This window comes from Miscanthus floridulus, chromosome 14, assembly GCF_019320115.1.
Source record: "Miscanthus floridulus cultivar M001 chromosome 14, ASM1932011v1, whole genome shotgun sequence".
In the NCBI taxonomy this organism is placed as follows: Eukaryota; Viridiplantae; Streptophyta; class Magnoliopsida; order Poales; family Poaceae; genus Miscanthus; species Miscanthus floridulus.
Window position 1 is genome coordinate 76027757 of NC_089593.1, and position 72089 is coordinate 76099845.

At 45.1% G+C, this 72089-nt stretch overlaps 3 protein-coding genes and 1 long non-coding RNA gene across 4 annotated transcripts in view; all 4 read left to right on the forward strand.

Moving 5' to 3' along the window:
* Positions 1–13638: 13638 nt before the first annotated feature.
* Positions 13639–14993, forward strand: LOC136502777 (uncharacterized). Its single transcript, XR_010770701.1, has 4 exons — positions 13639–13943; positions 14039–14102; positions 14195–14269; positions 14379–14993. It is a non-coding gene; the product is annotated as an uncharacterized lncRNA (long non-coding RNA).
* A 21710-nt stretch (positions 14994–36703) lies between these two features.
* LOC136505512 (small COPII coat GTPase SAR1A-like) lies at positions 36704–41593 on the forward strand. The gene is made up of 3 exons (XM_066500673.1): positions 36704–37000; positions 39581–39712; positions 41080–41593. Exons 1-3 carry the CDS (start codon positions 36872–36874, stop codon positions 41398–41400), a joined length of 582 nt encoding a protein of 193 aa, XP_066356770.1. The 5' UTR covers positions 36704–36871; the 3' UTR covers positions 41401–41593.
* A 28297-nt stretch (positions 41594–69890) lies between these two features.
* On the forward strand, positions 69891–70367 carry LOC136503777 (uncharacterized). The gene has a single exon (XM_066498746.1). It carries the CDS (start codon positions 69891–69893, stop codon positions 70365–70367), a length of 477 nt encoding a protein of 158 aa, XP_066354843.1.
* Positions 70368–72059: 1692 nt separating this feature from the next.
* Positions 72060–72089, forward strand: part of LOC136503778 (uncharacterized) — a 318-nt gene continuing 288 nt past the window's right edge. Inside the window, exon 1 of the mRNA XM_066498748.1 lies at positions 72060–72089. This exon is cut by the window's right edge and continues 288 nt beyond it. Coding sequence (XP_066354845.1) covers positions 72060–72089 — 30 coding nt within the window.

Consider the following 72089-nt stretch of genomic DNA (forward strand, 5'->3'; position numbering starts at 1 on the left):
TGAATTGACCGGACCCTGCAGCCAGCGTTCGGTCGCACCGGGGCTAGCGTCCGATCAGCATTTGACCCTCCATTCACTTCCAACTCTCGATCATATGTGAATGAAGTTTGCTCCAAAGGATCTTAGGCATTCATAGGAGCTACCTAGAGCTAGTTTTAACAAGTGTGCACCACACCTAACTCACTAGACTCAACTAGGTCAAGCTACCCGTCCATACCCCCCTTAATAGTACGGCCAAAGGAAAAACAAAATCCTAAACTACTCTAAGTGTCTCTCCAACTCCAATCGACACTTAGAACTAGTCATCCTTAACCTTGTCATCAATCCTTTGAAAACCGAAACGATTTCCATCGTAGGGGCATGACCATCTCGATTGCCCAATCGATCTCCATTACCATGACCTAACTTAATTGCTTCTGCAAAACACACGTTAGTCATAGTAATCTTGTATTGACATTAATCACCGAAATCCAACTAGGGGCCTAGATGCTTTCAACAAGGGAGGGTCAAACTTTGTGAACCAAATGAAGGATTTGATTAGCATGGAATAGGTCACAAAACTTGACTATCACATTATATAGACTAAGCTCCCCCTAAATTTATGCATACATATGATAAAAGCAAAGCATATGCATAATTAGCAATTCATTGCACAAGAGAGGTTAATCTATATAATGCATGGAGAAAGCAAATAAATATCAAAGTGAGATCAACATGGTGATATCGGTTTAGAAATACCACATGTAAAAATCAATTTGATTTCTACCAATTGAAGTATAATGCTTTCCTCTGGGGACTCCATTTTCCTTGCAATGAGACTACTACACACAAGATAAGCTTGAAAAGGCATTAGTCTCAAAGCATCCAACTTGTAGATTAAGCTCCCCCTAAATTTGTGCACACAAGTGTTGAATACTTGTAAAATTTGTGCACATTGATTTAAGTATCAAAATACCACTTGAAATATGATATTTGGGAGAGATTATCTACAATTTGGACTTTGGCACATATTAGATAAATAATTGTAAAACAAGCTATGTGCCGTGCTCCTAAACAATTTTAAACCATGTATGTTTGCTCCAAGGGTTGATAATGAAACCAAGCAAGCCTACCATATGTTATACCTATTGAATGCATGACAAAAGATTTAAGTATGTAAATGCAAGCATAGGCATGAAAGATAACTAGATGCTTTAAGAGTATAACAATTGAAAAACAATACCAATTGAAATAAATACTAATTGAAAGTAATGACATCTAGTTACCTAACATGGGAAGGGGAATTTGGGTCCATAGTATTCACTAACCTACTTGGCAATGACTTTGTCCATCATGATGCACCCCATGAAATGCACCCAAACTTTGCCAAGTCTCCAAATTCCCCGACGTCCGACGAACTTCTCACTTCCCTTTTGGGATCTAAACCTTCTTGGTGCTCTTCATGTTTGAAATAATTTCCTTTGGCACCCAAAAGCGTTTGACCCCATTATTGGCTTGCTTGTTCACCTTGATGGCCACCACTTTGTCATTTTTCTTCTTCAAGAGAGATAAGGTGTGGAGGCCTTCTTGTCCACCTTGTTGGTGTAGGTGTTGGAGAGCTTGCTTGTTTGCTTTTTCTCCTTCTTCTTTGCTCCTCCCCCATTCTTTACCTTGCACTCATAGGACTTGTGGCCTTCCTTGTGGCACACGTAGCAAACCACGGTTTGTCCTTCATCAAGCTTCTTCACTCCCTTAATGGTGTTATCTTGATGAAGTTGGGTTTGCTTTGCCTTGCCTTTCACTTGAGTCAAGTCCTTGGTGAGGCGAGCTACTTTTTTCTTGAGTTGCTCATTCTCCTTTGCAACCTCTTGTGTGCATGTATCTACAACAACTTTCTCAACACAAACTTGGTTGCACAAAGGTGAGTCTAAACATAGATCATTACAAGAAGTAGAGGCATCCTTTTTAGACATGTTAAAGATAGAACTTTTCTTTTTAGATGCCTTGGTGGGGGTTGTGCTAACGGCTTCAAGATTAGCAACTTTATTAGTTAGCTCATCATAATGTTTGCACATGGTTTCCATTTTAGCAAGCAAACTATTATATGCTTCTTGTGAGCTAGCTAACTTTTCTTTTAATTTTTCATTTTTCTTTAAGAGTTGCTCATCATTGATTGTGCATGCATTTGTTGTTGCACTAGTCTTAAGTTTCTCAATTTTAGTAGATAGTTCAACATTGAGATTAGCAAAGTTCTCATATTGTTCAAGCAAGGTTTTGTATGCTTTTTGTGAACTATCTAGCTTTTCTTTTAAACTTTTGAGCTTCTTATGTTGACTAGTGCAAGCTTTAGCATAATTAAGATTTTCTTGCACAAGTTCATGATAAGAAGGCATATCATCATCACTATCACTCTCACTAGAGGAAGAGCTTTTGTTACCTTGTGCCATAAGGCACACACAAGAAGAGCTTGATGATGAGTGCTTGCGGCCTCGCCTCTTGTGATGGGGTTCTTCTTCACTTGAAGAATCATCCCTTGATCTTATTGATGTGGGCTTGGTTCTTGCATGCCTTCTTCTTTGTCCTGGGTGTGGGCTTGTTTGGATAAACTTCCGCAAAGTGCCCCATCTCGCTGCATCCATAGCATCATCTCTTTCTTTGCTCATTTCTTTGATTTGTGAAAATGAAATCTTGAATTTGGATGGGCACACCCTTGACATTGAGCCTTTGGATCATCTTCTCCACCTTGTTGATCACTTTGATTGATTCTTCATCAAGATCAGAGGTGGAGGAGGAAGATTGATCATCACTTGAATCTTCTTCATCATCATCATCGTCATCATCTTCTTCTTCATCTTCACTTGAGGAACTTGAGCTTGAGCTTGTCTCAACTTACTTGCCCTTCATCTTCTTTTTTCTCGCTACAAGCAAGAGCTTTGCCTTTGCTTGATGAAGATGCTTCTCCTTGACCCATCTTACGTGACATTTCAAATGCCACTAGCTTGCCAATGACAATGCCCAGGGTCATGGTGCTCAAGTTCTCCATGTTGTGAAGGATGGTGATGATGCTTGCACATTTCTTTTATGGTAGCACGGAGATGATCTTCCTCACAATGTTTGCATCATCTAGCTTTAATAATCCTATAGGGTGGAGCTCATTGATAATTAGATTCAAATGAGAATACATATCACGAACAAGCTCATCATCATTCATAGTAAAGGAATCATAGTTTTGCTTTGCTAGACAATGTTTTTGCTCACGGACATTGCTTGTGCCATCATGGTGCAGAGGCCTAGCGGTATCCATCCCAACCACTCTAAATAGCGTCGGCTCAACGGCGGTTAAGCCAAAGGTCCAAATTGAGCCAACCGGCTCTGATACCAATTGAAGGGACCGTGACACCTAAGAGGGGGGGGGTGAATTAGGTAACTTAAAAATTCTAACTCCAAACTATGGCCTCTTTTTCTAACCTTAGCAAAACCTATGCAAAAGATAAACTATCTAAATGTGCAATTACGGTTTTGCTAATGTGTTGCTATCTCTACCGCAAACGTAGTAAAGTAATCAATGTAAATGCGGAAGCTAAAGAGCAAGGTAGAGATATGCAAACTCCCATCGATGACTCCGGTATTTTTACTGAGGTATCGAGAAGCGCGCAAGCTTCCCCCTAGTCCTCATTAGAGCCCCTCGCAAGGAATCCCTCATAAGGGCCAAGCTCCTGGTCGGGTAACTCCATGGATAGCCTCGGGCCTTCCCCACACGCAAGTGGGCCTCCGACGTGCCTTCCGGCAAGCCTCTCCCGGATGCTCTCCGCCGTCTTCACTATCAAGCTTTTGGCTAAAATGCCATGGGCCTTGTTCCCTCCGGTACACGGTGGCGGCTGTAACAACCTGGGTTTTTGGAGAAGCCAAAAATATGAACTTTTTAATTTTTTTCTTGCAATTGAGTGAAGCATGTAGATGCAAGGTCAAACTAAGAACAATTTATAAATAAATTGTTGCATGCATATAGAATTACTTGTAGGAGTTTGTCGGAGTTCTTTTGTTGGTTTAGTGTTTTATTTTGGAGAGCACAAGTCTATAGCAAATCCTTTTGACTCCTAGAATCTCTCATAAACCCCTTGACCTATACAGTCAACCAACTATCTTTATCAAATCAATGCACGTGAGTTGTCAACCCTTGACATGGACCCTAGAGCCTTAAGTGACCCCTAGAGGACCACACTAGGAGGTATACGTGTTGGCAACACATGTATTCCAATGTGAGAAACCCATGGCATAGAGTAGGATAGAAATAAGAAAAAGAAAAGGAAAAGAAGACAGAGGAAAAAGAAAAGGGGCATCTGGCCCAAGCAACCGAACTAGCCCAACCTAGCCCCCCCTGCTTCTGGCCCGCTCACGCGTGCGTGGCCTGCTTGGCCCAACTGGCGTAGCAGCCCAACTGAGCCCCCTCTCCTTGCCCCGCCGGCCTGTCTCGCACCCCACCGTCCCACGAGCACGCGAGTCTGCTGGCCTAGCCACGTGGCCCACCAGCGCCTGGAGAGTAGCCGAAGCCCACTCCAACCCTAACCCTAGGGCGCACACGCCCTAGCCTCTAGACGCCGCCGCCATCGCTGCTCGCTCTGTCACGCGCGCACGTGCCCTGCACGCGCACCGCATGCAAGCTCGCGGCCCCACGCGCCTTGGCCTCCGCGCCGCTTGATGCGCGCCGTGTGTCTCTGCCCGTGCACGGACGTCGAGCATGGACGAAGCTCCTAGAAACCCTAGCCCGCAAGCATAAATGGCCGAGCCGCTGTCGCCCCTTCTCCTCCATTTCTCAGCTGCCGCCTTCCCTCTCCCTCTTCCTCTGCGCTAAGCAGCAACCTCGCGACGTCCACGCAGCGGCACCACCTCATCGGCGTCCACCTCAAGCCACTGCTCCGTGCCTCGTCCTCGGCCGCGGCCATGCCAAGCCCGACCCTGTCTCAACCATGACGAGCCGCTCCACGCCGATGTCATAATGCTCCACCGAGACCGCCTCGGTGCCCTCCACTTTGACCCGCACAGACGTCGTCAAGTTCACGCTGCCACCGGTGCCTCGTCGGAGCGACGTCGAGCCGGCCGCAGACATGGTCCATCACCCCCAAGCCACTGTCGTCCTTTGTCATGACCACCATGACGTCTGCACGGTGACCGTCCCTAACCACCAACTGGTAGCCGAAGCCGCCTCCCTACCGAGCGATGGAACACCGGAAAGCCACAGCCTCTCCATGCCGGGACGCACCGCGCCGCGTCAAGCTCCACCCAGTCGCCCACTGCCATGCCGGTGGAGGCCGCTAGCCGATCACGACCACCCTGCGACCTCCACGGCTACTCGCCCTGCTTTGAACTGGCCTCGTCCCATCGACGCCCTCGACGTCTGCGACGCCCCTGCACCGACGCACCCCGATGAACGCTGACGCCCTCCCCGCGGCCATAATCGGAAATGCCACCACCTTGACACGATCTGCCCACACCAAGCCCCTCCTGCACCAGGCGGCCTACATCCATCAAGCCCACTGGTGAACTCTGAGTGCCCAAGCCCCCTATTTTTGGCATTAGGGGACTACCCATGCCTGTCCCGGCCTTGGTGCCGGCGTGCCTTCTTGCAGGGGTCACAATGCCGCACCGAAGGCCACCGACGGCCGTCGCGTGGCCAATCTCCATCACACACGCGAATAGCGCACTCGCATGGGCATGTCATGCATGGCGACATAGGGCCGCCGCCGCTGGTCGCCCATGACCGCAGCAGCATGCTCCCGCATGAGCCCCATCCCGGTGTCTACTCGCGGGTACTCGTGAACATGTGCACGCACCCATGGACACACACACATGTTGCCAGCTCCTTCGAGCTCTCGGCTAGGAGCACCGCACACCACTTGCCCATGTCGCTAGCACACTGCGCTGGCACCCACACTAGCCACTGCCATCGCTTGACAAGGCCCTGCCTTGCCTCGGCGCCACGCCATCGGCGAACCTTGTCGTGGCCATGACCACGCCCGCGCACATCACCGTGCGGCCTTGCATGAGCCCTATGCCCTGCCCCATCCTTGCTGTGGCGCACACGCATGGCAGTGGACTGGACACTGCCTTGCCACCGCCGGAACAGAGGTACCCCAACCAGAGCCCAATGGAGAGCGCAGGAGACCGGCTGCTTGACCACCTTCCTCTGTCTGACTACCGAGAACACGAGCCAAACGTTTCAATGAGCCGCACCGGCCTTCCGTTGAGCACCTGCACAGGCACCGGGCACGCATGTCGCCGATGGCCACCTTGGGTCACAGACCGACCATCGTGGCCACAAGCTGCACTCTACCCGCCGCCGCCTTTGTCATCCGGCCTGACCCTACAGACGGGCACCACCATACCATGCTTGTCTCACCACTTCACGGCTAAGGCTCCGCCTTGCGTGCACCCCGCGACCCGGTGCCACCGCACACGCCGCGGCTTCTGCTTCGCTTAGCCATCGCACTAAAGGCCTGTTGAGGTAGTCACATTGCACAACTCATGGACAAAGCCCTAGTATACACCGCATGACCTAGCACCGTGTCGTCGTTATATTGGGTCCGTTCTTGACATTCCGGCAGCCTCGTTAAACGAGGGCGAGCCGTTGAGAAACCGTGTGATCCCTAGCATCGTACCGATGACAAGTGGAGTCTTTTCAACGTCTTGCTAGCTGAGACCACCGTGCCAAGACCACTGTGCCGAGACCACCGCTGCCAAGTCCACCGTTGCCAAGACCACCGTTGCCGAGACCACCGTGCCGAGACCACCGCTGCCGAGACCACCGTTGCCAAGACCACCGTTGCCGAGACCACCGTGCCGAGACCACCGTTACCAAGACCACCGTTGCCGAGACCACCGTTGCCAAGACCACCGTTGCCAAGACCACAGGGCCTCGCTAGCTGAGACCATAGGGCCTTGCTGGCCGAGACCACATGGCCTCGCTTGCTGAGACCACCATGACCCCGCCTACTACGAGCCGTATGTCTTACCGAGACCATGGAAAGCCCCATCTCGCATCTTTTCGTATATGCATATCTACCTTGTTGGGCCCTAATCTTATGACCTATCTGTCCATGACTGTCTTATAGGATCTACCCATTCCCTAGCTATGGAATGTGCTACTCCGCAGTCGTGTTGAGTTGTTGCGTCTTTTGGTCGTGTTTGGTTCTTATCGCTGGTTGTTGGTGTTGTTGCCTATGTGTCGAGCCTTCGAGCTAGCTGAGGGATCGTACCTCGTTCAGATGTTACGATCACGGGATCCATCTCGCCATGACCGTGATGCCAAGTGTAACTCGACCCCTCGCTTTTTAGTTGACTTCATAGTACCATGAGTGTTAGCACCTATCTTCGGCCCTAGAACATGGTCGTGATGGATTCAATATCGATGGCGATATTGATGCGGATATTACCCGCACATTTTGAGCCCTTCGTGACCAAGTTCTATGGGAGGTAACCTGGGAGTAAACAATCATGGAACGATGGATGCCAACTCATTGGCATAGCTCATGGCCGTGAGTTCACCTCACCATGACCATGGAGCTACGCCTCTCTTTCGCTTTTATTTGCTTCTTCATGCTCAAGACCTTGTATGCTTGTACCCCGTTTGACCATCATGTTTCTCTGATTCTCGCGGTGACAACCGCACCACTTTGAATCCGAGAGATATCTCAGTGCTAGTGCACCCAGGTCGGGTACCCTACGAGTGGCTTGCGCACTTGGTGTTCTTGAGTGTCGCTCCTTCCGATGCCCCATCTTTGTCGTAGCGTGTGCGTTAGAAGAAGTGGACCTTGCTCTTGGTTGTTTCTGCTCTTGTTGCCCGATAGCCCGCTCTATTCGATCCTGTCTTACCGTGATGATTAGATCAAAGACTGGACTATTCCCTTTTGTTAGCGAAGCTATGGTCTATGTCGTACCTTGGACCCATGTGTGTTGACCCGATCGACCGTATAAAAAACATCTTCCCCGAAGATGTGTCTAGGAACATAACATGGATGTGCCTAGCTAACCCCGCTGCATTTGCCGTGTTGAATGACTATCTTCTCGGCTCCCGACGTTATTGTGTCGTGTGGATCGAGGGAAACCGTTGATGTCCAATCTCTTTGCGCTACCGCTTTCTACCATAGTGGGCGAGCCGAAGAACGTTGGAGCCAAGTTACAATAGTGTTATTCGTTCTTATCTGCTTCTTGTATCCAATAGTGACTTAAAGGATAAGACTATAAGAGCCGAGCCCCGTCATTCTTCTTTCTTGGGGCCCGACTTCCAATCCCCGTCAAGTCAATGACACCGGATTGAAAGATCGTGAGCCGTGGTGTTTGCTCTGGATAAGCTCTGGCTTAAACCGTTTATCGTAAAGCCATACCGGCTTGGCCATGACTTAAGCTTGTGCTTAGCAAACCACCACTTGTGATTCTTTGGCCGGGGGAAATTGGACAACCACCGAGAGGGCTAAGCCGTGTATCTCTTATTGCCTCGCTGGTGTTATTGGATTTTCCTATGTCTTGTCGTCTTTTCGAGTGTTGAGTGCTCTCTTGCCTTGCGTGTCGCTTCGCGAAGTAGCTGACGATCAGACCAAGAGAACATGGACAACGACAAGGACTGCGGAATGGAGTCAACGTAGGAGGAGGTGACCCCGCTAATGGAACACCAACGAATGGAGAATTGTACCACTACTACCTCTACATCGCAGGTGTCATGGCAGCACCCTCTTTTAGAGAATCCTATTAGACATTGCATAATATCTAGAACTGCTAGCGCTTTATAATTATTCCTTTGATAGTACTTTGATGCATGCTACTACCTGAGCCATTATTACCCTGATACAACCCACTCTACTACGTCACCCTGCTTTGCGCATTCGCCCGCTTATATATGCTTACTTGCCCGCTTGCTTGCATATTACACCACTACACTTACTATTAACTCCACTTCGCATTATATCGGGGATGTGATGCTGGTGGTGAACCCCCTGGGAATGGTTTGGCTATGGGTGCTGGACTTGGTGGTGTGTGAGCATGCTGCGTGTGTCTTGGTGCGTGGAGAGTGAGGGTTGTGTCGACCGAGCTGGAATAGCGATGAGCCTAGGGCGAGTCTTGCTATGTGGTGCTACCTGGGCACATGGATATGGAATACCTATGGTGGGTAAATGGTAATTGGAGGTGGCCTTGGGTGTGAACCTCGGAGAGGTGGAGCCCGAGGTAGAGGTGCTGTGGTGGCACATAAAATGGAAACCCTGATGAAGACATTCTGGCTTGGTCAATCACTAAGGACTTACTAGTAGTCAGATTCACCGGGAATCCTTTACATCCCACTCACCCTATATGGTGCGGGACGGTCGGACTACTTGGTAGAGCGATGCCACTACTGCTAGGCGAACGTGTGCAAGGAGGTACGGGGCGCGCGGTTTCCCCCACACCCTTCCGAGACTTTAGGAGGCCTTGTGGACCTGGCTCTTGACATCCGGTGGGCCCCAGCTCTATCAACGACTCACAGTATTAGCCATCCCAGACTAGACTTGGGATGTTCCAGGGATGAGAGGTAGGGTGGCATCGTTCTAGGCTAGCAAGTGGCCAGAATCTGCCTAGACGGGGCACCGTTGAGGATGGTTATCTTGTGGGTATGTGAAACCTCTGTAGAGTGTTTGGTTGATCGATCGATACATATGCCGACTTGTCGGCTATGGACCTTTCCTGGGTTTCGCTTAAACTAGATAGGAGATGAGTCCTTCTTTCCTCCCTCCAGGGTTGGGGTATATTCTGGTCGTGAGCCTTAGGGGCTGTGGGCCGTTGAGACAAGGCTGAGAGGGAGTTGGCCTGTCGACCTGAGTGTGTGAGATGAGATATAGTGTGGTGGTGTGGAGATGGTTTGGGATGGATGGTTGGTGGATGGATATGGATGGTGTGGTGGTGAATGTGTTAAAAATTGGATATTATTATTATATTACTACTGTTATTTACTTCTCATGCGCTAAGAATGCAAACCACAGCCATATATTAGGATCGCCAGATCCCTTGTTTATCTTTTCCACTAAAGCTTATCCGTGCTGACCATGGCCTGCACACATCTGGCGGTGTGCAGATTTCCTGCTTCTCAGAGATGCTGACTTTAGAAGGATTAGGAGGTCTCATGCCTACGCTCAAGTTTGATTCAGAGATGGAATCTACACTGCACTATGCCAACTCTGATGATGCCCGTGAAGGAGGAGCCCTCACTCGATAGTCTTCCGCTAGATTAACTCTGTAATAGGTGTGTTCCCCAGTGATGTAATATCATGTATTCTTGTAATCTTATGATGTATGATTGTGACATCGATTGATATATGATAATATGATGGAATCAACTAATGGTTTCATCATATTATATTTCATTCTGTGGATTTTCCCTTCGTGGAAAATTAAGGATGTTTCAGCGGCCACACCACAAACGCGGTTGGTGTGATCTCGCAAGACTTCAAGCCCCTCCGATGTACAACAATGGTGCTCACAAGCACCGAGTGGTAAGAGGTATGCAAACCTCACTAAACACTAGGCCTAAACCTAGAGCAAGCGCATAAGCGGTGGTCTAATCAACCTAAGCACTTCGCAAAGTACCTACGCTAATCACCTGATGAATCACTAAGCACTATGCAAGTGGAGATCACTAAAATGGTGTATCAACACCCTTGGTATGTTTCCTCAGCTCCACACTTCTCAAATGGCCGGTTGGGGGTTGTATTTATAAGCTCCACTGAGAAAGTAGCCGTTGGGGTTGAATTCTCACGAAACTGCTACTGACCGGACGTTGAATCGTCCTGACCGGATGCGTCCGGTCGTCCTGACCGTTGAGCCGGCAATATACTGATCGGATGCTGGCCAGCGTCCGGTCGCCTGCCATCAGACGCGTTCGGTCATAGATTTGCCGCTCTAGAACCTCTCTATACTCGATCGGACGCTGCTTCCCTGCGTCTGGTCAGTTTCACCGCCCGCGTCCGGTCATCCCGACTGTAGAGCCACTGGTCTAGCGTCCGGTTGTCCCGACTACAGAGCCACCGGTCCAGCGTCCGGTTGTCCCGACTGCCGAGCCACCGGTTCAGCGTCCGGTTGTCCCGATTGTAGAGCCACTGGTCCTGCGTCCGGTTGTCCCGACTACCGAGCCACCAGCGTCCGGTCGCCTCTGTGAGCTCGTTTCTTCGCGATCTTGCGTACGGCTTGGTTCCAATCTTCGTGCTTGGACTTTGCTTGATATCTTGGGTCTTCTCTTGTGCTTCTAAGGTCTTTCTTAAGGTGTTGATCATCGGATCACCACGTCGCCTTCGTCCAAGTCACGTCTTGCGCCCTATTGAAGTACAAAATAAACACTTGCAAATTCATTAGTCCAATTTGGTTGTGTTGGTCATCAAACACTAAAATCCAAAGTAAATGGGCCAAGGGTCCATTTTCCTTACAATGCCAATTAGCGCGTGAACCTCCAAGTGAGTGAATCACCACAACGGGGACTAGCTTGCCGACAAGCAAGTGAACCTCGAAGGAAAAATCATTATGTCTTGATTGTCTCCTTGGTATTCACTCATTGGTCACTTGCCATGGCAGTATACCTCTCTACCACTCTCTTGTATTTCATTATACATTCACTTGGATAGAGCTAGTGGTAGTTAAGACTAGATAGTGTATTATTTAATTGTATTACTCTCACTAGGTTGATCACCTAGGTGTATATTAGCGACATAGCTTTGTTGTGATATACTAGAGATCATAGAAAATGGAATTGGGTAGGTGGTTTGTAACCCCAAGTATAGTGCTAACGCAAAATTCGCTTCGCCATCTTATTGACTAATCATTTGTCTTAGTGTTGTTGTAGAAATTTTTAATAGGCTATTCACCCCCCCCTCTAGCCATTAGGACCTTTCAATAGTATGCTTTGACTTGTCATTATGAGGTTCTTCTCAAGAGGTTTAAAATGGATGAATGTAAGCCCATCAAGACACCAATGCCATCAAATGGACATCTCGACCTAGATGAGGGAGGTAAATCAGTTGATCAAACTCTCTACCATTCTATAATTGGTAGCTTGTTATACTTGACCGCATCTAAGCTTGACATCATGTTTAGTGTGTGTATATGTGCTAGATTTCAAGCTAGTCCTAAGGAAGCTCACTTAGTTGCCGTTACGAGAATCCTTAGGTACCTTAAGTACACACCAAGCACGGGCCTTTGGTATACTAAAGTAGCTAGATTTCAACTCATTGGGTATTTCGATTCGGATTACGTGGGTTGCAAGATTGATAGTAAAAGCACATCCAGAGGGTGACATTTGCTTGGTGGATCACTAATGTCTTGGACCTCTAAGAAGCAAAATAGTGTTGCCTTATCCACCACCAAGGCATAGTACATTGCCACGGGAGCATGTTGTGCACAAATTCTTTATATGAAGCAAACTCTTCTAGACTATGGTGTAGTTCTAGAAAAGGTACCCCTTTTGTGTGACAATGAGAGCGTGGTAAAACTTGCTAATAACCCGGTTCAACACTCTCGCACCAAGCACATAGATATCTGTCATCACTTTCTTAGAGATCATGTTGCTAAAAATGATATATCACTAGAAGGTGTAAAGACCGAGGATCAATTGACGGATATCTTCACAAAACCGCTAGATGAGGCTATGTTTTGTAGGTTGAGGAATAAGCTCAATGTGCTTGACCTAGTAACTTCATTAAAAAAATGAGCTTGTGTTGACTCTTGCATTGCATTATAATATAAAACATGTTTAATTTTTAGTAATGCACTTAGGGCTTGTCTAACATGGTTAAGATAACCACCGAAAAGCCTATGAAAAAGCTTAACCTTGAATCAAACTTGACAAGCAACTAGTTTTACTTTCTTGTATTGCTTGCATATGCTTGTGTGTTGCTTTGTCGTTTATTTTTTGTTAAGTTTTGTGCATCCGCTATGTTCGTCCACAAATAGGGAGAGCATTCGAAACTTCTAATGGTTGAAATCCCTATTGTGTGGCCACATGATGACTCCTTGCCCCGTTTTCTCACCTATTTTGCTAAAAAGATTATAGCTGAAGATAAATTATTTTAAAAATTTTGAGGATTTGAGAGAGGTCTCTCATATCAGTTCCAAGTGGTGTTCATTTGGCTCTTATTGATGTTGGGACTCGATTGGGAGAAAACGTCACGAAGAAAGAAGGTGAAATCTGTAGTTGAAGGATGACTGGACGCAGGACCGGACTCACACCTGTTAGCGTCCGGTCAGTGCTCCAGTGAACTAACGCATGAACAGTGAGCTCTCGGCGTCAGGTGTGGAGTTCAAGCCACGTCTGATCGTCTCCAGATGGTTCACAAAAATTGACTGGACTTTGTTCTGCATCCGGTCAAGGGAAAATGGACATGTTAGGTCGCATTGGGAGGCTTTCTGGAGCTCTGTCTATGATCGGACTCCGAGCAAGCCTCGTCAGGTCGTTTCCAGCATCGCGTCCGGTCGTTATAGTCAATGCGCGATATGTTTCAAATTCCATCCTGACACGTGGGGCCCACGTCTTTCTTTTCCCAAAATTGGCAACCATCTTTGGCCTCACTCTCTTCTGTCAAGATAGGCCCGTACTCGTCCCTCTTTCCTAAATCAGAACCGCTCGCGCCTCTATTCCGTACGCCACGATCGCACCCCTAACCTTAACCGCTGCCGCACTGCTCTCTCCGGCCACCGCACGCCCTCACCAGCTTCGGCCATCTCCCACGGAGTAGCGCCCTCACCTACTCGATAGCCCATGCGTCCCGCGCTTGTGACCTCCACGCACCTACACCTGGCCATGCCCCTGCTCGCCGTGTGCTCTCGCTGCCGTCGCCGAGAGTCCCGCTTTCGACCTCGCCGTCGTTTCCTTCGGCACCAGCGACATCGTGCTCATATCCTTGGTGTCTAGTGCTCTATCTACGGCAATTCCTTGGTCCACAGAGGCTTCCTCCAGGGTGAGCACCCTCACTGCCCTCCAGGTGCTCGACAAATTGTCTCAACCAAGTCTACTACCAGTTTTTGACCCCGTCTTCGACTATCTTCCTTGCAGTTCGATTGTCAACCTTGTGTGCGGTGCCCCGGTGACTTCTTGGCCATAGTACTTGCTCTCTAGGGTGAGTATTTGTCTTGCCCTCATGTGTTTGGTTAATTGCCACAACCATTCTAGCACATGTCATTGATTTTTTTCAACCTTGTTCCTCTACAGCATGGTTGTTGTGGTGCTTGGGGCCCCCGTGCTCAGTCATCTCTCCTATTCATAGGGATTCTCCTCATTCTAAAGGTAGCAATCCATTTACTCCATTCTTACCCTATTTGCTTGCTCTAATAGGGCTTCACTTATCTCTAGATTACTATGTGCTTATGTATATCTCCCTATCTATTTCCTGTAGTGAGTTGGGTCGTGTCGCTATGCTTGGTCAGTGTGGCAGTGACAGTTGAACTCAGGGCCAAGCCCGCGAGTATGGATTGAGGCCAAGCCTCATGAGTGTCAACTGATAGTGATTCTCAGTGATAGTGGATCTCTCTTGTCAGTGGCAGTGAGTCAGGGGGAGCCTTTGTGTGGCAGTTGATCTTCAGTGGCAGTTGTTTTCTCAGTTGTCAGTCATGGCTAGGTGCAAGAACATCAGGGGTGGTCTCAACGATGACGAGAGGCATTCACCTCGTCGGACGGCGCAAAAAATGGAGAAGGGACCGAAAAAGATGCTTGCAAAGAAGCACAGGTGTGGTTATATAGAGGCAGAGAGGGCCGCAACAGTGGTAGCAGCAGCCGAGTGTGCTGAGAGAGGTGGCAAAGGTAGTGGTGTTCACATTGGTGAGGCTCAGTTTCACCTTGAGGCAAGAGAGCTTGGCACTGAGGAGACAGAGCAGGCAGCGGCAGAGGAGCCTACACCATAGACAGAGTTCTAGTCATGCTCGTACTCTGGTGTCACCATGGCCTGAGACACAGAGGCGGGGTGCTCATCCACCTCCCAGACCACGAGGCCTACCGCCTATAGAGCACTTGGACTTGAGGACAACCATAGCTCGGTAGGTTCAACAGCTTTGCTTTGTGGAGGTTGAGCAGTGGTTCCCACCTTAGTGGGACAAGAGAGCTTCATAGGGCTTCCACACTATGTTGTAGGAGGACTTCTATAATGTTTATGTCAATAGTGGACTTGCTTTCATATCTCAACGAGTGTGCCCCTTGGAAGCTATTGTGGCAGCTGGAGGAGAGCAGGTCTGTCCCCACCTCACCTTTCTGCCTGGCTTGGTAGATCTCTTAGGGTGGACTGGCAGGTATGTTGCTAGTTGGGTCAGAGAGTACTATGCCTCTTTGTGGATTGACCCCGATCACAGGTTCATTCAATTCTCCTTCAGAGGATGTGATCGCAGGTTATATAGCAACAGGGTCAGAGAGATACTGAGGATTCTAGAGTAGGCCACCAAGATCCACTAGATTTGCTATGGCCAGACACAGCCACCGAGATGCCCCCACGGTGGAGCAGTGCCACCTACAGAGTTAGTTAGAGCTTGCTTTTGAGAGCCATTCGGAGAGGGTTTGAGGTGCACTCTGGGTGCCCTTACTCCTACGGCCCATCTCCTAGACATGGTCATGAGGAGGACTTTGCTTCCTAGGGGTGGCTATCGAGAGGGATTGACTCGTATTTAGCTTTGGTTAGTCCACCACTTGATCTCTCAGACCGAGTTTGATATTTGGGATTTGATATTTTTAGAGATGGAGGACACCTTGGTAGAGGGCTTCAAGGGCCACCATCAGCTACCTTATGGCCATTGGATTTGCTTTCTTATCTACAAGGTAATTTCTCAGATGCCTCCTGAGGCAGTGGAAGAGTGGTGTGGCACTACTACTGAGTTCCCCGAGTACAACATGTGCCAGCTGATGGGTTCCAGTACTGGGAGTAGGACACCAAGGCAGCAGCGCTGCCAGAGGCCAGAAGTGCCAGAGATAGAGGCTGAGCAGGACAAGGCCATCAGGGCCATTGTAGAGTTAGAGCTTGCAAACTTAGAGGCACAACTGGACAACGAGGTCGAGAACGATCCGTCTGACAGTTCAGACGAGGACTACCAGCCTATTCCATGGATGCCCTCATGGGCTCACGATAGAGAGGCTAGTGTTTCCTGCTCAGCTCCACCTCAACCACCATAGACAGACCCTGCTCTGATTGCTATACTTGAGAGGATGCAATAGGACTAGGCATGTTAGGCATAGGCCACAACAACCGCTATTGTGCAGATGCAGACTTAGCAGGACCAGTTCCAGTTGCAGCAACATGCCTTTCAGCAGCAGTAGTAGGCTGTCCAGCAGAAGCTTCTCAATTTTTAGCAGACGACATTTGGTTTCATGTAGCATGTCCTTAGTTCTACAGGTGTTGCTCCTTATCAGCCGATGTTGTAGCTTGTTTCAATAGTGACTACTACCCCAGTGACTCTAGTGTTATAGCCAAGCGGCCTACAGAGTCAGGGGCAGCTAGTAGCATAGTTTGCCTCACCCTCCGAGCAGGTTTCTCAGTGGTTCGCTATACCAACGATAGAGCAGGCTTAGGGTTTCACACTGATCATTACTGGATTCACTCCTACTCAGAGTCAGTGTTAGTGATAGACACACCGGTTTCTAGGAGTTTGGGTGCCACTTTCAGTGAGATTATCGGACAGCCCACACCTCTAGAGTATCGAGTGGCTCTTACTACTACAGTAGCTCCAATCATAGGGACTATAGAGACGATTCCATCTTCTGTTGCGTTGTCTGAGCCGCCTCTGATAGTCACTCCTACACTTCAGGCCTCAACGACAAAGACAGCTTCAGAGCCATAGGGTCAGGCTATAGCTTTAGCTTCTACTTCCCAACTAGCCGATCTAGTTTCTGAGACTATGGAGCAGACCCAGACCGCTTCACTTATAGTTTTAGAGTCAGAGGGTCAGCCATAGCTAGCTCCAGCAGGTCCAATAGTTTTGAGTTTAGAGTTAGGTGATGATCCTACTCAGTTTTAGATCTCTCACCGCACCTTAGCGCCCGACTCGTTTGCTCATGTCCCATCAACCGACCCTTAGGTTTTGGTGCTTGACGCCAAAGGGGAGAGGGAGCGAATATGTTAGACTTAGGGGGAGCGTGTGAGATGGACTCGTTCTTTTGCGTGCTACTCTCATGCATATCATGTTTACTTTTTGTGCACTATGATATGTGTGATTGTGAGACTTATGTGACATGTGTGCTCTCTACTTTGATATATATATGTCATGTCACTTGTTTTTGCTCATTTGCTTTGCTTCCGCGTTCTACTCTTATCCAAATGAGCTTTATATTTCGTACTCTTGCTTAATTCATATCCTTTGAGTACATTATGTTGGCTTGGTTCGTTTAAGAATTCCTATCCCTTTGCTCTTATTGCCAATTGCTTATATGAACGAAGCATGTTGAAAACCTCACTCATCTCTTATACACATACTCGAGGATGTGTTGTCATCAATCACCAAAAAGGGGAAGATTGAAAGCATCTAGGCCCCTAGTTGGGTTTCGGTGATTAATGATGACACAAGATTACTATGACTAACGTGTGTTTTGCAGAGGCAAGTTGAGTTAGGTTATGCTAATGGTGATTGATTGGGCAATTATGGTTTTCATGCCCCTGTCGATGGAAATCGTTTCGGTTTTCAAAGGATGGACGATAAGGTTAAGGATGGACTAGTTCTAAGTGTCGTTTGACGTTGGAGAGACACTTAGAGTAGTTTAGGGCTTTATTTTTTCCTTTGGTCATACTATTAAGGCGGGTATGAACTAGTAGCTTGACCTAGGTGAGTCTAGTGTGTTAGGTGTGGTGCACACTTGTCAAACTTAGCACCACTAGTAGAGAAACAACTTTTGATCCACTTCAAAATTTGGCTTTAGTCCTGGTATTTTTTGCGCCCGGGACTAGAGAAACCTTTAGTCCCGGTTGGTAGCTTCAACCAGGACTAAAGGTCCCTGCCCAACGGCTACTGCGGCAGGCTTTTGCTGCAGGGGACCTTTAGTCCCGGATGGAGCTACCAACCGGGACTAAAGGTTAACTTTTACTCCCGGTTGGTCCCTCCAATCGGGAGTAAAAGTCTACTCCCGGCTGGAGGCTCTGTCCGGGACTAGAAAGGGACCTTGAGTCCCGGTTGCTGTCTCCAACTAGGACTAAAGATTTCCTCCTATATACCCCTTCTTCCTCCCCGAACCCGAGCCACTTCGAGCTCAGTGTTCTTGCTTCATCGCCGGCCTCTCTTCTTCCTCATCGCCGGTAATCACAAGATTTCTTCGATTCCTCCATCGATTCTTTGGTTGTAAAGGTTACCAACTTTATACTCTCATGTTTCATCAGTAGCATATCTGATTTTGTGGACTAGATATATGTGGTTTTTTATGGTGATTTTTTTATTTGTAAGCCATTTAAGCTCAAAATCACTTTAAAGTTTGCATATTTGGATGAAGGAAGGTTAAAGTAGTTATTCAAAACAAGTATTCAGCTTTCATTTCTAGCATGCATAGCACACTTCATGGTTTAGAGATATAGAGAATTTTAGAGTTTTTTTTAATTTTATTTGTTTATAAAATGAGAAATTTATATTATATTAAAAATGACTAAATGAGTATAGAGAGTAGATGGCAACTGCTTCTGGGTCCTCGGCCTCTCATCGGGTTCCAAAACGACTGAGGCCGGACCTCCCTATCATTGCATGCGGCAAGTGTGAGGAGAAGATTGTGATGAAGTACCGGGTGAGGAAGGAGTGTCCCAACAAGGGCTGTATCTTCTACAAGTGTCCGGATCGCAATGTGAGTTATTTTGTCGTATTTGATGATTATGGTTAATTTATACTTATTTTCATGATGATTGTGATTAAAGTTCTAATTTTTTGTTTTAATTTCAGTGGGATGACACTGGATGTTCAGACTGGTACTGGGAGGAAGCGTATGTTGAACACGTGCAAAACTCTCTTGCACAGGCGGCTACGGCGGCTGATGAGGCAGTGATCCTACGGAAGAAGCCCATAGATGTTGAACAAATGCATGATCTGTCTGTTTTAGTTGAGATTGGTCGCGAAATCCTTATGCTGCTGAAGTGTATTTTAGCTTTAGTTTTTTTAGTGGTAGTTGGGATTGTCTACATTGTAGCGAGACTTTCATAAATTAATACCTTGTGTGGTGGCATGCATGTCGTATAATTAACTAATTATGTTCTAGGTTTTAATATGGTATGGATGTCATATAATGTAGATGAGCCGGCATTGGATATACAATGCTGATCGCCGCTCCCAAGATGTGGCAGAACCTCCTAAGTTATAGGACCCACATGCACTTGTCACTGTCCAACGACCTTTGACAACTATGCATATGTTCTTGGTAACTTAAGAAGTCTATCGGGTGTCCTCGGGGAACCCCAAATCATCCATAATTTTTGAGCAGGATCACATTACAGAGTCATTGCAGTATTACAACATTTATTCAAATATATACATCAGAGTAAAATAGCGAAAGTGTTACGATAACTTAGTTTACAAACCAGTTGTTTCAAACCTTACAAACTAAGTTCGATAATTATTACAAACCATAATAGTAGTGGAGTGGCATATTTAACATAAACAAACACACAAAATAAAACTGTCCTACCCAAGGACCACACATTTACTTCTCATCGTCAGATTGAACAATAGTCATGCAGCACGATCCAAAATAGATCTGCTCATGAGGCTCACCTGCAACAAGGGTCAACGAACCCTGAGTACAAAAGTACTCAACAAGACTTAATCGAAATAAGAACTGATAAACTCAGGAATGCAGGCTCAGGGATTCAAGATATGGCTTTAGCAATAATCAAAGTAAATTTTGGCGTAAAAGCTCTTTAATAAAAATTCTTTAATTCGACATTTAAAACTTCATAAAATCCTATACAAAGCTGACACGATCCGTATGGAGATCATGAAACTTCATATCCAACACTTTCTCAAACCAGCCTCAAGTTCCAGTTATTAATACTACGATGATGAACAGCGAGTTGAGTCTCCATAACTGAGGAGCAACGACGATTCGAACCGATTAAACACCCAGCTGGAAATTTCAGACTACACGACATATGCAGGTCCCCGACCTACATATACCAACCTACCCTCAGATCCTCTAAACAAGAACGGGTCCGCACCACCCGAGAATACAGTACTCCACCATTCCAGCCCATGGCCACGTGGGTACACGCTATTCCCGCCATCTCTCCACTCCCAGTGCGCGAGTAGCCATTCTCGTACTAGAATCGCCAAGTTAAGGCTTACCGGAGTATGTGGTTAGTACTATAAAGTCTCACATCATGCAATTCAACAACAGTATGGACCTTAATCGACACAGACGGAAAGTACCCGCTCACAAGACCTTCATGTCTTATGGCTCTCACACACTGAGTCCGTTCGGTCTAAGTTTATTACTTCACATTCTCATATTTCATGATAACATAAGTAACCAAAGATCCATTTAAAACTCGCAGGTGACAGGTAATCACTCGACTAAGCATGACTAAGCATAACTAGTCATTTACAAATAAAACAGGTAATCAAGGTAGATATAGAAAGGCAAGGTTGGTAATGTACCAATTAGGTTTTCACTTGACTTCTAATCACTTAATGCAGTACAGAAAAGCAAAAGCGAAATTAATTTATAAAACACAAGGTAGGGTTGTATGCATCCGGAGCTTGCCTTCGTTGACGGAAAAGTCCGATCCCTACGACGTTCCACAAGTATTCGATCCGACCTCAACAGACGTACTAACCTCCTCAGCAACTTGATTAACTAACACGTGTTCACCTTTGTTCACTACACGTAGTAACAATACCATGTTTAATATGATGCGGAATACGAAACATGATGCTTGATGATGGATGCAAAAGTTAACAACTGGAATACAACTTTCCTTCGCGGTACAGTTACAAGTCAAACTAACTAAGCCTTTCTAGAATACTAACATCAATTGCCAAAGATCATTACCAACTAATGACCCAAGGACATCACTCAATCAAAAATTCAAACAAAACCTAAATCACTAAAGGTTACTATTTGCTTTTATGAATTAATTAATTAATTAATTAAGAATTATGAAATAAATCAACTTGTTCCAATTGACCTCAAAATTTTTGTAAATGTTCATCACATGATAACTAAGTGGCAAAACAATTTTCATAATTTTTTGGACAATTAAATGAGCCTAGAAAAATCATGGAAATCCATTTATTAATAAATTGAGCAATTTTCATCACATTCAAAAAGTACTGTAAAATAACATTTCATATTTTTATTAAATAATATACATCACAGAGAGGTCACACAAAAATTTTCATAATTTTTGGAGCTCTAAATCAATCTACACAAAAATAACAAAAACAGACACTATTTATTTATTCTAGAAAATAGAAAAATCTATTTTTGAACTACATAGTCACTGACATCCCGACCCCATATGTCATCTTCAACCTCAGGCTTTGACTCCGGCGACACGCGTGCTGACCGGCGATATCTCGCCGACGGCGAGACCAATGGTGACGGCCAAGGTACCAAAACACTACCCTCGACTAGGCACATCGATTTGGGGCACAAGCCGGACTAGCTACGGACTGGACCGAGCACTACACCGGTCATGGCGGCCACGACGGCGTGGCTACGCTACGCTGGCAACGTGAGACTTGTAAAGCTTAAACAGATGGCCCAGGAAGCATCAGCAGCTCACCCCAAATGCGACTGAGTAGAGCACAAGGCGGTCACGGCAGAGCAAGCAACGACGACGGTGGCGCTCTGGTGGCTGCGGTGGACAATTTTATCAAGCATCAAGGTACAAAGCACCACGGCATCGTGGCAAAACTGAATCACAGCTCGGCAAGGACAGAGACTCACCGCAATGCACTGGCCACGACGAAACGGGATCGCGGGTGAGGTTGCCGGCCGCGAGGAAGAAGGGCGTGGACAGCGAGTTCCCGGCGAAGTCAAGCGACAAAAACAGGTTGGTTGGGCGCACAAGTAGCAGGCGGAGCTATGACAAGCTTTTCAACGGCAGGAGTGCGCTAAAGCGACGGTGAGAGCTCGCCGGAGTTATGGCCGTGGCGTCGGGAAAACAGAGCAAGAGAGCGAGAACGAACGACGACGGCCAAGGCTAAATAGCGCGGCTCAGAAGCGCAAGGAAGCTACGATGTGGCCTTCACCGCGCTAGCGTGACGCCAAAGACGGCCACGACCGTGCCTGGAAGCAAACCGAAGGTCGTCGGCGGTGTAGCTTAGGCGGTGAACACTGTTCACAGAATTTATAGAATTGCCCTTCGTTTTCAAATTCAAATTACTCCCAATTTTGTGTAACAACTCAAAAATCTCCAAAAATAAAAGTTGTTCAAAATTCCAAGTTATACAACTTTGCTTTTATAACTAATCCCTAATTCGGTCTACATTTTGAAATGAACTTTTGAATTCAAATAGGGAACATTTAACGAATTATGCCTTTTTGAATTACTTCAAATTTTTCATAACAACTTTGAAAACTCCAAAAAACAAACTTTGTATAACTTGTCAGGCTCTACACTTTTGCTTTTGGGCTCAACCCCAAAATATGCTTAGATTTTGAAATGAGTTTTTAGGGTAGGATTTAAATGCTAAAATTCAGGGTTTTCTCGAAAATTAAAAATCCAAATAAACTTTGAACTTGAGTCAAACAATACAATTCAACACATACCACATAAATATAAACTTGTTTTAGTATATGCATCTCAAAGTTTTCACCAAATGCCAAATGCTTTGTAATGCATATGATGACATGTCAGGTTTTAGTATTTAAACACCCGAGGTGTTACACAAGAGTTCATTGAGGGCATGCATTCTTTCTTACGTGTGGCCGAGGCAAACAAATGCGATGGTTTCATATGCTGCTCATGTGCCATATGTAAGAATTTGAAGGAATATGCTAGCTCAAGGAGTCTTCATTCACACTTGTTGAAGTCAGGTTTCATGCCAAACTATATTTGTTGGATGAAGTATGGAGAAACCGGGGTTGTAATGGAAGAAGGTGAAGAAGAACAATGGGACGATGATGACATTATTGCTGAATATGGTGCCTTCAATGATACTGCAATGGGGGAAACTAAAGAAGAGGTAGGGGCAAAAGATGAGCCCGCTGATGATCTTGGTCAGGCCATTCGTGACACACAAAGAGAATGTGAAAGTGAAAAGGAGAAGATCAAGTTCGAGCGCATGCTAGAGGATCACAAGAAATTGCTATACCCAACTTATGATGCGGCGTAGAAAAAGTTGGGTACCACACTGGAATTGCTGTAATGAAAGACAAAGAATGGTGTATCTGACAAGGGATTTGGGGAATTACTAAAAATCCAAAAGAAGATGCTTTCGAAGGATAACGAATTTCCCAACACTACGTATGAAGCAAAACAGGTAGTCTGCCCTTTGGGATTAGAAATCCAGAAGATACATGCATGTCCTAATGACTGCATCCTCTACCATGGCGAGGAGTATGAGAAGTTAGATGCATGCCTGGTATGTCATGCATCGTGGTATAAGATCAGGCGAGATGACCCTAGTGATGTTGAGGGCGAACGTCCCACGAAGAAAATCCCTGCCAAGATTATGTGGTATGCTCCTATAATACCACGCTTGAAACGTCTGTTCAGAAACAAAGACCATGCAAAGTTGTTGTGATGGCACAAAGAAGACCGTAAGGTAGACAATATGTTGAGACACCTTGCTGATGGGTCCCAGTGGAGAGCAATCGATAGAGAATTCCTGGCGTTTGCAAATGACTCAAGAAACTTAAGGTTTGCTTTAAGTACGGATGGTATGAATCCTTTCGGGGAGCAGAGCAGTAGTCATAGCACTTGGCCTGTTACTCTATGTATCTACAACCTTCCTCCCTGGTTATGCATGAAGCGTAAGTTTATTATGATGTTAGTGCTCATCCAAGGCCCAAGGCAACCTGGCAACGACATCGATGTGTACCTGAGGCCACTAGTCGAAGAACTTCTACTTTTGTAGAACAGACCAGGAGTACATGTGTGGGATGAGCACAAACAGGAGCACTTTGACTTGTGAGCATTATTGTTCGTAACAATCAATGATTGGCCTGCTCTAAGTAATCTTTCAGGACAATCAAACAAGGGATATAATGCATGCACGCACTGTTTCGATGACATTAAAGGTATATTTTTGAAAAAATGTCGAAAGGTCGTGTACCTTGGCCATCGTCGATTTCTTCCTGCGAATCACCCCCTAAGAAAGAAAGGCAATCATTTTAAAGGTAAGGCAGACCACTAGACCAAGCCGGGCAACCGAACTGGTGAGGATGTACTCAATATGGTCAAGGATATGAAAGTAGTATTTGGAAAGGCACATGGTAGCGAACCTGTTCCGAACGACGCTGACGGTCATGACCCATGTGGAAGAAGAAGTCCATATTTTGGGAGCTACTCTATTGGCAAGTCCTAGAGGTCCATAGCACGATCGACGTGACGCACCTGATGAAGAATCCTTGTGTGAACCTGCTAGGCTTCATGGGTGTGTATGGGAAGCCTAAGGACACACTTGAAGCACGATAGGACCTGCGGTGTTTGAAAGAACGAGACAACCTGTATCTAGAGAAGACAGATGATGGATGCCATTACTTAAGTCCTGCCAGCTACACTCAGCAAAGAAGAGAAGGAAAGCATATTTGAATGCCTAGCAAGCATCAAGGTACCATCTGGATTCTCCTCAAATATAAAGGTATAATAAATGTGCCAGATAAGAAATTCCTAAACTTAAAGTCCCATGACTGCCACATGCTCATGACGCAATTGCTTCCAGTTGCATTAAGAGGAATTCTACCTCCAAATATACGTCTAGCCACCGTGAAGCTATGTGCATTCCTCAATGCAATTTCTCAAAAGGAAATCGATCCAATGGATCTAGCTAAACTACAGAATGATGTGGTTCAATGTCTTGTCAGCTTTGAGTTGGTGTTCCCTCCTTCCTTCTTTAATATCATGACACACCTCCTAGTTCACCTGGTCAAGGAGATTAGCATTCTCGGTCCTATGTTCCTGCACAACATGTTCCCCTTTGAGAGGTTCATGGGAGTCCTAAAGAAATATGTTCACAACCGTGCTTGGCCAGAAGGAAGCTTGGATTACGCGTCAGCACATGGAAACTTTCAGCGACTGGTTGTGAAAAGAATGTCAGGGTGATGAGAGTATTGATGAGCAACTGTATTTGTTGGCTAGGCAGCCATCGTGTCATATCCTCACATACAAAGGGTATGAGATAAATGGGAATACATTTTACACAGTAGCCCAAGATAAAAGGAGCACCAACCAAAATAGTGGTGTCCGCATAGATGCCACCGACCCTAATGGAAATAAGCAAACATATTATGGCCGCATCGAGGAGATATGTGAACTAAACTATGCACCTACTTTTAAGGTACCTTTGTTCAAGTGCCAAAAGGTAATGGCGACTGGAGGCGGGGTAGCAGTCGACAACCAGTATGGAATGACAACCGTGGACCTCAACAATATTGGGTACAAAGACGAACCATTCGTCCTTGCCAAGGATGTGAATCAGGTGTTCTATGTCAAGGACATGTCTATAAAACCGAAGAGAGGGAAAACAACAACGACCCAATCAATGAGCCAAAGCGCCACATAGTTCTATCAGGGAAAAGAAACATCGTCGGAATTGAAGACAAGTCAGACATATCAGAAGATTATGAAAAGGATGACCGAATTCCACCCTTCACAGTGAACAAAGACCCAAGCATCCAGCTAAATGATGAAGACACTCCATGGTTATGGCACGATCATAACCAAGCGATATACGTTAAGAAGAAGTTCACTACTGTGCCCGCTTGACATATATAGTGATGTTTAATAGTGTGTATTAGAAGTATTATGTAATAATTGTGAATTCAGAGATGTTTATTAGGTGTTTCCTTTTTTTCTATGTTCAGATTAAATTTGTGTTTGATGGTGGAATTTCCATGTCGCTTGTGGACAATGAGTGATGAAAAAAATGAAAAGATTTACGTTAAAATGATGTGAAAACAAATTTCCAATCGAAAACAAAAGTTTTAATGATTTAAATTAAACACTACATTTTTGCATTAATTAAATAGTAATTATTATTGACATTATGTTTCAATATTTATAAGAAAAAACAAAAAACTTTAGGTCACACAATTTTCCTGTGTGCAATAAAGCAAAAGTAAATCCATATTCTTTTAAAACAATTTTATGCCTTGTATTTAATTTACTGTGCAATTAACAAGACTTTAACATTTTATAGAAAGAAATATATAAAAAACAAATGGAGCTTGAAACGGGCGGGAAGTGAAACTACAACCCAACTTTAGTCCCGGGTAGATCTACCACCCGGGACTAAAGGTGGGCTGCATTTTTTGTGGCCAGCCAAAATACACCTTTAGTCCCCCGGGCATTTACATGAGCCAGGACTAAAGGTCCCTCCCCTATATAAGGCAACCGTTTCTTCTTCCTCCTCATTCTTCGTCTTCATCGTCCATCGCCACTGCCGCTGCCACCGCCCTCGTCATCGTCGCCCGTGGCCACCTCTTCGATGTCGCACGCCTCCCGCTGCCGCAGAACCCCATGCGCCTCCTCCACGACGGCCGGCCAGCCACCCCAACATCGCCCACCCCACGCACCACCAACGTCGCCGCAGAACCCCGCCATGCGCCTCCTCCGCGCCGGCCGGCCAGCTGCCCCAACACCGGCCGCCCCACGCGCCACCAACGCCGCCGGCCCGTACTGTGTATTGATATATATAAATTTGTTATATATATATATATATATTATAGAGTTATAAATTTGTATTGTTATATATATATATATATTTGTTATATATATATATATTAGAGAGTTATAAATTTGTATTTTTATATATATAAATTTGCTATACATCTATATTAGAGAGTTATAAATTTATATTGTTATATAGCTAAATTTGTTATACATATATATTAGAGTTATAAATTTATATTGTTATATATATAAATTTGTTATACATACATATTAGAGGTTATAAATTTGTATTGTTATATATATATATATTTGTTATACATATTAGAGAGTTTTAAATTTATATTGTTATATATATATATATATATTTGTTATATATATCACTTGCCAATAAATATTTCTAGAAAATAAGAAATCAAAGTTATGCTTTGAAGACTTGAATTTTTGAGTGTAGTTATTTAATTAATTTTAAGCACATGACTCGATCCATTTTATGGATATATGGTTTTTATTTTTTATAGATATATCTAGTGGTATAAAAGCTATATGGCTGCCCCAAGAGACAACATGGATGAAGAAATGATGGATATTATCAACACCGGCACTCAATTTACCGATGGTGACCAACAGGATATAGATGACAGGAGTCAATACCTGGCTCTTGAAAATAAGCAAGAAAATATTGTGCAAAAAAATACTGGCGAGGTGTATATATTTATATATATATTTGAATATTATATATATATTTGAATATCTATCATCTATTATGTGTACACATGATATTTATTTATTCTTTTTTATACGTAGCCCTCTAGATCGACGACCACAACGGCGAAAAGCAAAAATATTCGAGGCCCGAAAAAGACATTGGAGGGATGCTACATAATATCGGAATTCAATATCGAGACAGGCGAACCACTTGGTCCACATGTAAGGAAATTCGTGCAACACTATGGGTACCTTGTAAGGGACAGACTTCTGATCAGTGCCCGTGAATGGAAGCAAAAGATCAATGAGCCTCATGTTAGTTTTGTCTCTGATCTTGATAAGAATTTAATTTGGGATGATATCCTTCAACATTTCATGTTGCAAGCGGATGATTATGATGATATCAACGATGATGAATTGAAGGAGCTAGTTCAAAAGTGGGCTATGAAGAAGATGGCCACACAATTCCAGACTTAGAAGAAATCCCTTTACACGAAATATGTCAAGAAGAACCTAACGCCCAATTTCAATACTAGGGGCCCGCTCGTGAAGTTGAGGCCCTACTAGAATGATTTTGTGCTGTACAAGACATCGGAAGAGGGTGAGGAATGGGTGAGAAGGAACCAAGAGAATGCCCGACAGAAGGTATACCACCATGGCATGGGATCAGGTGGCTACGTGACTGCCATTCCCAAGTGGGAAAAAATGGAAGCGAACATTCTTGCCAAGGGTATCACACCAGAATCACTCAATTGGCCCAAACGCGCGAATAATTGGTTTTTCGCTCATGGGGGAAGACTGGACCTAGAGACCGAGAAGCTGGTTCATGACCCAAAACTCGAAAGAGCAACACAAAGATTTTCTTATGCTCTACAAGCTAAAGCTATTGGTGCGTTCAGGCCCAATAGAGAGAAGGATGAACTGACGTATGCCATCAGGACTGCTGAACACAGTGGCCGAACGAGAGGTTTAGGACGGAACATTTCTTGGGAGCATGGTTTCCCTAATGATAGAGATACCTACAGAAGCCGATAGAGAAGAAAGGATGAGGAAGCAGCGCGGATCAACAGGTTGGAGGAATATGTTCGTGAGTCACGATAGGCGTTGCTTTAAGCACAGGAGCGTGAAAAAGACATGCAAGCTAGAATGTAGGAGGAAATCATAAAGCAAGTGCAAATAGCAATGAGTGCCCAAAGGCAGGCATCAGATCTAGGAATCAACATTAATATTAGCCCCCTGATCAGTTGAAAAACAGTTGCGCTTCCATGGAGTTGCCAAATCAAGATGACGCAATGCTATGTTTCCCCATGGATGACATCACTGCACCATTTACATCATGTGAGCTATATATTCCAAAAGGGAATGCCACAATCATGGTGGCTCTTGGTGTTTTTTCTCCTCCAGATCCTATCAAGACACCAAGAATCCATGGGGCAATAATACCACCTGGATATATTAGCGTCTCAGTGGATAGAGTTAACAAAGGTTTTAGTGATCTGGCTCTTGACATTCCAGGAGGTGATGGGGATAAGACTCTAGGAGAAACAGAGAAGATTCATACTATGACGCAAGTGCTACATCATTATTCCTGGGGTCTCTAGTCCACCGCCGCTTCCTCAACTGCCAGACAATAGGTGTGGACAAAAGTGAATGAAATAATTTTTTCACTAATTTTCTATTGAAATGCATGATTAATAATAACAATTTCTTATAACTAATTATTCTTTTTTGTACTCACACAGCAGGGCCTCCACCAACCTAAGTCCAATTATTCAATCTCTAGATCATCATAGTGCTCCGGGCAATGATTATGCAACGCCGCCACCGCCGCCACCTCCAAGGAGGTCTCCAACGCCTCCAAGGAGGTCTCCAACGGCTGCCCCGCCTCCCTTGATGACCAAGAAGCAGCTAGCTCCTAAGAGGTCCGTCCCGCAAACGAAGTCGTTGGCCCACCATCCGGCAAAGAAGAAAGCCTCCTCTAATCCAGTTATTCCCCCAAAACTGTCTTACGAGAAAAGTGAAAAAGAATTAAATGCTGTAGTACAAAAAGATGTGAACAGTTTCTTTGAAAAAGTAAGAAAGCAACGAGAAGCGAGGGAGAACCCAAAGAAACCGTACTTCTACCTACCTCCAGATCTTCTAAGAAAGAAGGTGGACCAGAAAAAGCGGGAATCTCAAAAGACCCTGCCAAAATCGGACTACGACCGCTCTCTCACCAAGTCATTTGAGGCGGCGCAGAAAAAGACTAGAGTAGGGAAAGGTGTTGCACAACTCGGACAACAATCCCAACAATCAGTCCCCCTCTTGTCATTCATAATTAAAATGGTTCAAACTTAGACTTACTGGACGTCGATTTTGAGGACCTGGTTCGGTTTTACGAGGATACTGGTTTGGACCTTGCCCAAGTGCTCGCTGAAGGACCATCTGCTCTGAAAGTGGATCCTTGGAAGAAATTTGAACATAGAAAGAGTCTATAGAACCCTGAGGCCTCAGGTGAACTAGGTACGCAAATGTACTTGCTAAACAAGTGGTACATGGCGGCGTGTGAATGGGGAGAGACAACCTTTGTTTCTGTCAGAGTTAGAAACCAACATTACTTCTGTGGCGATGACGTTATATATGTCGAGTTTTTAGAATTACACCAACTATGCCACCTGGACTCTCTCAACAAAAGTCTCATTAGCTGCTATTGTCTGTGAGTCTGATTATTTTCTACTATTAAAGTGTATATATAAAGCTACATGTATATATATAAATTATATATCCTCACACTATATTTTTATATATGCAGATATGAGATGACAGAACTCAGAAAGAGAAAGGATAATGATGTTGGTTTCGTTGATCCAAATATCGTATTCAAACACCCTAATCCCCCGCCTGAATGAAAAGTTGAACTCAAGAAAAATCTCATGAGGTTCTTAGTGAACCAACAAAACAAGGACATACTCTTCCCCTATAACTTCAAGTGTTAAATAATTAATGTCGATCATATGGACATTTGTTCAATTATTTGCTTACTAGCTAAGCTATCTCCCATATATATATATGTTGACTCTAGTTAATGTCGATCATATTTATGTATAAAAACATATGCAACAATCATTGGATATTGATGGTCATCGATATGGCCAATAGTCAGTTGAGCATCTTAGACTCGTTAAGAAAAGAGCAAACAGAATACCAAGACATGATATATATTATCCAAGGGTAATTTGGTCTCTCTAGCAACTATATATACCCCGATCTCTTAACTGCAATAATTATTAAAGACCAAATTAATTTTTTATTTTATTGGGCGCAGTGTTTGGAAAAGTTTCATTGAGGAACACCACATAAAATATTGCAAAGCGCCACTGGATGTAATCGCACACAAAGTAAGTACTAGCTACATTTATATATATAATTCAATTAACACCATGCATGCTTTCAATTCACCGGATCTTTTTTCTCGTAAAAGTGGGTTCTGAGGCAAGAACAGGGAACCAACTGCTACGGATACTATGTTTGCGAGTTCATCATGGCATACTCAAAAAGAACTCCTAAAGAGATCATCAAAGTACATTATATAAATATATTCATATATTCACAATTTCTTTTATTGCGCATATATATAAGTAATCACGTGACCAACACACACATATATATATATATTAATACTTTTCCTTTAACTTTTATTGAAGACTCTATGGTTGAAGGAAAAAAGTCATACGACGTGACCAACTGAAAGCAATTCAAGAGACCATAGCAGGATTTCTTAATGACTAGGTCTTAAACCCCGCCGACGAGTTCTATAATGACATGAACGAAACATGAAAGCCAAACCAGATGGAGTGAATTTGTTATCCCAAGGATATAATAGAATATACAATGCAAGCTTTATTTGTAATATATATACATATTATATGTACATAAAATAACGTACAATATATGTATATACATGTAATATATACGTTAATTTCATACTTTAGTTTGTATAAAATGTTCGAACATTATAAGCGTATATAATACGTATATTATTAGCAGCGTAGAATGCGTATTTAAAAACCTATTCGAAAACCAAAATGAATCATCAATTGAAAATAGAAACAAAAAAACAAAAAAAAACCTTTAGTCCCGGTTGGTAATACCAACCGGGACTAAAGGGCCGGCCCACGTGGCCAGACCGGGAGGCCTCTTTAGCCCCGGTTGGTATTACCAACCAGGACTAAAGGTGGACCTTTAGTCCTAGACCTTTAGTCCCGGGCGAGAAACTGGGACTAAAGGAGGGGCCCTTTAGTCCCGGATTCGTGCTCCCAGTTGAGAAACCGGGACTAAAGGGGTTTCCCAACCGGGAGTACAACTTGTTTCTATACTAGTATACTAGGTAGCTTAGGGACAGCCCAAAGATCAATTGGAGTCAACTTCATTCACAAAGATTGTTTATTTGGAAGTGATTTGAAGCAAGATAGGAGGACCGGACGCATGGTGATGCCCTGACCGAACTCGGTCCTAGTGAGTCCGATGAGTTTATGGCGTGCGCTGCAGGGGTAGAAGGACGATCGAATGCTGGCGCAAAGCTAGGACCGGATGCGTAGGTGCCACCATTGTAGCTGCGGGGTCTCTGTACTAAGAAGGACTGGACACTGAGAAGAAATAGTGACTGGACACGCGCGTGTGTGAGTCCAGTCAATAACAGAATGCATCTAGAGAGGTTTTTCAAGGACTTGACGCGTCAGGTCAGGGTGGACCTGACTCCGCGGTGAGTCTGGTCACTCTAACGGTCGACTATTTGTGCTGGCGAGTTTGTAGCCATGGTGTACTGACCAAACGCATCTGGTCACATCGACCAGTGTGTCCGGTCACCCCGAAAGTTGTTGAGTTGGACCCCAACGATCATGTTTTGAATGGGGGTGTACAAATACATCTCATACTCGTCCATTTCACCTCTCTTGCCCATTTGTTCAGCTGAGGAAACACTTTGGAGTGCAAGGGAGAGCAAGAGCCTAGTGAGGTGATTGAGATTTCATAATCTAAGATTAAGGACCTTATTAGTGCATAGGGAGTAGCAAGTGTGCATCCACCTTTCTCATTAGGCTTGTCTTGGTCAAGTGAGAGTTTATGCTTGTTACTCTTGGTGATCTCCATCACCTAGACGACTCGGTAGTGATAGGAAGCTTGGTGATAATCCAACAGAGGTTATGGATCACACCAAGCCATGGTGTGAGCGGTTGTGGACGATTTACCACGATGGAGTGTCATAGAATCAGCCCATAGAGAGCACTTGATCCTTGCACGGATCAAGGGAAGCTACACCCTTGCGCGGGTGCTCCAACGAGGACTAGTGGGGAGTGGCGACTCTTCGATACCTCGGAAAAACATCGCCGCGTTCCTCTCCCTCTCTTTACTTTGAACATTTACATTTGAGCAATTCAATTCATATCTTTACATTCTTAAAATTGTCATGCTAGAGTAAGATTGAAACTTAGAGTGCAAAACTTTTATGTGGTAGAACAATTAAAATATTTTTAGGCACAAGGGGGTGAAATGGGTTAAATGTAGGGCTTAATTATTGCAAGAAATTTAGAATTAGCCCAATTCACCCCCCTCTTGGACATCTTGATCCTTTCATATACTACCTCCATTTTTTTTTCATACTCCATCCGTTCAAGAAAGAATGTAATTGTAGCACAGTGTCATGGTTTAGTATCTTAAGTTCGATCAATTATAGATAAAAAATTATCAATATTTATGATATCAAATAAATATTATTAGATTAATTATGAAATATATTTCAATAATAAATTAATTTGGAGCCGTAAATATGAATAGTATACACTAGAAATTTGATCAAACATGAATTGATGACACGTAACCCGTAATTGTATTTTTTTCTAGACAAAGGGAGTATGTGACTGATCATTTTCTTAGTTTTTTTTTTCTGTTTTCGTTTTGACTATTCCTTTTTTTAATATAAACTTTGTACACAAAAACCCAAGTGTATACTACCAACTAGCAAGGTGGCCCGTGTGGGTGGCTTTTCTTTCATCGTAATAACATCTAGATGTTTTGAGTTCAATTTTTTTAAAGATAGTTGTTTATTTGTAAATTTTCTTCTCTCTATGCACATGATGCTTATATTAGCATACACTACAAATAGCTACAACCAACCAATTCATTGTCTTAAAACTATTCTCAATTCTCATCTCCAATTCCTTATTTTCCCACTCCTATCATGTGGTTGTGCATTTTGAGTTGAAGCCAAACCAAGGAAGACTTAAGTTTCTTTTTAGTGAGCTCAGTTTATTGATAAAACCAGTATCCGAATCTCTAGAAATATTTTCCCATTCCTTGGTCCTCTTGTAAACTTAAACTTTGGTTAATCCCGATTCCTTTTCAATATTGAATTTAGATATTTTTATTATAATTTATATCGACTATTCATTTAGTTTTTTCTTGCCAATTAATTTGAAGATCAAACTATTAATTTTGATCACTTTTATTTAAATTTTGCCTTTACTAATTGTATTTTATATGGATACTCTATATATAGGTACATTTCTTCCCAACTCGTAAATCAAACTATTAATCTCCTTAATATATTATTCTGAGTTTACTATAAATTAATTGTATTATGTATGGTCTCTTTGGTTCACTAAATGAGTGTATCTGAAGCAAGCTCATTGTATCAAGCTTGAGCTTGTTAGAGGATTAAGTCGCTTGATCCGAGTTCAGAACCACCTGAGCCTACCCTAAGTTTTAAGCTTTGCTAAACGACATGCCCGTTGACAGCGATGCCTGTTGTTACTTAGTTAATCTCAGGATCTTCCAATACAGTCTTTGGGAGGTGTTCATATTTCGCAAACAAACTAAAAAATAAGAATTGTTTTACATGCATATAAATTCATTTTCAACATATTATTTTGTTTGTGATATGTTAACAAACTTTCACACAAGTTTGCCAAGCACATAGAAGTTTCCGTTTAGAGGAAAAAAAATAGTTACCTTTTTGTTTCACCCATGCCATCACGAATGACATGCACACAATCTTTTACTTGACCAATTTCGCACCATACTCTCCGGCATCATATTTTGCCACGTCTCCGGCATCATATGTGGCCACGTCATCTATATTTTCTTCACCGTTTGATCTAATTCGAGGTACATCTACAGCCATTGATTCCTTTGCAAGTGCAGCCACTAATCTAGAAAGTACGTCATATGTCCAGAACGGTCATGCATAGGCTTGGGTTCGCTGCCAGGAGCGTGCAAGTCTCCAACCCGCGCTACTCCCGCTGCGTCAACTGAGCCCAGCCTCGCCCCCAGACCCCGGGCAAGAGCTACCTCCGATGTAAGCTCCAGCCATGACAGCGAGCATGCACGAACAAGCCGCGCCGGCCGCCGGTGGCCGGCCTCTTCCATAGCAGTCCTCCGGGACCTGATCACCTGACACCTTCCACAGCGACGCAAGATTAAGGTCATCCTCGAGACGCCGCACCCCGACGCCCATGGATAAGCGCTGGCGCAGCCGCGCAGAGGCACGCGGTACTCGCGGAGGTGAGCATGCAGCGACCTGCTGATGGCCGGGAACAATCGAGGGCTTGCGTTGCTCGATCTGCAGACTGGGGGAAGAACCTCTGGACCAGATGGAGAGACGCGCGACAGCGGCTCGATACAGTGGCAGGCTGACAGTGGCGTTAGCTCGATGCAAGGGTGCGGCAGGTAGAAATGACTTGGAGGAGGCACACATACAGTACAGATTTGGCCCGGGAGCGAGCAAATCCAGCCGTGTTGCTGCTGCTCGATAAGTAACAAGATTTTACACCAAAACTCCATGGTCTTCAGCATTAAGCTGCCAGCCTTTGATAATTTGATTAGTCGATCGATTCTATCCTTAAGTAGGCGCCAAAGGTTTGCATCCTTGTATTGCTTCAAAATTTCCCTCAATTAAATATCCTGCTCTTGCACTTCCAATTTTGCTTTTCTTCACAGTATGGCTCACTTCACTTTCAGATACCATGCAGGATGTGTCCCTCTTCTTTATGTCATTGCTCTTATGTCTTTGGTTTCTAAGTTGCATCTATAATCATTGACAAGCCACTTAATTAATTTCCTGGCCAGAGCACAAATGTTTTCCCCGATAGGTAATTATCCTTTGATCCGTGTACATTTAAATAGTGTAATTTTGTTTTTGTTTTCCTTCTTTTAAGTCTGCTGCATACTTTTTCCACGGATTAATTCTTGATGAGGAAGAGACTGAAGTCCAAAGGGATGGCCATAGCTGCTGTGCAAGCATCTGAAGAATAGATATGTAGTTTCAACTTGTGCTACAAATGCTCCGAATAAAACCATCCTTGCAAGCCCAAAATTGCAGACCTTGTATATCCCTTATTTCTATCGTTTTACATGTTTTCTTATGTTGAAATATGCTTCCAGAAAATCTACAATTGATGAATTTCTGAGATATGCTTTCATCACCTCCTCCGGGCCTTTTCCAGCATCGGTAACATAAAGTTTGTTTTTTCAGTATCTCTGCACTTATATTTATCCACAATAGTGAAAACACCACTGGCCATCTCAAAGGTGGCGTGGCAACGCCGCGCTCTGAGTTTTTCGGTACCTACTAACTTCCAATGTTTTATTAATTTTTTGGTAACCCTGTTTCTATTATTATTTGTTGAAGTGAACTTATACCCACTATACGGCCGCCTGTTCCAACTAAAAAATATATAAATATTATAAACTCATAAATGAATGCATGTTTAGTCTTATATCGTTGTCAAATGCCATGTTCGCTTGGCTGATAAGTCATGGCTAAAAGTATTGTTGGCTGATTTATTGTGAGAGAAAAATATTGTTCGTCTACTGAAAAAGTACGGCTTATAAGCGGAAGAAAGTCTCCAAGAACGTAGCCATCATTTCAAGAAAAATCACGAGAAACAGCAGGAGTAGTTTTAAATTTTGAAATGATGTCATACAGTAAATGAAGTCAGAGTGTTTTGACAGCCGCCGTAGAAAACCCTACCCGTATGTATGGCTGTATCGTCGACATACGTAGAAATATGCTCCACGTAGACAAAGAAATGGGAATCCGCCTCGTGCGACCGGCGCGGCCCGCGGTATCTTTCCTACCAACCAACCACCAACCACTACTTACCCCATCTGCTAAGCCGGCCCCACCAGGCGTCCGACCCCACCTGTCATCATCAGGGACCTCCTCGCATATGTCCGCATCTCTTTTGCTGCCCTCCCTCCCCTCCGTCCGCCGCCAAGATCCGTTAAGTTGAAGACTTTCCTCATCGCTGCCGCCGCTCCGCTTGCCGCCTTCTCCTCCTCCTCCGGCGACCTAGAGAGAGGGGCAGGGAAGAGAAGGGCGCGACGCTGGCTATCGAGTAGGCGGGCGGGCGGGCTGGTGGGCGGAGATGTTCCTGGTGGACTGGTTCTACGGGGTGCTGGCGTCGCTGGGGCTGTGGCAGAAGGAGGCGAAGATCCTCTTCCTAGGCCTCGACAACGCCGGCAAGACCACGCTCCTCCACATGCTCAAGGACGAGGTCGGGATGGAATATCTCTTCTGTTTTTCCCCCAAACTACCGCTGTGTGTTGGTTCTTCCAGGGATGGTTGGATGGGCTGAATGGCTTGGGTTAATATGTCTACCAAAAAAAATAAAAAATCCCCTTTGAGCTATACGGTCGTTGCTTTTTGTGAATTGCGGAGTTCTATTTCGGTTTGAAACGCCCACAGTTTTAGTTTTGGTGAGACTTGGAGGAATTGTGATGATCTGGTGGATCCTTGTGTGTTACTTACCTCCGTGCAGTTTCAGGGGGAATTCTGCGGTACTGTGGCTATATCCTTTAGGGAGTAAAATCGTAGAGGCCTAAGCGCAAATAGAAGTGGACGAGCGCGCATTTCTTTAGGTTCAGGGTTTTTGTTTCCACTCCGATTTTAGTTTTCTACCCCTGTATAGATGTCCATTTAAAGGGTTGAGTGTTCTTTGTCATTTTTTTATGTAACAATTCAAAGTATAGCCCTTCTTGATTCAAGTGCATGCCTTGCAAAAGTGATACTGGAAATCTCTCAAAATTGTGGACTGAGAACAATTCGATCATATTTCATTTCCTACTCTGGATAAGGTTTCCCTTTGAGGATAACATCTACAGAACAGTACCTTTCCCCAGATTTGGAAGTACAGATTTATGTTGGTATCGGGGTTGCCTTGTTTGGTATGGCCGAACCATTTCTTTGATCACTGGATTGCTTTCTAGTAGACTTGAAAAGGTTCCATGCTAAGTTGCACGGATACGGATACGCGTATCGGTATCGGAAGGATATGGATACGCGGACACGGCAATTTCCTAAGAAACCCGATACGCGGATACGTTTTACTGTTTTTTTAATAAATATAGATAATAGTGCATATTAAAATTGTGAAAGAGTGAAAGTAGTAAATTACCTTGCAATCTCCATTCTTCAAATCTTCAATTGTCAATTCTCGAGTTCTCCAAGACTCCAGGTCCAGAATTTGCACAGAAAAACCAAGTAACCAACTATCAATCAATTTATTACTAAAACTTGACTACTTGAGTATTCAGTAATCAGTAGTAGTTCAGTACATCACCTTGCCAATTGCAGTCTTGCAGATATCCAAGTCCAGAATTTGAACTCTGAAGTAGACAGGAGATGAGGAGAGGAGAGGACAAAGGAGTACTGTAACTGCTATTTAAAACTGATAAGTGATAATAATAAAACATTGCAATTAACCACTTAAGATACGTATCGACGGGGTAGTGCCAACTTGAACTGGCTCTGGCTGCCTTCCCTTCTCCTGCGGTGGAATCACCAGCGGCTGGCCTGGCTGCAGCAGTTCTTCAGTGGAAAGATGGGAAAGGGAAAGGGGAAATGGAAGCAGGAGCAGCAGCAGCTAGCGGGTAAGAGGAGCGAGGCGAGCTGAAGCCTGGAGCCTGGAGCGGAATCGGCTCCGACAACGCAGCAGCGTCGATCGGCCATCCAACGGTAGCTACACGCAGCTTACACGGAAGAGGAGCGCTAAAACGGATATTCCACCAACCATTTACCAGAGTCCGTCAGAAAATCACTCGCAATGAGCGAGGGTTCCATGCGCCGCCGCCGCCCCTCCTCGCCGGCGCTGGCAGCGCCCTTGCCGGACAACGACGACCTCCTCCGCGAGATCCTCCTTCGCCTCCCGCCGCTGCCGTCCTCCCTCCCCCGCGCCAGAGCCAGAGCCAGCCGCTGGTGATTCCGTCCGTCCGCTCCGCACCAGCCCAGCCAGCGATGGATGGGGACGAGAGGGAGGAGGATGAGAAGGATTTGGCAGTCGGCGCGGCGACCTTCGCTCCGGCGACGGGTGGGGACGGGACGGGGAGGGGAGGTGAGCACGAGGCGGAGGCTCGTCGCTGGCGAGTAGGGACGCCGGCGAGCGGAGGCGGGCGACGAGCGGGGGATGCGCCGTCACCGCGCGGTGTTGCAGCGCGAGTCGCGGCCTCGCGGGCGTGAAGGAGTGCGGGCATCGCTGGCTAGGGCGTCGGAGACAGGATATGCGACTCTGTTATTAGGCCGGGCCGTATCCCATAAGGCCGATACGTATCAGCCCACGTATCCAATATTCGCGAAAATTATTAAAATTCGGATACTCCAACGATACGTATCCTTGGCGTATCGGACACGTATCCGTATCCGATACGTATCGGATACGCGATACGCGCCTTCCTGGACGTATCCGTGTAACATAGGTTCCATGTTTTGTAGAATCAGGGTTGCCTTGTTTGGTGTGCCTTAACCATTTCTCTGAGCTCTCTGGATTGCTTGCTAGACCTGGAAAAGTTCCATGTTCTGAAGAATAGTTTGCTTCTTTCAGTTATGTGGGCTTAAGATTCCATATCAAATTTCTGGAATTCTAGGGTGTAAAACCTAGGGAAAGGTTGTTTCTTTCATTCAAAACTTCAATTTTAGATCTGTTACTTGTACAGTTATCGCTATTATAACAACTAGAATCCTACTGAAAAATTGTATGTGCTGAAGCTAAGCATATAGCAAAGGAAAGTTCTATGCAGTTTATGTTTAACATCTGTAGGCTCATGGAATTTTTATTTGGGATCTGTGTTTCTTTTGGCAGAGATTAGTTCAGCATCAGCCTACGCAATATCCAACTTCTGAAGAGCTGAGTATCGGGAAGATCAAGTTCAAGGCATTTGATTTAGGAGGACATCAGATTGCTCGCCGTGTTTGGAAGGATTACTATGCTAAGGTCCCACCTTCCTCTCTTTTTTTTTTGTTTTTCCTTCTTATTAATAACTTGGTGTGTAGTTGTATCAATGTGTTCTTCTCCTATGCTTGTGATTTCTGGTGGTTTCATGCTATCCTTTTGTAATTCTCCAGTTCCGTAATTTAGAAGTACTAGTAGCCATGCTTCGTTTCTAGTGATAAATGTTTTAGTTGGCATCATTATCAGAGGACATTGAATATGTTGGCCTTCACTTTTGCTCCCACTTGCAGTACCTGTTGCTTATTACCAGATTTTTGGTCAGTGGGCTTAGTGCATACAATAGTAAGTAGCCCATTGCCCACTCCTATATGCTAGTCACCTTGGTGCAGCCATCTAACTTTTAGTTTGTTAGTGGGAGATATGCTTGATGGTATGTAGATTCCATGATCTTTTGGAATTATGCTCTTCTGGACTTCTGGTTTTGCCTGTTTTTTTGTGCCCAACTAGCATTTATTCTTGCAAGTAATATTTATACTTTTCATCTTTTTTAGCTTTCTATTGTTCGATGAGGTGGTGGAGCTGGCTTAGTCATTGGGATATTCTTTTGTAATATGATGGGATATTCTTCTGTAATATGAGAATGCTAAATAAAGTGATTATATGCCAATATAGAGAAACATTTGAACTAGAGTCTGGAGTTTACTCTAGGTAAAAAGGCAGAGGATAAAGGTTTGAAGATGGGGGAGGTATAGAGAGGGATCCAAGGATGGGTAGGGTCCAGAGAATGTCCAAACTAGAAACTGCAAATAAACTAAGCCCGCAAACAAGAAACTAAGTGTGAGTTCCTGATAGAAGAGACATTAGGAATATGAGACAATTAGGAGTGCCTGACAGAAATGCATCTTCCTTGCAAGGTGCTCATAGGGAGGACTTACATTGCTACACCTATGCCGAATTTGTTATGTTACTACACTTGGATTGCTACTACCTATTGTCTTGGATGAAAACAAAGCTGTTTCCTCCGCTTCAAATGTTTGACTTTATATGTCTAAATTGAACCTTAGAAGGTACAGGGTTTTAGTGAGGTATTTGGATTTGGGAAATTGTTTCTTAGATAAAGCATTAGGTCCCCACTTTATATCCAAAGCACTTTTGGTTTGAAGCATATCTTTACCAAAATCATGCAATGATCAGATGACTGATGAAACATATCCTACTATGGCACTTCCTTAGAGATTCTGCTTTGGTGTCCTGCCACATACTTGTATTTGTATAGCCTACTTTTGTTATTCTTCATGATCAAATCTTGACTTCCTAATTTACTGTTTTACTGTGAATGCTGGTGGAACTGGACGTGTGTGCTTTCGACATCTGGTTTGCTGAACCTTCCTGTTTTCATTCTGATATAGGTGGATGCAGTGGTCTACCTCGTGGATGCCTATGACAAGGAGCGGTTTGCTGAGTCAAAGAAGGAGCTAGATGCGCTCCTGTCAGATGACTCCCTGGCCACTGTCCCATTCCTGATCCTGGGGAACAAGATCGACATCCCTTATGCCGCTTCAGAGGAGGAACTCCGTTACCACATGGGGCTGAGCAACTTCACCACTGGCAAGGGCAAGGTTAACCTGGGCGAGTCCAACGTCCGCCCCCTGGAGGTGTTCATGTGCAGCGTTGTTCGCAAGATGGGGTACGGCGATGGGTTTAAGTGGGTGTCACAGTACATCAACTAGTGTTAGCTACCCACCGTGGTACTCCCTGTACCTTAGCTACCACAAGAGAGATAGGGAGCTAGCTGTCTGGTCATGGTTGTTCATGGTGCCAGTACATATGTGTTCATGGAAGTAGTACAAAATCTGGGATCTTGTGCCAGTTTTTTCGTCTGTTACAGTGTGATCGTGGAAGAGGAGCGCCTTTTATACTTCATTGCTGGAGCCCTTTATTTCTTGCTGTCTACTTTGTTTTTCTTTTTCATACCTGACGTCAGTGTACTGAATTTGGGGGAAAAGTACAGTTGGACGCCTTCCCATGAAGTGTTCAATTTTTGCTGACCTTAGGCCTTCCACGGTGTGAGAGTGCAGCCTCAAAAATAATGGGTCCCATACCTGAAAAGAAGACATCACTCTCCCAGGCTACAGCGTGATGGCGTGATGGCACTACTTGCCAGGCCCAACAGCACTGACACAGTTTGTCCTTCTCCCCAAGCCTGGACACACCTCGCAGCATGATTGGATGATACAAATAAAATATACATTTTTACAAAGTTGGCACTGCAGCAACTACTTGCTCCGTTTCCAAAATTTCTGGCATTGGCATCACTTGTTGCAGCGTGCGGAGTGACTCCCGAACACTCTCTCTCATCTGCTAGCATCACTCTGGAACAACACTGTGGAGGGCCTTAGACAGCTTGTTGGATTGTCTCCGGTCGAGAGGATTGAAGGAGATTTTGACTTGTAACCAATTCCCTCGGATTGAAGACTAACTGAACAAGCCCTAAAGGTGGTCTTGGGTCGTAGGATGTCCGGGGATTGCGAAGGTCGTGATGAAGAAGATGACTGGATGAGCATTATATCAAATGCGTCAGACCTTGAGCGGTGAAAGTTGCATCGACCCTGAGTGGTGAAAATTTTCAGTCGTTAGTGATAATAACTAAGCCTTTGGAGGGTCACTCACTGTCATTTATGTGGTGTGAGAGGAGGCTAGGATTAAAGATTTTGTGAGAGAAGGCTAGAGTTAGAGATAGATGAAACTCTTTGATTTGAGCTTATGTTCATTTTATTCGATTTGACTAGCGCTAGAAGTGGTTTGTGATCGCACATCTTAAAGCAATCCAAAGATGAATTCTGTGTAAGCTTGTTCACTTCTTTCTGAATCTGAAATTTGTTATTTTCGTGATTTTCGGAGTTATTTTTGGGATTTTAAGGGCTTTTGGTGCTATGATATATGCTCCCCAAATGTTTTAGGGTTTTCCAGATTTTATGGTGATGAAAAAACCTCAATCCTTTCGAGAGTTCTCTTTTGGAATGGAGCACTCATGGTATGGCAAGGTTCGGAATTTTATGTTGGTGACAAAATCTCAATCTTTCCAGGAGATGTCTGTTGAAATGGATCACTCATGTTATGGCAAGGTTGTGGTTGGGAGTTCTCTGTTGGAATGGGTCACTTATGGTATGACAAGGTTGTGATTCTAATTTTGTTTCAATCAGATTTGATTTGAGTTATTTTCAGTAGAGCTCGGGTGGTTCTTTCTACAGGCTGCTTTGTTTTTCAACAGTTTTTCGTTTCCTCTGTGATGGCATATAGCAGCTGTCCTTTCTAGTCTGTCGAGTCTGTTTCTGCTATTGCCGATTGCAATTGAAGGGTGAAAGTACCAAACATTTGAGTAATTTCCGCTAGATTTCTTGATTAGTAATTTCGGGTTTGTACTGGACCTAGAAGCCAGGCTGTTGAGGGCCTGTTTGGAACATGGAATTTCACAGGATTTATATAGATATTTCAAAAGAATCAATTCAGTTTCACATGAAAACACAGAAACAGGGGGGAAAAATCCCATGTTTCAAACAGGCCCTAAAATTTTCTTCATCAGTGCACCTCTCTGTCGTCTCTTCTCTGTTTTTTGGCATTCTTGCAGGCCCTGCAGGTTCCCATTAGCTCATGCAGAGTACTAGCAGATAGTAGCACAGCAGCAGTTCGGCAGGAGAAGCAGCAGTCCAATGTTCGCTTGAATTTATCAGCCTGTGTTTTTCTCTTACAACAAATCAGCGAACGGTACTTTTTAGCCTGGCTTTTCAACAAAGCGAACAGGGCAGTGTGAACTCGGTTTTTACCGCAGCAGCAACAACTTCATTCAGGACCAGGAGCTTTCTGAGTCTCATGTTCAGAGTAGTTCAGCAGCTCGACAGCTTGTGTCTGTAGCTGTACCGCACCAACAACTTTCTGTCTACAATAATCATTCATGATCTGTGCGCATAAGCCATTATACTCCACCGTAGCATGTTTTAATGTTTAAGCATTTTTTTCTTTGCTACAGTGAACGTTATCATGATCTCTTGCATGAGCTGTTGTCCGATTTATTTTGTTTATTCATAGCTGCTGGTCACTTTGGGTTACCCTAGCTTTGTAGCTCGGTTTAATTTTGCATAATTCATTAGAGGTTATGTTAGCCTACTAACTAGAAAGTTGTTTATTCCATGCTTTCTTGGTTTGCAGCGACGAAGCCAGCGGTGGGGCTAGGGGGGCTTCAGGCCCCCCTACCCATCCTGAGTACGTGGAGTTCCCCTAAGTTTTTCTTTAAAATTTTATGCATACATATATTAGGTAGGAGGGGCTAAGGTTAAGAGAAGATAAAAAAACCTCTATTCTTTTATTCAGTCCTTCCTAAATTTTTTTCTGGCTTCGTCACTGTTGGTTAGCTTCCACGAGGTATTGAGAAATGTCTAATCATTTGTAAGGTTATTAGTATATCGTTAGTTGAGGAGTGCAAGCTTAGCGATTAGTAGAGAGCATGTTGGGTTGTAATTACGATATACGCAGTGGCAGAGCCGAATTATACATAGGGGGGGGGGGGGGGGGCAGATACAAAGATCCAACTTGTAAAATCGAGCACGGCTCTCGAGCACAAGTTCAACTGGTTAGGTTCCTCGCGTTGATCGTCTGTGTTAATTTATTGACTTCACACAGTTGCTCGGATTTTCTTATATGTGTACTTCTAGGATTTAAGACTTTTAGTGGTAGACGACATGGCCATTGACAGCGAGGCTCTACGATGATTTTGAAAATATCAAGATCCAGTCGTCTAGTCTTTCAGATGTTCTTATGGGGATAATTTTATTATCTATTGCCTTTTGGATGTGCTCATATAGGTGATTTTGTTATATAATTGTGCTTTGTGTGATTTTTTTTTATCTAGAAGACATTGGTAGGTATATATATGACAAGAATTTTGTTATATTCTCTCTCTTTAACATAATAAATAAAAAATAAAAAAATTAGCAAAAAAATAATATAAATAAAAAATATAGAGTTATACTAGCAAAATTTTTTTGGTATGATATGTTATGAGGGGGCATGAAATTTCCAAGGTTTGTTTTCCTTAATCCCCAGATCAACACCAAGACCAAATATCATCAGCCGATAAGAAACAGAGGCATGATGCCGAGCATAAAACACGGGCAGAAGCAGGGGACTGGATCGAAGAAATCAGAGCTGTGCTATTGCTATTCTCTAACCCCTCCCTCCTTGCCGATCGGTGGGCCTCCGACCTGACAGCCTGGACACAAGGCTCGTGTCGTGTTTCCTGTTCGCCCTGGGCTCCGCGTGAGTCAGGCTTGGATAATAATAGTCCCGTACCGCGGAGCGTGGCGAGCGCGCGCCGCTTGATAAGGGCGCAGGCGGAGACGGCGGTGTGACCGTAGAAGTCACACGTTAATGCCACGAGTTTAACTCGTGATCACAATTAGTACAATGGTGGCATCGCCTGTGGCACGCAGGCAAAGCCTGACAAAACTCGCTGATTGTGGGAATCGTCCGCCGTCCGCGCCTCGTTCCTCGCAATACGCTCCCCCGCGCCCGCGGCAGCTGATTCCCCGCGTCATCTGGATACCTTCGTACACAACAACCTCAGGCAGCTTGGTCGGTTAGCACAGCAACTACCGAGCCGCGGGCGTAATTTTTTGCCGTTTGCGCGTGTATGGTTGCATGGCGCGCGCTGGCCGAGCGTTTTTTGCGTTTGCCTTCGTATGTTGCGCACGCGTGGGTGTGTTTTCATTGCATCCGTCGCTTGTTATTCAATCTATTCAATACAAGAAAAATGCAAAAACAGTAGAAGATCTAGATCCAGCAGTGCAACAGGTAAATGGATCAATTGTTCACTTGTTTCATTATTTTTTGAACTACTAATTTACCCATTGATTGATTTTTTCAACACATGTTTTGTAGGCATTAATAGAGTATTGTCCACACAAAGCAAACATAATTTTTCTAACACTTCATAGTGTTTTGAAGGAAGCCATGACGGTTAAAGGATGCAACAAGTTCAAGATTCCTCACATGTAAAAAGAAAAACTAGAGAAAGAAGATCGGCTGCCATTGCAAATCTCTTGTGAAACGTCCTTGCTAGTCTTCCTGCATGAAACCATTATCTTTGCAAATTAGTAGAAACAAATGCATATTAGCTTGAATGAATGGGACATGTAACCTTACCGTTTTTTCTTTGCATCATGCTTCGTCTTCGTATGCTCCTCCAACTTCTTCAAACCGTTCTCAGGCACAAGTGAAGCTTCTTGACATCAGGAATATAGATCTCGCAATCAAATTTTTCATGTCATCCATTATCCTTGCTGCGAGATCGTAGTCGCGGTGAACAAGACCGCAACGGGCAGACCTGCTAGCGAGGCGGTGAGCTAGGCGGCAGCCTTCATCGTCGTTGTCATCGTGGGTCATGCCTTAGCGAACACAGAGAGAAGCCTTGGACTCCGGTAGCAAGGAGTATGGCACGAAGGACTCCGAAGTCATCTTCATAGCGCTAGCAACGATCGTGGGTTCCTGCTTGAGGTCATCCTCCGTCGTTATCTCCATGGAGTCCGCCAGCGCTAACTCCTCCGACGTCACAAAGTCCGCCGCTGCATCCATGGAGCGGCGAGTGCGGCGTCGGCGAGGAAGCGGCGAGCACAGCGCAGGCGAGGAACAGCGAGCGCAGCGTCGGCGAGGAAGCGTTGGCGAGGAAGCGGCCAGGCCAGGATAGATGAGCGGTTGAGGACGAAGGGAGGCGAGCGGGCGGCGCAGCATGCGAAGTGAGGCTGCACTATTATTAGTACGCGGTGATTAAATGAGCGATAAACGGGCGATGCGGCGTGCGAAGCGGCAAGGGCAAAGCCGTCCCAAATCACGCATGCAAGCGCTCGGCGACATCCTTTACGCAAATGAGCAGAAGTCCCAGAACGCCTTCCTTTTCCTATACGGAGGGAGTATGTTGCAAGTGAATGGCACTACGCTCCCCCGCGAGCCTTCGGGCACATCTTGCAACCGTATGTTTTATATGTTTCAGATGTATGTTATATATGTTTCATCTGGATATTGCCAAAGTAGATCTGCTGTTGCATATGTTGCAATGGTTATACACATATGTTGCAAGTGAATGGTTATACACGTATGTTGCAAGTGTATGTCTCAAATATTTCAGCTGTTTCAAACGTATGTTGCAAGTGTTTTATCAGGATGTTGCATATGTTGCAGTTGCTATACATGTATGTTATAAGTGTGTTTTTCAAATGTTTCAGCTGTTTCATCTGGATGTTGCATATGTTACCGTGGCTATATACATATGTTGCAAATGTATATTCTAAATAATTTATCTGTTTCAGACATATGTTGCAAGTGTTTTATCTAGATGCTATATATGTTATAGTGGTTATACACATATGTTACAAATATATGTTTTAATTGTTTTTTTAAAACTTATGTTTTAATTGTTTGACCTCTCCACGTGCTCTTGCTCTTGGACAGGCACGTGCTGCACGTACCCATCCAGCCTGCTGCTGCGTGTTGGTGTGAGTTAACGGGCGGACGGGAATCCCGCACAGGTGCAGCACCGCTGCCTTCGTAACTGTGCTACTCAGCAATATTTTAATCTATTTTCTCTATAACTGTGCTACTCAGCGCTATTTTAATCTATTTCCTTCGTAACTGTGCTATTTCCTTCGGACTCCACGGCTGCCAGGCCACCAACGCTATGTGCTTAATCTATTTCCTTCGTAAATGTGCTATTCTAGCTGCTTGTCACCTGTAATAAAAAAAATTCCTTGAGAAATTTTGCATCCTCATTGCTTGAAAATATGCCTGAAGCCATGTTATTAGCATAATTATTCTTATATTTAGGTTGATACAATACAGGTCCAAAAGCGATGCAGTCATCACAACCAAATGTTGGCAAGCTAAGTTCCAAACGTAAAAAACAACGTTGAGAGAGGTATGCTGCATTGTCTAACAATGAGGAGGAAGCTCGGGCCAAAAATCGTGAGTATCCACTATCAACGTAGTCGTCTAGCTCGTCCGAAGGAAGGACGAGGCTGATGCATCAAAATTAGAGGAAGCTCGTGCCAAAAATTGTGAGTATCAATGTAGTCATCTGGCTCATATGAAAGCCGAGGCTGACCGCTGACGCATCCAAATTGGAGGAAACCCGGGCCAAAAATCGTGAGTTTCAGCGTAGTCGTTGGGCTCGTCTAAAGGCCGAGGTTGTTGCATCCAAATTGATTGCACCATCTCAAACCACAGCTATCCATGATTTAAACTTGCAAGGAGATGAAATTGATACCAAAATGGATGATAAAGGCGGCTCTTGTAAGAGGAAACGGGACATGACTTCAGAAGTTGAAAATATAGGTATTTTGCTTTGGTTTCTGCCCTCCACTTTTGGTTTCTTCTCTTCACTTTGACTTTTAATTATTTTTTACTCTTTTTGATCATGACACTCATGAAGACGAAGACACTCGTGAAAAAAGCATGGCCAGGGAGAGGTATAGGCGTGCAGTGTCTAGTGATAAAAAAGGATGTCATCCTTGCTAAAAAACGTGAGTATCAACGTAATTATCGAGCTAAGAAAAAAATGTTTTAAATGTTAACCATGACGATCAAGAAGCTTTCGACTCTGGCCTTTTGGAACCAGAAGACGCGTTGCATGGAATAGAGGGTATAAAAAGTTTAAACTGTGTAATTGCAGATTAAAAAATACGTTGTATGTGGAATAAGTAATGGTTTAATATTTATTTCAAGGATTAAGTTCACTTTTGGCCCCTCAACTATTGGGTTCGTCTAATTTTGACCCTCAACTACAAAACCGTCTAATGCCGGTACCCAAACTGTCAAAACCGTTCACTTTTAGCACCTGAGCGTGGCGCGGGGCTGTTTTGTCCAACGTCCTGGTTGAAGGTAGGCAGTCACACGCTCACCTCCCCACTCGCTGTGCTGAGCTTCTCGCTGTTGCGCCTCGTCGACCTTTGAGTTCGGCGTGCACCGGACTTGAAGATAGTGGGATCTCCGAAACCAGTGCCGCGAGACTCCTGCACGGGGCGGCAACCAGGTTTTTGGGCAGCGTCTACACGAGACCGCTTGGTGATCTGCAACATCTACTTCAACACGTTCGACTACGTTCTGCGCGGGATCATTGAGTAATTTCCTTACGCAATCCTGTTCTAGTCAGTATGTTACATGTTTACATGTTTTATATGCTTGCATCATTTTTTATCTATGAGTTTTTTCTTCAAATAAAATCTAAAATGTATTATAGGCACGTATTTTCAACAGAGGTGCTGCCGTCCGACCAAGGTGGTGTATGAAGTCAAGCGCCGACCACCCAAAATTCTTTTCTCGTCCCTCCTGCCATCTGGACGCTGGGGCCGAGCGCTGGAGGCTGGCGGCGCGGAAATCATCCGGTGCGACCAGTCATCGGATATTCGGATAGCAGCCTCGCGCCAACCAGTGCATGATTTCTACTCTGTGGATGTGGTGTCTTGGGCCTGTTTCGACACCGGCCCAGCCCGTCGACAGAAGCAACGAAGGATCGCTAGACGCTGGAACGTGGGTCTGATTCACAGGCCGCGCCAACGTTTCCGTAATCAGGTACCATAGGTAGGATGCGCTTCTTTTTTCTTCTTCCTTGCTTCGATTTCTATTTTCTTTTTCTTTTTGTCTTTCGTTCCTTTTTATTTACTTTAATTATTTATTTTCTTTGTTTTGTTTTTTATATTGACAGTTATATATATCGCTTATCTTTACTTTCTTCCTTTTTTTCGTATGTCTTTTATTTTATGCTTTCTGTAGGTGTCTTTATTTTAATTTACTCTAACTAAGTATTTTCCTTTTTTTTTCATTTTCATGTTTTACCTTTTTTTTCTCTATTTCATAAGGTCTATGATGTACTTTCGTTTATCCCCACTATAATCTTGTTTGCTTTTCTTGTATTCTTCATTATTTCTCTCTTTTTTTGTTTTTCATAGATTTTATTAACTTAGTTTTCTTTATTTTTTTTTATTTTATTCAAACCAATTGATTTTCTTTTCTTTTTTCTTTTCATGTTTTACTTATATAGTTTCTGTATTTCATGATGTAAATATGATGTGCACGTAGTATGTATTTTAAATTCAAGGATAATCATACGTTTTTCTTTTCTTCTACTAGTATAGTGCCCATGCTAATGCCATGACATCAATCCAGGGATGTAAATGAAAGCAACCAAACGACGATTTTTTTTCCTGAGTTCAACTTTCACACAATTGTATATGACCATGTATACAATCTAGGAAACAATTATGCATAACAAGGCATAATAAAGTTATTTCTCGCATTAACCATCTAGTTGACAATCTACCTCCCACCAACCCAACCGTGTTTCACCTCTCAACACATCATACAACTATCATTTGGACCACAATAAAGCATCAAAATAAATGCGGGGCTAATCTTATGATGTTTCCATAGTGCATTGATAAGCATATGATTATGATGCACTAATCCTTAAATCTTTTTTCTAGTTCAAAAAATAGTCAAGGCAAACGCATTGGCATTTTATTTAACTTTCAAATATTTGACAAAAGACAAGGTACAAAAGTAAACTGTCTACGCGATTACAAACATGACGTTACAAAAGTAAACTGTCTAGCTAATGCAACTACATGTTGATAACTTGTTTGACATGATTACAAGATGCAAATGCAACAATGACGACCATCGGCAAGAGGGCGTAGTGCTGCATCACCAAGCACGGGCGACGATGGCGGCGACAGGGTCGGTGGTTGAGGAGATGGGGGCCGCCGTTCATCACTCGGCGAGGCCTAAGGGTGTCTGCACACAGGCGGCACCGAGGTCTTCTGTCCCGTGGAGCACGAGCGCCCAGAGGGGGTACGACGGTGAAAGTTGGGATGCGGTTGTTGGGCTCGTTGGCGCGGAGCCTTGCTCGGAGAGCGGTCAGAATGTGACGGCGAGCGTGGCCGCTTGCAGTCCCTTGCCCTGTGGCCGGTGCCTCGACACAGGAGGGGAGATTGCACCGGGCCGCGAGGTGGTTGTTGGCCAGGAAATTGAAGCAAAGGCCAACAAGAGCAGGAGGAACCGGCCTCGATCGAGTGTGGGCGCGTCGTGGCTGATGCTGCCAGCGGCGCCTGCTCTGGACGACCTGGAAGGTTTGCCGAAAAAGTTCGCCGTGCAAACTTCGGCGCTAGATGTAGACAGTTACGAGTGGCGGCTTGGGATGAGATTTCCAGATCTGGAACTAGCACGTCGAGTAGAACACCGGCATGTATATAGTGTTAGGGTTTGAGGTCAGGAAAACGAGGTATTTTTCCTAATTTCGGGATTTTAGAAAAATCATTTTTAGTTAAAACACAATTCCAGAAAAAAAGCTGAAATCGTTTTAAATCCCTGAAAAATATTTCTAAAATTTCAAAAAGAGAAAGGAAAGCTTTGAGAGATAGATTGAGAGATGAAAAGGGATTTTAGAGCATCCAAAAATTGGGTTTTGCTCTAGGAAAAATGGGAAACAGTTCTAGAAAAGTCCGGAAATTTTCCGAGAAGGATTGGACGATGTCGAAACGTGTTTTGAAAACTTAGGACACTCGAAAGCACAAAACTCAAACAACAGGCAAGCACCACATCAACAAAGGCCCGTAAAATTAATTCAGAAATGTTTGAAAAGCACCATTTTCTTTAATAAAACTATACGGAAATTTAAACAATTATTGGCAAATTTTATCTAAATATTAAAATCCTTCATTTTATTTAGTGTTTTCTATTCACAACCCAAAATAGGAATTTTGGGGTGTGACAAAAGCTAATTGAACCACCTCTAACCAAAGATTCAAAAGCCTACCATCTACAGATCTCCTAAAAGTACATTTAAGGTTCTCCCCATCTCAAAGAGTAGCCATGGTTGCAGCCTTCATTGACCAAAATATAAACCTCGCGGTATTGGATAGCAAGACTAGACATACCTAGCCAATTATCCTCCCAAAACTTAACTTTCTTACCATCTCCTATTTTCCACCTAAAGCCCACCTTGGCTGCAGAAGCTGCCCAAATCAGACCTTTAAAGAACTGGCATGGGAACCCAGAGTAGAACTGGTCCATGTGATCTCTAGAAGGACGCAAATTGCAATCAAATTATCTTTTGATATATGAATATAATAGAAAAATAAATGTAATTCAATATGAGATTATCCGGTGACGAAAATGGACGTCAATGGAGCTATATTGATATGCAAAGCGGGATCAGAAGTGAATTGTAAAAGATGATACGAGCTCTCTTACCAAGCTTAGCCATATATATAACACACTCTGACTGCGCAATTGTACGTGTGGGTGACCTTGATGGTTCTAAATACTTTATTTAATATACTAACAGTGGGCAGGGCTTGGACTGATTCCAGCGGCCATCGAGGTGGGCAGGTGGCTATCCTCGGTTTCTCCGCCTGCACTGTAAAATACTCCTATGCACACTACTGGAGGCCGTGGCTTTGCCGAGTGTTTTTACACTCGGCAAAGTCCGCTCGGTAAAATTTTTCTCAACAAAGGGTCTTTGTCGAGTGCTTTTTATTGGGGCACTCGGCAAAATAAAAAAAAATTTGCCGAGTGCTTGGGACGACACTCGGCAAAATATTTTCGGCCGTTGCGGCGCCGACCGTTAACGGTTATTTTGCCGAGTGCCCGACCCAGCACTCGGCAAAATTTTTTTTTATTTTTTTTAAAAATTACTTTGCCGAGTGCCCCAGCCTAGGCACTCGGCAAAGTTTTTTTTTATTTTTTTAAAAAAAGTACTTTGACGAGTGCCCCTGCCCAGGCACTCGACAAAGTTTTGTTTTATTTTTTTTTTAAAATTACTTTGCCGAGTGCCCCTACCCAGGCACTCGGCAACATTTTTTTAATTTTTTTTAAATAATTTCTTTGCCGAGTGCCCCTGTTTAGGCACTCAGCAAAGAATTTCTGAATTTTTTTTAAAAAAATACTTTGCCAAGTGCCACAGCGAGGCACTCGGCAAAGAAATTATATATTTTTTTTTGAAAAATCTTTGCCGAGTGCCTTGCCCATGGCACTCAGCAAAGACCCCGAGAATTGCAAAAAAAAATTTACATTCCATTGTAACAGACAATATATATATATATATATATATATACACACACACATACATCAATCATCACATCTATATCACCAACATGCATTATATATCACAAGCACACGCATATTTAATAAATCCATCGAAAATCCATCACAAATGCACCAAAGTTCAACATCACAAGTTTATTATTACAAGTTCAACATCACAAAGTTCAACATCCCTACTGCGGCGACGGAGACTGCAGGTGTGGCCCCCCCAAACTGCGGTGAAGGACCGGACTGCGGCGAAGGGTTGACGAGATCAGCCGCCGGTGACACGGTAGCGGGATTGTTTGAACCCGCCGACGGAGGCTGCACAAAAGAGAAGAGATTGTATGTGTTAGACTCAAAATTGAAAATTTCGGTAGCACCTCCCCTGCACGGGGAGGTTTCCAACCTGCAAGAAACAACGGCACGAAGGCCGACAATCATAACGGCACGAAGGCCGACAATCCCAACGGCACGAAGGCCGAAAATCACAACGACACATAGCCAAGCCTGTAGAATTAATTGTAAAGCTTAACAGACAGTGGTAGCATCCTGAATACCTTAATCAGATAGTACGTGTTTTGTAACAGGTGCTTCGTGGGAACATTGCGATCCAGCATGTGATAACATATGAACAGACTGTACTACAAACAGAGGACCACTAATTTGAGTGAGCATCATACCTTTTATGAAGCGGCGCTGGAAGAATCATGCTAGCATTAGTGTTTGCAGATGGGGCTGCAGCAAATAAAGCAAAATTCAACCAAATTAGATTTAGTAGGACAACTTGTGGACATGGGAAAATGAAGCAGCAAAATATGATTCCATCTTGCAAATTTGTCACGCAGCAGTAAAAGGTTTGGTACCATAGGTAGTATGAAATGGTGTTTAACGTAGGACTGTAGAAAGTAGAACATTTGGGGGAAATAGCATGCACAAACCAAAGGAACATGTGCAATAGTCAGCAAGTATGTTGATGAGGTATGGGACTATTAAATATTAATAATATATAAAGTTGTTTAACCAACTGTAGGATGCTTTAGTTTCTCAGCCTAACAGATCAGTAAGGTCACCCAATGTAATACATGAACTGCAGTTTGCTATAATAAGACCTTGAAATCGCACATATGCAGCTTCAAAAACCTAGCTAGATTACTTTTAATATCAAACCAATTGTTTTTCACTGCTTATCTATATCAGGCTAAGAAGTAATGAATTTTTTAAATTGCACACCAAACTGTCACAGCACTGATCAGTAATGATAGTAATGCTCATTCTGCCCACAAATTAGAAATATTTTTATTGTATGCAAAAGGCTAAACAAGAAAATACCTTTCATTTTTATCTGGCAATGAAAATAGCCTAGTGTAAGCTGAAATTGGGAATCTGCATGTAGGAAGACAACAATAAGCTATGTTGGCTCCATGGCACTATACACGTATCTAAGTTACAGAAAAAGTTACTCTGTTTGGATTAGAAAACACATTGACAGAAAAATGTCAGAGGACAATTTACTATATCAAACACTAAGGATCATTCAGATGGATAGATATATAATTTACACGGAACATAGTAAGGCAGCATAGTTAGACGAACTGTCCATTAACTGAGAGAGCACTGTTTTTTGATATGAACACTTGACTGGGAAAATAAATGTAGAAATGACTTCAGTTCTTGGTGAAATAAGTAGGAATTGCATGTGAACTCGGAAAATAAATCCCAATTTGCAGTATTCAGAGTTTGAGCTTGGTTGAATCTATTTATTGTACAAGGTAACAGATCAATGACATATGCAACTTGTATCTATGTTAGATATTGTACTGAAAACATAAGGACCATAAATCATATTTTCATCATCTAAACATACTGCCATAGTATGCCAGTGCACAAATACAGTCATAGCTTAGTTTACTCTCACAGGCACTGATTTAATCCCCCCCCAAACCCCAAACAAAAAAAAGCAGAGATTGTAAACAAAAAAAAGCTTAGGCTAACTTGATTGGGAGTACCATGTCTCATGCTAAATCTATAGATTGTAAATTCTTTGTTGTTAGTCAGAACTTCCAAGTTATATTTGTTAATTTCTAATAATGCATTCACTTGGCAATATAGAAAAGGAACCAGGGGACTAAAAGCAGGGGATTGGTTACATCACAAGATACCAGAAACAAGTTTTTTTGGAGGATAAGAGCATAGTATAACACAGTTGAAGAAAAACATAAAGCCCGGACAGCAACATTTTTTCCAGTTAGCAGTCAAGTGCAGGAAATAAGATTGGATTGTAGGCTAGGAAAAGTAGGTCATCATTGCATATGCCAAGTGCCTCAGTTTACTAAGAATAACATAAAGGACAATATTTATGTAATGGTTTGTGTCACTCCATATGCCAATTGCATCAATTCAATAAACTTGGAATAGCAATATCATAAAAGACCGAGTATTAGCCATAACATATGTTGAGGCCTCACTTCAAATGCAGATCAGATGAGAATGAAACGATGATAAAAGAGTAATAATCATGGCTGTTCTCATATACCATATTTGAGAAGAAAAAAAAGACACTTGTTTGCAGCATCATTGGCACCGAAATATAGTCAGCAAAAAATACAAAATAACAATGGCATGGAAATATGCTCAGGTTTATTGGATGCACCTCGTAGGCACTATCATATGGTAAAATTGAAATGGCTACTTCATCAACAATAGCATATGCTGGGGATAAAATAAATCAATCAGCAGCATAGGCATCGTACCTCACAGGCATTGGTATATGGTAAAATTGGAATGGCTACATATATCATCTGCAATGACATATGCTCAGGATAAAAAAAATAAATCAGCAGCATTGGCTTATGGTTATATATGTTGAGAAGATCACAGCAGTAGCACAACGCATACAAACATGCTCAGATTGTATTGGCAGAACAGGAGCCTCTTGAGTAAGGCAAATCAACCCATACACACAGAAAACGAAATCAAGGGGCAAAGGTTAAAGGGGATTTTTTTGGTGACCATACAAACACCAAGCAAGTTCAGGTAGGAAGAAATCGAGCGGAGCACAGAATCTGCAAAGGTTAAAGGGGAATTTTTTAGGTGACCGTACAGTATATATGAGTTTCTAAGTAAAAACCTATAGTCTTCAGTTGCCAAGTTGTTAATCAGAATTCTGAGAACTGATCACAGGAAGGAATTGTAGCAGCTGCTGATGCTTATTAGAGGGGAATAATACAACATCCTGATACTACTGCTACCAATAGACAGAAAAATAATCTGGCAAGAAAATGTCAAAACTGAAAACTAATTGTGATGAGCAATAGATTAGTGGCTGAACATGGAGTACTTAGTTTCATTTTTGCAGTGGGGAGTCAAGTATGATGCAGCAACTAAACAAGTAGCTAATTTGAGAACAAATTGAAGTTTATTTTGAACTCTGAATAATGAGTACTTCTACTGACCATTAGCCATGCTTGGTTTAGAGTTCAAACTTCAGAGAACAATGGTCCGGCTGGCCCCTGCCTCTGCCTGAGCTGGTGCTTGACTTTGACGTGTCGCTGCCTGCTACAGTGCTTCCGCCTGCTGGAGAAGTTGCTACTGCTGCTCTGAACAGAGGTGTGTAAGTACCTACAGTGGGGATTTGTTAGGGGAACAGACCAATACAAAGCACCTGCTTTGTGAACGAATATTGAGTACTAAAATAGATGTAACTGGATTAAGCAAGAGCAGGGGTGTGTTCTCTGATTATATCAAGATGAGATAACATTATTTTTTATTAAAAAAGCAGCAGTTTACTTAATGCCTAAACTGCATTGATCAAACAAATATCTAAAACTTGTACCTACTACAGTTGCAACTACATAATCACATAGATCAAACCAAAGATCCTTATCTGTACTGAGTCAGATCAATTCAAGTTTATTTAGTAAGAGGTAAACATGAGAGGAATATATTTTCTGAGATAGAGCTCACATTTGTTAATAAACTTTGGAGAAAGTAATATGTTTTCTTTATGACAAACACTAAATATGAAGTTCTTTTCAAACACAAACACTCAATATGAAGTTCCAGTACAATGATTATTATCCAATAGAACTCATAATAAAAATGAGTTGTGCTGCTGCACTAGTTACTGAAACTCCTATTCAGACAAGCACGAGTTGCAACATCTAGCGCTGAGAAATGTTGAATAAATGGTAGCAGCCACACCTGAGCAACATCTAACCTTGCTTTTTGCATTGCTTTCATCGCTGCAGCTCCAGTTCTCAATGCATCAACATTCTCTGTTGTAGCTTTAGCTGCTTCTAACATGAGCATCTCTATAAAAAATAGGTTATACAGCTAACACACATAATAGACCTTACTATGCACAGGAAAGTAGAAGCCGTGAGTCGACGGTTCAGCACCAGCGTCTCGCAGAGTCGGCAGCCAACGAGCCCCTCCCTGTGCAGCACCAGCAGCTGGAACATGCTCATCTTCGTCCTACGGCGACCAGCACATCCCACAGCACCGGCAGCGGCTGCACGTGACTGCATGAGTTAAAATTAGCCTATGATAATATGCAAATCTTATGCATAGATGGCAATTTAATCCAAATTAACCTGAGATAAGCACACAAAAAAGGAGATGAGTTTTCCAACAGAGAAACCAAAGCCAAAAACCAAGGGTAAATCCCCAATTTCTCTCCAGAAACCCTAATCCTAATGACAAGATCAGAAAATCTCACCAACGAAGGGCTCCGCTCGTCCCGGCGGCCATGAGCTCAGGCCAGCTGCGCCGCGAGGGCTCGGGACGTCGCACCTCCGCCTTCTTCCGCGCGGCCGCGGCATCAGAAAGGGGGCCACGCGTGGGGCAGCTGAGGGCACCGGCAGCTGCTGCGCCGCGTGCGCTTGAGGGTAGTGCACTGCGCACGCGCGCTTGAGAGGCCGTTCTTGGAGGCAGCGATGGTGGTGGCGCCGTTCTTGGAGGCGGGTGACGGACCTGGAGGCGGCGACGGGCGCGGTCGCGGGCGAGGCCGGCGGAGGGCGCGGGCGCGAGGGCGGGGCTCGCCGGCGGCGGCGATTAGCCGGCGAGGGCGCGGCAGCGGTGGGGGTGGGCGCGGCGGCGGCTGGGGTGGGCGCGGGGGAGCGGGCGTGGCTGGGGGCGTGAGTTAGGGTTGGGCCGCGCGGGGGTTGGGCCGGTGGGCTTTTAGTGCCAATTTTTTTTTTTTTTGAAAATCAACTTTGCTGAGTGCCCTCATGGCACTCGGCAAAATATATATTTTTTTTATTTTGGGCCTAATTTTTTTCTGGGGCCTTGTGACAGTATTTTAAACTCTATTTTAAAATTTAGGGTAATTTTAACTTTTTTGATATATTTCATTAGTTTATTTCGTTTCGTCGAATTTTTTAGGATATTTCAAATTTGAACCGCAGGTACATAGAATAATGGACTTTGGTCATCCAAAAATTGATACTCATGATATTTAGGGTATGTTTAGGACGTATCCAGGAACTCACATGAAATCTCGAGCATCTCGTTGACGTAACATGTCGAGGTACTTGCCGGAAATGTGATTTTAAATTATATAAAATGCAAACGAAGTCCGAAAATCACGAAACTTGTCGAGGCGTCGTGTTATCGCATGTGGAGACTGTGGTAAAAAATTGTGAAAGTTTCGAGCAAGTTGTGACGTCAGATACCACATGTGGAGATGCTCTGGGTTTTTGGCATCCGACGTCACAACTTGCTCGAAACTATCACAATTTTTTACCGCAGCCTCCACATGCGATAACACGATGCTTCGACAAGTTTCGTGATTTTCGGACTTCGTTTGCATTTTATATAATTTAAAATCACATTTCCGGCAAGTACCTCGACATGTTATGTCAACGAGATGCTCGAGATTTCATGTGAGTTCCTAGATACGTCCTAAACATACCCTAAATATCATGAGTATCAATTTTTGGATGACCAAAGTCCATTATTCCATGTACCTGCAGTTCAAATTTGAAATATCCCGAAAAATTCGACGAAACGAAATAAACTATTGAAATATATAAAAAAAAAGTCAAAATTGCCCCAAATTTTAAAATAGAGTTTGAAATACTGTCACAAGGCCCCAGAAAAAAATTTGGGCCCAAAATAAAAAATAAAAAAAAATATTTTGCCGAGTGTCATGCCCCACTCAGCAAAGTGGGCTTTGTCGAGTGTCGGCCCAGGGTGCACTCGGCAAAGTTGATTTTCAAAAATAATAATAAAAATTGCCGAGTGCCTGGCGCTGGCACTCGGCAAAATAAGTTTTAAAAAATTAAAAAAAAATTGTCGAGTGCCCAAGGCTTACACTAGGCAAAATATGTTTTTAAAAAATAAAAAAAAATTGCCGAGTGCCATGGGCTGACACTCGGCAAAATATGTTTTTTTAAAAAAAATTGCCGAGTGCCTGAGGCTGGCACTTGGCAAAATAAGTTTTTAAAAATAAAAAAAAATTTGCCGAGTGCCAGCCGTTAGGCACTCGGCAAAATCTGATGGCAGGTGGCCGCCGTCACGGGCCGGCCACCTTTTGCCGAGTGCGGCACTCGGCAAAATATTGCTTTGCCGAGTGCCCTGATAAAAAATACTCGCAAAGTCTCAGGCACTCGGCAAAGTCCAGTTTTCCAGTGGTGGCATGCATCTTCTTGGTTTCATTATTTGGCCCTCGCATTGCTGTCGTTGCAAATAAACTCTTTCTTTCTGTACATGCTCCCTCGTATATTCATGATGATCCTTGTACGTACCTTATCATTTGTTGTGTTTTCCAACCGTATATATACGTCCATGCAGTTGGACACATGGATTTGATTGACCCGTCCAAAAGTCCAAAGTGAACCAGCTACAACGCCGGGATCCTTATGTCATCTGCTGTGCGTGCGTGGCTGCAACACACCATCGCGCGTCGGCTTCGGATCCCCCGTCGTCGTCCGGCCTCATCAAGTCCTCCTCTCGCACGTCCACGCGGCCGCCGGGCGGAACAAAAACGCGCCGCGGCGGCCGTGCATTCTTGGTGTTCTGGTTGCATACACCTGCCGGTGCGTGCCCGCCCGGTGTCTGAAATGAAACCCTAAACTTAGTAAAAGCATACTACGAGTACCTTTCACATTTGAAAGCAGATTATTTTTGGCCATGGGATTTATGGACTTCCTCCCGCATCGACTTCAGTCTTTTCTGACAATAACACCCAAAGAATACTGAGGATAACCTGTGTTGATTGGATGCCGCTGGCTGCCTCGTGTCCAAGCGCGCGTGGCACGTGCATATACGCTGTGCGCTGCGCTCTCGTCTTGTGCGGTTGGTGCCCGCGCGTGCCATATATGCCGGCCACAGCCTTCGACGCGCCCCTCTCCCCTCCCCTCTCCGCCCCGCGAACACGCCCGGAACTCCATATCGGCCCATGAGTTTGTTCAGTAGCATTGTTTCGCCGGAAGAAAAGTCGTCATGGCCACCCATTCATTCCATTGGTGGCCGTCTGGACGAGGTAGACACAGCTGTCTTTTTTTCTTTTTCTTTTATTATTGTATTATTTTAAGATATGACGGGTACGTAATCTTTTCCTACTTTGAGTTCGTAATACAGTATTACGTAGTATATATGCGGAGACATCACAGTTCAAGAAAGAAGACGGCGTCTTTCCTCCCTTTTAATTTGGGTCAGCAACTTAAGCTAAGAATTCAGTTTTAGTGTGCCCTTTTAATAACCATGTTTTATGAACCTTTTTTTATTACTATAGTGTAATTTATCAGCCTCTAAAATCGGTTAAGGCTCTAATTGGTATAAGCATCATTTTCTTTTCAAATTTGTTCACCACATCAGATATTTATTCCTGTATAATTGTCCCAATTGCAGGAGACCGTCTTGGATTGTAACACCCTAAAATTTGCATGATTTTAAAACAGGAGAATTTGATTTATTATGCATTTTGTGAGCATGCAAACTTAGAAAAATAAAAACTTTGTTAAAATCAAAATCAAATATAAGGCCTAGCTACATGTTGTGCATTCATGCTGATGCATACTTATTTTTCTGATGCTTGGGTTTGATCAAAATTTGCAAAAGAATTTGAATTTGGTTTTAATTTGGATTTGAAAATAAAATTGAAAAAAGAGAATTCTTCCTCTCCTTCTTCTTGCCCGCTCCAGCCTTTTTCTCCGCCGTGGCTCAGTCCTTCATCCGCGCGGCCTGCTAATTCCTCTCTCCCGCAGCGGCCTAGCAGGCCGGCCCAGCGTCACCCGCGCCGCTCCTCTCTCCGCTTGGTCTCGCTGACCGGTGGGCCCCGCACGTCAGCGTTATCTTCAACCTTGAATCGTACCCGCGTCGGACTCCGTCGCCGAGTCCGTGTCCGCCGCCGACACGACTCCGCCTTGTCATGCCTCCCAAGTATCCCGCCCATAAATACCGTGCCGCCTCCATCCATAGGGCCTCAGAGCAAGCTCCTAACTCGCCGAGTCGCCGCGCCACCGCTGCGAAACCCTAGCCACCACTGTAGCCGCCGAGCATCGTGCCGCCTCCGTCCTCTCCATGCCGCCGAGGATTGCTGTGGTGAGTTCGCATTGTTTTCCTCTTTCTTCCCGTGTCCTCGGCTCATGAATCCGTAGCCATAGGCCGGTATCCAACTATGCTACCGTGCCCGGCCATGGCGCCGCTGCACACAGCGCCGCTCCGGCAACCCCACCCCTCCCGTCTAATCTGCATCGTCGATCTCCGATCCAACGGTGGAAATTAGCCCGTACCGGTTTGGCTGGCAGATTTGCAAAAGAGCCCCCTCAAGTTTCAAAGTCTAAACCCGCGGTCCAAAGCGTGTTCCTAGAACGTTTTCTTTTCCAGAAACCTTAGTTTCCTCGATTAGGTCTAAAATACGCTTTCATCTATTTACAGTTTTCCACTAATCTTGTTTTAGCCATAAAATCTTCGTTTTGACTCCGATTTGATCCGTTCAAGTAGCGTTAGGTTCGTAATACGTAATCTACATGTTCATACTACTGTTATGTATGTTTTCAACTTTTAAAATTCGAGGTTAGATTTAATCTATTATTTTAATAAAGGAAATCTTGTTTAATTCATAACATCTTCGTTTTAGCTCCGATTTTCGTGATCTTCGCGTCTATGTGTTCGTAGCAAAATGTAGGTTTGTTTTACAAACTTTTCATCTTGATTTTATGCTGATTGGTGTACTGTTCTAATCTATAGCCTTTGTTTGCTATGCATGATTGCTTCTGGATGCTTGTATGTTGCTGTCATTATCGAGTATAGACAGTGAGCAATTCGTGGGTGATCAAGAGTACTACTTTGACGAGCAGGGTCAGCAGGAACACTTTGTGCAAGGCAAGTATAGCATGGGATCATCCCTGTTTCCTATCAACTTTAATACATTTAATTCATATTGCATGTGTTACCTTGATAGGGATTCCCTAGAATTGAACTTATATAGGATATGCATTGGGTAGCTTTGCTAGTGCTCAACTAAACCATGATCTTATAACTTGACTAATGGTATATGCAATAAACATTGAAACATGACTTTTTAGCAACTTGGAAATAGGGTGCTGGAGTGTTTAGCTACTTTCTAAATGCTTCGGATTCCTCTCCCTAAGGACTTATCTATAAGCGAACATCCGAGACTTACAGTACAACTGTGAGGGCTACATGGCTCTGGCTTCAGCTCAGTATGAGGACATTTTCTAGCTTGTTAGAGGTTACTTTATGGCATAAGAATGGCTTACCGAATCGGGTATAGGACAACCTCTACTCTTATGTGTATAACAGTGATAGAATTATGACATTCGACAGGGGGTTCCTATATCTGTTTGCCGAGTGAATCTAATGGCCATAACTTGTTAGACGAACCTTTGAAAGACTCCATAGTGAACCCGGCCTGCTCACCTTGGAAGTGTTTTGGGAGTAATTAACCCGGGCATATGGGTATCACGACTCACAGTGAAAGTGTACAACCTCTGCAGAGTGTAAACCTGGTATATCAGTCGTGCTCACGGTCACAAGCGGCCTTGGACCCTTATGAAATAGATGATCAGTAATAATTATCCGTTTATGCTATTCATTACTCATGTTTACAATGATCATATGTTTTAATTGGGATTATGACAACTTGTTGCTACTCTTATGCTAAAATTGTGACAACTAAAAGCTAAATGTTGTTAAACCTGTGTCAAGCCTTCTGAGCCTCATGAACCCCATGTTACACTTGTTGAGTACGACACGTACTTATGCTTGTTTATTTTTATTATTTGGATAAAAATTTTAGATGGGTAATAGATGGCTATGGTAATGATGACTTTCATGAGGATTACTAGACTCGTGGTCAACCAGTTGACGTCCCTGTGAAATGGAGCTTCCGCGAGAGATTTTTCTTTATACTTCCGCTGTATTTATGTGAAGACTATGTCATATTATTCGTGATGTAATAAACACTTAAGATGATACTATGTATAATTTGTCGACTTATGTGTGTGACTGATCTCTAGGCGCACAAGAGTGAGAGCTTACACTCCAGTAGTGATTGTCAGTGATGGAGTATGCTACTTTACCTGTAAAAAAATAAAGATGGACAGCAAATAATGCTACTTTTCCTTTAAGTTGAAAATATGCAAGTACAGGAGTTGTTAATTATCAATTCAAATTCAGATATATTGAACTTTTGATTCAGATTGGTTGCTAGCTGCACTGCAGTGGAGCGCCAAGACACAATGCAAACACATATAAACACAGGAGTGCACAGATAGATAATTTTTGTATGGGATGAGCACTTCATTTTCATATGAGTTGAACATATGCGATTAGCTCCATGTGAATACGTGGCATGTATGATTATTCCTAAAATAGGAAATAAATTGAACAGAGATGTGTGCTACTGCCTACTGGCACCTATCAGCCAAACATTAAAATGAAAGCATCCACATAGACCACATATGGTAAGTGCTAACTAGCTATAGCACGAAGCATTTCCTTTTTCATTTCAGGAAACTGTTTTAACTAGTGCCTCTTTGTGCTTTTCCTTTTGTACTACACTTACCATGAATCACATAGAGTAGGAAGAGATCAAGAGAACATGGAACGAATTACACTTGTGAATTATATCTATTTAATGATGGATTGTATATATTCTTGTGAATTAGACTTGTAATGGTAGTTTATATAATGCTCTTGTACTTGTGGTCAGATTTAAATTATATATATATCACTGGTAGAGAAACGGGCTGTAGTCCCGGTTCTCAACCCCCTTTAATCCCGGTTTTGGAACCGGGACTACGCAATCAGGACTAAAGGTCTTGATTTTTAGTCCCGGTTCCTCCAACCGGAAGTAGATGTGTTTATTGGGTAAATAAAAAAGTTGCAGCTGTGGAGATTCGAACCTACGACCTCCCATTTCAGCTCTTACACGCGTTATTATCTCACCTACCACCGCACATCTAACTTAGATAAGATACACTTTCCTTTTAAATTGAGTTTGGAGACACCTTTAGTCCGGGTTTGAGACATAAACCGGGACTAAAGGTACCTTAGTCCAGATTCGTGTCTCAAACTGGGACTAAAAGTCACACTTTTAGTCCGGATTCATGTCTCAAACCGGGACTAAAGATTCTCGCACTGGCGTGCCTCTGACACACCTCGGTAACCGTTGGGCAGGGACCTTTAGTCCCGGGTGGAGCTACCAACCGGGACTAAAGGTTTGTCTAGTCCCGTGCGTGAAAAATATCGGGACTAAAGCCAAATTTCGAAGTGGATCAAAAGTCGTTTCTCTACTAGTGTGTGTATATATATATGTATGTATGTATGTATATATATATATATATATATATATATATATATATATATATATATATATATATATATATATATATATATATATATGTGTGTGTGTGTGTGTGTGTGTTCTGGTCGAATTTAAATTGTAAATTTTATTTTTTTTGGGCGAAAAAAATATACTGTAGGGGCGGTTCTAAACTGAACCGCCCCTACAAATCGATTTTGATGTCCCAAGGTGTCAGCCACCGTGGCTAGCCACCCAGCCTCCAGGTCCGTCAGTCCAAGCCTCACGTCCGTCCTTCACCGCTCCCGGTCCGTCGGCACGGCCCGTCCTACTTGACCTTCACCTCGCCGTTGACCACCACCTCTGAGCTCCACACCTGTGCACCACAAGCCAAGAGACACGTTGCACACCCAACTCACGCCGTGGTTAGCGAACAACCTCAACCTAAACATGGATATATAAGCTGAAAGAGAGTAGCGATCAGTTGGATCACTCGCCAAGGTCGCGTCAGAATACGCCTGAAGCTGGAGAGAGCTAGAGCGGGGAAAGAAAAGACGATGGGAGATGGTTCCACGAAGGTATCGTAGAACACGAAGGAGGTGAGTGTAGTGGAGCTGGGTAGGAGCCGAGACAAATTGACTCAATATATGAACAGAGTGAGTAATATCAGGACGGGTGATCCCAAGATAAACAAGGCTCCCAACAAGCTAACGATAATGAGTGGGATCAACAAGGGGTGCACCGTCACTGGAGCGGAGGTGAACATTAAGCTCCATAGGAGTGTCAATAGTGCGGTGATCCGTGAGAGCAGCATGAGAAAGGAGGTCCTGAGTGTACTTCTCCTGAGAGAGAAAAATACCATCAGATGTGGAGGTGACTTCAAGACCAAGGAAATAACGAAGAAGACCCAAATCAGACATGAGAAAGGTCTCACTAAGGCGCTGCTTCACAAAGGAAATAAACTGAGAGTCATCACCCGTGATGATCATGTCATCAACATAGAGAAGAAGTGTGCGACCACAAGGAGAAGTGTGAATAAAAAGAGCAGGATCATGATCGCTAGGCTTAAAGCCAACATCAATGAGAACAGAGGAGAAACGCTCGAACCAAGCGCGAGGAGCTTGCTTAAGACCATAGAGGGAACGACGCAACCGACAAACCATCCCATCAGGAACAGAATACCCTGGAGGCGGCTACATATAGACTTCCTCATGAAGTGTCGGGTACCATAATAAGGGGTACCCTAAGCGAGAACCAAAAAACTTGCTTAAACCCCAAAGTGTCCGAGGCCAAGATGCCCTCAGGCAGCCCTCCACCTCGTCCGAGGCGAGCTCGGCCAGCCAGCCTTCTATAGATAGTTCTTTGACTCACCCAAGGTAGGCTCGGCCCGGGGCAACCCAACAAGTCGATCCTCCTGTTCATCCGAGGCCCCCAGGAACCGGCCTCGAGCGAGCACCAACTCTCCGACCCGCCCGAGGCCTCATAATGCAGAGCCTCGGACAGGCGCCCATTCTCCGACTCGCCCGAGGCCGGCTCAGGTTGCTACACCGCAATCTCCACCTTGCCTAACGCAACAAGGCGTCACATCCATTCAATACGCTCAATTACTCCTATGATGTCAGCCGCACGCTGGCACGGTACAACAACGTGGCCAACAGGACGGGAGTCATATCATCGCCATGCTGCCCATGACAGAACGGGGCAGGGGTTATCGGCTGCTGTGCTCTGCACTGTGCCCACGACCGAGGCCAGCACCGCACTATGCTGCCTAACCCCTGCCCAGCATTCATTACTAAGGACGGCGCAGCATGCAGGTCATGTCTGGGTCCCTATAGCCTCGGGATCAACGCACATGACTACTGCTCCCTTCGAGCCTTGGCTATCCGCTTCTAGGTTCCTGTAGCCTCAGAACCGGCGCCCACCGAGCCCCCACGACGACCAAGCCTCTGCACCGACCTAGCCTTGGCTCTCTACGTCGTCAACGCATAGGAACCAGCACGTCGCCCACAAGCAGGCCATGCCCTGCACAACGCCTATAGGAGTTCCCACGTCGTACACAGGGTCAGGCATGACCGGCGCGTTGCTCCAGCACTCCGAGGACCAAGGCCATCCCCAGGACCATGCCGCTACAGGAAATACCTACAGGGCTCGACCCTGCCTTCCCAGCCAAGAAACGCCACGTAGTATACTTGTACAGTGTCTTGTGCCCCCTTGCGGCTATAAAAGGGAGTGGCCGAGACCCTTTCTAGGCATCGGAGAAGACATCGGACAACACACGCTACACACAGCACAGCCTTGCAAGAGATCAACATCTCAAGCAATACACATCACAACTCATCAGAGCACACCGAGACCTGTGATAGGCTCCCTCTCTCACCCGCTTGTAACCCCTACTACAAGCACTCCGGTGCAAGTCAATACAAGATCTCCTCCCCCCACTGGACGTAGGGCATTCTTTGCCTGAACCAGTATAAACCTCTTGTGTCCCTCTTGCATCACCATCCGAAATAGGAGCACGCGGCTACAAATTTACTTACCGGTTAGGACCGGCTGTTCCAAACACCGACAGTTGGCATGCCAGGTAGGGGTGCGCTGCATGTTGTGATCGTTTTCCTGACGAGTTCCGGATGGCAGACCCCGAGTGCCCGCTGTCTCTAGGCAAGGTGATCTGGTTCGGGAGTCTCAAGTTCATGTCTCTTGGCTATGGCTACGACATGGTCCTTCTCCTGCCCAGAGCCTCGTCCGACAGCGAGTCTTCTCTCCATCAGCCCAAGCGTAGGAGACTCCAGGGCCGTTGCTCCCGCCGCATTCACCGAGCGCGGCAAGGACAGACGATCCTCGACCCTTCCACGGAGGTTGGGGACGACGCTCTGCGTCCCGCCGACATCACCCGACTGGCCACCGATACGGCATCCCTTGCAGGGGATCTGTCCGGCATGAGCCTTGCAGTGGGAAGGATGCCGGTGGCACGCAACGACACTCCATCGACAAGCTCCGTGGCACCACTGCCTCCAAAGGTGCCGATTTCACCGGTGCAAGGATTGGCAGTAGCACCATCCTCGCTTCCCTACGGGCTGAGCAATGCCGCCATGGCTTACGCCTTGTCGGTAAGCACCAGCTTGAGTGCTTACGCAGAACTCCCTGCGCATCACCTACGTTCCACCCTTGACCTCATCACGTCCACACCGGATTCCACGTACGTCGACTCTGTGGAGGATGACGACGCGTGGGCTGGCACGGACTTCTCCGAGCTCCATGACTCAAGGCTATGCGCTAATTCTTGGCCGCAAGCGACTATTGCTTCGGCTACTCCGACTCCGACGAGGGCGACTATGACCCTTCTCAGGAGTGCTTCAACGTCCAGGTCGGGGATGCCTCGGACGAAGAGGATGATGGTGCTGAACAAGGTGACCGCAATCCGCCTGCACCGGCTCTGCAAGCCAAGCCCCAAGGAGTGTGAGCCGCTGCGCTCGCCCCTGAGGGACATCAAGGCGCATAGCTCGAGCAACTTTGCGAGCTCGAGGCCAAGCTCGAGGAGGATCGCCGGCGCCTGCAGCAGCTCCGAAACACCCTTGAGCAAGGAAACCACGGTGATGGTAGAGCAGCCCGGCTAAGGGCTCACGACATCCACCGTCGCATCAACGAAGATGAAGGGGGCGACCAGCCCTCGGTCTTCAACTGGGCAAGCCAGAATGTCGCCGTGGCGGCAATACTTCTTTAGACAATGCCCGAGCCATCCACCCTGGAGGGGCGACACATCCACAACGAGCTCCGAGGGCTCCTCGAATGCACCGCGGTTCAGCAGGCCGAGAGCTCCGTGTCCCGGCGACATGGAGCAGCCTCGGAACGGCACGCGATGCCTTCTCGACAGGAGAGGGAGGCCTCGGTGCACCCCGACCCTACATGAGCACCCAAGGGCAACAGGGCCCCCTCGGTGCACGAGCGCATCCTCGACAACCACGACGCCCACGATGCTAACGATGCCCGCAACATCATCAACGATCGGCGAAAGCATAAGGACGACGATGCCGCTCGTGGCTACCACCCCCGCTGGGGTGGACGCTACGACAGCGAAGAGGACCGCAGTCCTTCACCCGAGCCGCCAGGTCCCCGAGTCTTCAGCCAGGCCATCTGCAGGGCTCGGTTCCCGGCCTGGTTCCGTCAGTCGTCCAACCTCACCAAGTACTCTGGGGAAACAAACCCCGAGTTGTGGCTCGCCGACTACCGCCTAGCCTACCAGCTAGGCGGCGCAGACGATGACCTTCTCATCATCCGCAACCTTCCTATATTCTTGGCCGACTCCACGAGAGCCTGGCTAGAACACCTTCCCCTCGCCAGATCAAGAGCTGGGCCGATCTGGTGAGGGTCTTCGTGGGGAATTTCCAAGGGACATACGTGCATCTCGGAAACTCCTGGGACCTCAAGAACTACCGGCAGGCATAGGACGAGACTCTCCGTGAGTTCATCCGGTGCTTCTCCAAACAATGTACCAAGCTCCCTAATGTCACCGACTCAGATATCATTGGGGCGTTCCTTGCTGGCACCACTTGCAAGGAGTTGGTCCGAGAGCTAGGTCACAAGACCTCCACTACCACAAGCGAGCTCCTGGATGTCGCCACCAACTTCGCCTCCGGTGAAGAGGTGATTGGAGCCATTTTCCCTGACGACAAGGGCAAGGGGAAGTGGAAGGAGGAGGTTCCCGAGGCTTCCACCCCCGAGACCTTAAGAAGAAGAAGAAAGGCCGGCAGGGAAAGCGACAGGACCCCAAGGCTGATCTCATCACTGCCGTAGACCGAAGGAATCCTCGAGGCCCCCCTCGGGGGCCCCGGGTTCTTTAACGAGATGCTCAAGAAGTCGTGCCCTTACCACAAGGGCCCAACCAAGCACACCCTCGAGGAGTGCACCTTGCTTCGACGCTACTACGCCTGGCTCAGTCCTCCCAAGGAAGACGGCAAGAAGAAGGCGACCGGAGACAAGGACGACAACGGGTTCCCTGAGGTTCACAACTGCTACATGATCTTCGGCGGGCCGTCGGCATGCCTCACACTGCGCCAGCGGAAATGCGAGTGCTGAGAGGTCTGCACGGTGGAAGTGGCCACCTAGGCCTACCTCAGCTGGTCCAAGGAGGCGATCACGTTCGACCGCGATGACCACCCAGACTACATCCTGAACCTGAGGCGGTACCCGCTCGTCGTTGACCCCGTCATCGGCAACACCCAGTTCTCTAAGGTCCTGATGGACGGAGGCAGCGGCCTCAACATCCTATACGTCGAGACCTTGGACCTCATGGGGATTGATTGGTCACACCTCTGAGCCAGCGCTATGTTGTTCCATGGCGTCGTGCTAGGAAAGCGTGCTCGACCCCTCGGACAGATCGACCTGCCCGTCTGCTTCGGGACTTCGACCAACTTCAGGAGGGAGGTCCTCACGTTCGAGGTGGTGGGGTTCCAAGGAACCTATCATGCCATCCTCGGGCGACCATGCTACGCCAAGTTCATGGCGGTCCCCAACTACACCTACCTCAAGCTCAAGATGCTGGGCCCTAACGGCATCATCACCGTCGGCCCCTCGCCTAGACACGCGTTCGAGTGTGACGTGGAGTGCATCGAGTACGCTGAGGCCCTCATCGAGGCCGAGACCCTCCTCATCGATCTAGAGCAGCAGGTCAAGGCAATCCCCGACCTTAAGCGACATGCCGGCAGCTTTGAGTCCAACGAGGGGGTCAAACTCATCCATCTGGACCCTAGCGGCCCCGATGGCAAGGCGCTAAAGGTTAGCGTGTCGCTCGACCCCAAATAGGAAGTAGTGCTCATCGACTTTCTCCACGCGAACGTCGATGTGTTTGCGTGGAGTCCCTTGGACATGCCGGGCATACCAAGGGATGTCGCCGAGCACTCCTTAGACATCCGAGCTGGCTCCAAACCAGTGAAGCAGCGCCTGCGCCGATTCGACGAGGAGAAGCGTAGAGCCATCGAGGAGGAGGTGCACAAGCTTCTGGCGGCTGGGTTCATCAAGGAGGTTTTTCATCCTGAATGGTTAGCTAATCCTATTTTAGCTAAGAAGAAGAATGGGAAGTGGAGGATGTGTGTAGACTACACTAGTTTAAATAAAGCATGTCCGAAAGTTCCTTTTCTATTGCCTCATATCGATTAGATAGTTGACTTCACGGCGGGATGTGAAACCTTGTCTTTTCTTGATGCTTATTCGGGTTACCACCAAATCAAGATGAAAGAGTCTGACCAGCTCGCGACTTCTTTCATCACCCCATTCGGCATGTACTGCTACACGACCATGCCATTTGGTCTTAGGAACGTGGGGGCTACATACCAGCGGTGTATGCTCCACATTTTTGGCAAGCACATCGGGTGAACCATCGAGGCCTACGTCGATGACAGCGTTGTCAAATCCAGAAAGGCCGACGACCTCATCACCGACCTAGACACGACATTCCAGTGCCTTAAGGAGAAGGGCATCAAACTAAACCCTGAGAAGTGTGTCTCCGGTGTCCCCCGAGGCATGCTCTTAGGATTCATAGTTTCCGAGCGTGGCATCGAAGCCAATCTAGAAAAAATTGCAGCTATCACAAAGATGGGGCCAATCCGAGATCTGAAGGGAGTACAGAAGGTCATGGGATGCCTCGCAGCCCTGAGTCGCTTCATTTCACGCCTCGGCGAGAAAGGCTTGCCTCTGTACCGCCTCCTAAAGAAATTCGAGCGCTTCTCCTGGACCCCCAAGGCTCAGGAAGCCCTTGACAAGCTCAAGGCATTGCTCACCAATGCCCCTATCTTGGTGCCGCCAAACAAAGGTGAGGCCCTCTTACTCTATGTCGCTGCAACAACCCAAGTGGTCAGTGCAGCTGTGGTCATCGAAAGACAAGAGGAGGGGCATACTCTGCCTGTCCAACGGCCGGTCTACTTCTTCAGCGAGGTACTATCCAAGACCAAGATGTGGTACCCATAGATCTAGAAACTACTGTATGTAGTAGTCTTGGCTCAGCGCAAATTGCGCCACTACTTTGAGTCTCATCCGGTGACAGTGGTCCCATCCTTCCCTCTGGGAGAGATAGTCCAAAATCGAGAGGCCACGGGTAGGATAGCCAAATGGGCTGTGGAACTCATGGGGGAGACCCTCTCCTATGCACCTCGGAAGGAAATCAAGTCACAGGTCCTGGTAGACTTCTTGGCCAAGTGGACCAATACTCAGCTGCCGCCTGCCCAAATCTAGGCAGACTGTTGGACAATGTACTTTGACGGGTCCCTAATGAAGATAGGAGCAGGCACAGGCCTGCTCTTTGTCTCGCCCCTTAGAGTACATATGCGCTACGTAATCCATCTCCACTTTGCCGCCTCCAACAACATTGCTGAGTACGAGGCCCTCGTCAATGGCCTGCACATCACCATTGAGCTCGAAATCTAGTGTCTCGACATCTGAGGCGACTCGCAGCTCATCATCGACCAAGTGATGAAGGAGTCAAGCTGCCACGACCCCAAGATGGAAGCCTACTACAAGACGGTCTGGCGG

What these genes read in the sequence shown, in the direction of transcription:
- LOC136505512 (XM_066500673.1), top strand. Translation starts at nt 36,872, where the DNA reads ATGTTCCTGGTGGACTGGTTCTACGGGGTGCTGGCGTCGCTGGGGCTG. An exon ending in TCCACATGCTCAAGGACGAG is followed by an intron (nt 37,001 to 39,580) that starts GTCGGGATGGAA and finishes TTCTTTTGGCAG; the next exon opens with AGATTAGTTCAGCATCAGCC. An exon ending in GGAAGGATTACTATGCTAAG is followed by an intron (nt 39,713 to 41,079) that starts GTCCCACCTTCC and finishes ATTCTGATATAG; the next exon opens with GTGGATGCAGTGGTCTACCT.
- LOC136503777 (XM_066498746.1), top strand. Translation starts at nt 69,891, where the DNA reads ATGTTGTTCCATGGCGTCGTGCTAGGAAAGCGTGCTCGACCCCTCGGA.